The 72,089-nt window shown below is 37.8% G+C and overlaps 1 protein-coding gene across 1 annotated transcript in view; it reads right to left on the bottom strand.

Moving 5' to 3' along the window:
• Positions 1-71,628: 71,628 nt before the first annotated feature.
• LOC145981827 (growth arrest and DNA damage-inducible protein GADD45 beta-like) overlaps positions 71,629-72,089 on the bottom strand; it is a 4,117-nt gene continuing 3,656 nt past the window's right edge. Inside the window, exon 4 of the mRNA XM_083115268.1 lies at positions 71,629-72,089. This exon is cut by the window's right edge and continues 14 nt beyond it. The gene's annotated coding sequence lies outside the window, so the exon portion shown is untranslated.

Genomic DNA, 72,089 nt, shown 5'->3' with positions numbered 1-72,089 from the left:
ATTTGATTCCCAGCAGGACACAGTGCTGTAAATTGAATTGTAATTTAAACGGCTTGACCAGTCCCAATTAGCCTATCTCTGCATAAGGTGTGCTTAAAATCATTGTTGATTGAACGTTTGTCAACATAGAAAAAGACAAAAATAATGGCATTTGTAGTTTGATACTGAAAGTAAAAATGTTATTGCACACATCTGATCCATCTGATAAAGAAGAAAAAGAAACATAAATTAACAGAAAACGAAGAAATACAAAACTAAATAATCTTAGAGATTCACAAACATGCACGACGTGGTATGTCGGAGCTATGAAAGAGCCTGTCAGTGGACTTCCATTGCGCGACATGTAGTGTGCATGTATATTTCCAGTGACATTGTTATGTAGCTTCCAATAGGATTCAGCTATTTCTTTTCACAATGCTGGCACTCACAAACTATCTGGGGGGGCTCTAATGGAAATTGAACTTCTGTTTGTACTAAAATCATTTATGAGCCATAACGATTTGGCTATGCAGGAACCCAAACTGAACCATTACTTGGATGATAACAAAAAAAATCCTAATTACATGTATTTCTTATTCAAAACTGATGTAGAATTAAAAAATTGTCAATATTCCATCCCACTAGTTATATTCCAAAGAGTGTCTTCCCAATGGTGCAGTGGTAGCGTCGTCACCTTGTAATAAAGGGGCCCAGAGTCCTATACCTGGTGGAGGCACATAGTGGTTCGGATCCCACTTTAAATTGTAGGTCCAGTCCCGATTAGCCTTACTGTGCATAAAGTGGACTTAAAACACCAAATCAAATCAAAATGTTCCAAAGAGATTGTGTTAAAATGTAGGAACCAAACTGAAGGTATAAATTGAATGTTTCTACAAGAATGTTTCTTCATCATACAATTAAATAATTTTCGTAAGAATATTTGTTGCATCTCTTTCTTCATCAATCCATTCAGGGTCATTCCAAAGTGACTAAGGTAGTGAACTAAGGTACCCGACCAGTATATTATGGCATATGCACAGCATGGATATGAAAAGTACAAGACCCCTAGATAGCTCATAGTAAGTATTGGACATAGTGCTTGGTGTGAGATGTTTAAGTAAAATATAATGCTCACTCCTTTTGTAAATGTAACATATTTGCTACACATAGTGAAACAAAAAAACGTCAATGTGAGAAAAACAATGGTGCCTATTTTATAAATCTAATAAATATTTTTTTTGCTGTGCACTGAACAACTGAAGGCTGAAATGACAAAATATCAGATTCCACAAATTCAGCAAATTATTGTAGTTAATTTACACACACACACACACACAAATTATGTGACTTTTGTAACATGGAAACACATATTACAAATCTGAATAAGCAAACTTGCACCACACGTCAACTGTTTAAATATCTTCATTCAATGTAAAATGTCCTGTGCTATTGACCATTACACAAGATAAGCCTCCCAACCCCCCCCCCCCCACCAAAAAAAAATCTGGTCCTTTGGCAGAGGCCACTGAAAGTATAAGCCAGCTCTATTCATAATGGAGACTTCTATTTTATTCTGGACTATATCAAAGGTCACCAGCCCTGGATAGCTCTTATAATCATATGACACAACATACCAGTCACTGGGATTTAAAATATGCATCATATTCCTGGCAACAAGACACTTACTACTAGCAAAGCAAACTTCAAATTGTTCTGTGGCAAGTGATATGATCCCACTGATTGGTAGGTATTTGGCCCCCTCTGTTTCGATACGAGGATACCTTCATGCCATTACACAGTCTGCATGTTGAATGGTGCTAAGAGGTAGGATATTTTCAAAAGATATCATGTAAAGGCATACAAATGTTACAACTGTGAGTTACATCATTAGTGTTGAGTTTACTATGTATTTATGACAGCAGTTAGCTCACTTTTTTAAACATAGTGCCAGCAAATATATCCAACATAACTATGTTGTGGGGCCTATCTAGATATTATGCAAAATTAGAAGTTTCTCTTTAGTTTTCAGCAGCTTTGTGTGAAAAACTTAATTTTTTTTATGACATAACATCTAAAATCAATATTCTAATATAATTTTTGTGTATTTTAAGGCAAATATATTTATCAATTGATGTATATAATTAGAGTGGAATACTTATACACTAATGTTAATGAAATTTCTAAGTAACTTTTAATTATTACAATTTTCAAGTATCGGTGGGAATCGGTGAGAGAATCGGCATCGGTTCAAAGTGGTATCGGCTCAGCCTTAGTTAAGATGCATACTTTTTTATACTTACCATAAACCTACTTTGTTCCCAGTTGAGTTCTATTGTGAGTTAAAAGTGTAAATATATATTATTTACATTATACATAACTACCATTACATGAGTGTTTGTGATAATGATTTTACTTCTGAGCTTGTTATAGTACAGGAAAGAAGAAAATTATACCTGATTATATCTGTGAAATTAGCCTGTTTGTGGGAGTGGTTAGCATAATGTGGTGGGAAGCCATGAATCCCAGGTTTGAACACTGGTTAAGACATATATATACCAACTTTCCATAGCATTTTGAACATTCAAAATTTTTAAAGAACATGAATCTGATTCTAAGTATATCTGTTACAAAGTTTCCATCAGTGCAGTTTTTCCCCTGAGTGTCTTGCTATGCAAGTGGAAGAAGGGAGATACTATATTCTAAACATGAGCAACATTCCTTTTAAATTAAATTTAAAGTCAACTTCATGCATCAAAGCATGAAATAAAATGAAGGGGAAAATGTAGAACATTTTCTTCACAAATAGACAAACTATCCATACAGATCAACACCTTGTTTAGAACTAACAATATGTTGTGAAATAAAGAATGTATGAATTGTACAGTACATGAAAAAAAATTGCCCCTTGTTGAGAAAAATTAAAATTGTGAAACATAATATTTCTTGTACTGTGAACAAAGTGCTCTCTCTTTATTGCAATGGTGTCAAATTTCAAAACTAAATCAATAAAACTGAAGTAAACCCATATTTCAGTATGTAGATTCAAATGCAGTTGTGTCAACCAGCGTTGTTTAAATTTGTACTGTGCGGATGGCATATAACATACAGACATGTAGTCCCTCATTTACTAAACATGTATATTCCAGGTTAGGCAACAATTCTCATAATAAGCAACACATTAAGACTATACACTCTCATACTCCCCAGCCAATATACCCTTTAAAAGGAAGAGCTCCAATACTACTCCAAATGGTTATAAATGGTTATTATTTGCAGGCAGATCAACACCTTGATTAGCAGTAACAACATGCAGTAAAATAAAACAATCAATATATGAAAAATATTTGCTGCTTGCTAAGAAAAATTAACGTTGTGAATGTGTCTTCTTCTCATTATTGTAATGACCTCAAATTTTAAGAAAAAATAAAAACTTAGATGTAAACACATTTTTATGATGTAGATATCAAAACACAGTTATGTCAGCTAGTGTTATATAAATTTGTGTAGTGTGGATGTCACATAACATACATGCATGCATGCATGCAGCTCCTCATACTATAAACATGCATATTCCAGGTTAGATATATCTCCCTCCATTTGCATAGCAAAACATTCAGTGGAAAAACTATACTGATGGAAGCTCTTTGTAATAGGTATAGCATGAAAAGTTGGTATATACATGTCTAACACAGTGTTCGAACCTGGGATTCTAGCTTCATAGAATGTTATGCTAAACATGCATATTCTCCATACACCCTCATACTTCTCAACCCATAATCCTGTTAAAATGGAGAGCTCCAATAATGTTCCAAGTGGTAATAAAATCAGTATTTTACAGAGAAAATTGTTCAAAATACATAGAAAAATGAGTATGATACATGACCATCAAAGTGATCAGGTTAAAGTCTCTGTGTTAAATATTTTTTTACAAGTTTGTGCTGGTTTGCTACACGATTACAAGGAATCAAATGCTTTTGGTGACACTTTTCTCACTAAAACACATTTTATGAATAATGTTATGTAGTATTGGTGTGGGAAAATTATGTAGTGCTTAAAGGTAGTGAAATGTTATGAATACACAAACAGTTCACACACAAAACATTCTTAACACTTTTACCACTACACACACACACAAATTATATAGAATGTATACCGGTAGTACCTGTGTGGAAACATTATGTAGTGCTTAAATGTAGTGAAAAATTATTAATACACAAACATTCGTAAAATACTTTGTTCTAGGATATCATTACTTTACAGCTGAACTTATTGAAAACGAAATATATATATGCAATCTGCTTAAACACGGCAATCTTCGTGATAAAAACTAGAGGTAAGTCGGAGAATATTTTCGAACATGACGGTAATGCTCCTTGTTGCTACGTTTGAACAAGTTCATTTTTCTTCTGCAGCAAACCAGCAAAAAATGTACAAATGTACTTTCTAAAAAAAATGGAGTTTGATTTCTCTCGAGTTTTACAAGGCAGTGATTAAAATACGCTTCACTGGCCGAGAAATGTGGTCGCCATATTCGAGTACACAACAAACCAAGATTTCAAAATCGAAAAGTACTTACGTTCTAAATTCAGAGACGATCCTGAAAAAATTTCCACAGAAGGCAATCTCATCTTCTTCAATGGAATTTCTCTCGGAGTTCCTTGTATACGGTTTGGTTGCAAAATTGTAAGAAAGGCACGACGTGACAAACATTTTCCGTCAACTTTAGCATGCACCAAGGAAGCCTGCACAACATCACGTCCATGGTGGTAGTATCCTTTCGCGCAATGAAGGGCGCACAGAAACAAAGCTGCAGCGAGAGAAAAAATAGTTCTCTCTTTCTATTGACAGTACGCACAAAATATATATGTTTCAACTGAAGAATGTGAAGAATGGATGAAAACATTTTCTCTGGGTGATTTCGAATTCAATCAGATTGCAAAACATAAAATAAAATATTCTACACAAATGACTAAATCGACGTGATAATGACTGAGTATGCTATATTACTCACTTCAGAAAACGGCATCTTCAATTTTGACTAAAATCCCCGCGAATATATCGATTTAGTCACTATTGACTAAACCATTTTTAACAGTGTAGTCTCTTGTGATTTATGAAAAATCGAGCTTTCATTTTAAGGGTGGAAACTATTTTTAGGTCATTTTAAAATAATTCTAGGGTCATTCTAAGGTCATTTTTTTGGCATTTTTAGGTCATTAACTTCCGAACCTTATAAATAACCATTTATGCTGGAAGAAAGGTGTATTAGATTTTTAGCTTAAAAAATAAGATTGCATTAATATTCGCTGAAAAATGGCAACCGGAAACCAACATGGAATCAAGACTGAGAATTCCCCCCAATAGAACAAAAATCCTCCAGGTCTGAATTGAAACCCGCTACCCAGTGGCGTGCCCAGGATTTTCGAAAGGGGCGGGTTATGTACACTTTCTCTGGTAGTCAGCCTTCATTTTGCCATCTTTTCCTACCTTTGACGTTCTTTTTTTAGGAATACTGGGTCAAAGGGGGGTTATAACCCCCACCAACATCCCTTGGGCACGCCACTGCCGCTTCCCCTGGCGTCGCCGCGGTGGGCTACGGCCGGCTCAAATTCCGGTTAGTTCCAGTTTATTAGCAGAACACAGATTTCATACTTGTTAATAATCTGTACAGATAAAATTAATCGATATCGAACTACTTATGTTATCTAATCTTACCTAGTAACCAGCGCCATTTAACGTCATCTAAACACTTGCTGCAGGCCTCTGTAAATTAAATGCAAACTTATTAGTAAATGTGTTCACGTTTGTCTTGATAAGCATCAACAGAAGAAGCTTCTAATCCCATTCTCTCGTTGATATGTGATGATTCTAGGAAACCATTGTTTGAAATATGTAGTGAGTGTACATTCTTCCATGAAAATCATTCTGAAACATCGATGTTCCACTTATGTTAGATTACTCGCTTCTAAAGGGTTTTCCAATAAGAATGATATGATTTTGAAATGAACAAAACATAATGTAATAAACTATGCTTCAAAATAATATAAAAAGTTTGGTTGTATGTGAAATAGTTTTTATTTTATATCATTTTAAAATCATATCGTAGTTATTGGAAAACCTTATACATACGGGCAGATGCGTATGTATTCATGTAATTCTCGTTGCCGTCTAACAAAGATTATCCACATCTGGTACTACTGTTTTTAGATATGGACGGAGAGATAGAGAGAGAACTAGCAGATTAGATTATGTATTGAACTCAGCAACTTTGGCTAGAAACTGCAAACGCGGTGTGAGCCATAAAATAAAGAAGAAAAAGGTCTACCCGTATTTTTAAGTATCCTTCTGTCCTTACACAATTTGTTGTTCATTTGGTTTATTTTCCTTCGCTTTTCTGCAATGCTTGGCTAATCACAATGATGAAGATGAGTGATTATATGATGAAGAAGGGACACCCACAAATAATCCATGGCTAGGATTCGAAACCGGGACCCCTGGCGTTGTAGCGTGCTGTGATAACTACTCCATCATGGAGACCGGATCCTGTCACAGTTTGCGAGCTCAACGTTGATCTCTATGGAGGAGTGGTTAGCACTGCGCGCTACGATACCGGAAGTTCCGGGTTCGAATCCTAGACAAGACATGAATATTTGAGAAATAGAAAGCAAGAAGAACGAAAATAATATATTTGAAGTAGGTAGGGCTTCTGACTGCCACGTAGGAAACCTCGGTTCGATTTACGGGGTGGCTGATTTCAGGTGTCCCCACTAAGTGGCTGTGGAGTTCTCCAATGCTGTAATGAATGGCCAAACCTAGGTGAAGTCGGCCGGGGCGTGATGCTGATCACGTCACCTCCATCAATGGCCGAAATTGTAAATGTGTGTGCCGTTCCTCCACACCTACCCCTGCGCGTTCATGACATTTTGTAATGCAAGGGGTAGTGAAACCTTTTATCTTTTTACCTTGCACAGTTTCTTTCACATCTACACTATCAGGTTTCAAGGCCCCCTTCCCCTTGGGCCAAATATTCCTGAAAAATAGAACGTCAAATGCAGGAAAAAATGGCAAAATGAGGACTGACTACAAAAAAATATATACGTAGCCCCTCCCTTAAGAAAATCCTGAGCACGCCACTGTACACTATGTACATTATAAGAAACAAAATGATGGACAAGTAGGGTTGTTTAAGGTCCAAAAACCCATAAATTCTAATTGGGTTCATCAAGAAGGACCAGAACAATTTAAATTCGGTACAAGTTTTTTATTTTTTTTATTGAAAAAGGATTCCTGGACCGTATTTAAATTGATTCGGAAAAAATGTTCCTGGACCGTATTTAAATTGATTCGGAAGAAATGTTCCTGGACCGTATTTAAATTGATCCGGAAAAAAGGTTCCTGAACCGTATTTAAATTGATCCGGAAAAAAGGTTCCTGGACCGTATTTAAATTGATTCGGAAAAAAGTGTTCCTGAACCGTATTTAAATTGATTCGGAAGAAATGTTCCTGGACCGTATTTAAATTGATTCGGAAAAAAGGTTCCTGGACCGTATTTAAATTGATTCGAAAAAGGTACCTGGACCGTATTTAAATTGATTCGAAAAAGGTACCTGGACCGTATTTAAATTGATTCGAAAAAGATTCCTGGACCGTATTTAAATTGATTCGGAAAAAAGATTCCTGGACCGTATTTAAATTGATTCGGAAAAAAGGTTCCTGGACCGTATTTAAATTGATTCGAAAAAGGTACCTGGACCGTATTTAAATTGATTCGAAAAAGATTCCTGGACCGTATTTAAATTGATTCGGAAAAAAGATTCCTGGACCGTATTTAAATTGATTCGGAAAAAAAGGTTCCTGGACCGTATTTAAATTGATTCGAAAAAGATTCCTGGACCGTATTTAAATTGATTCGGAAAAAAGATTCCTGGACCGTATTTAAATTGATTCGGAAAAAAGATTCCTGGACCGTATTTAAATTGATTCGGAAAAAAAGGTTCCTGGACCGTATTTAAATTGATTCGGAAAAAAGATTCCTGGACCGTATTTAAATTCATCCAGAAAAAAGGTTCGTGGACCGTATTTAAATTGATTCGGAAGAAAGTTTCCTGGATCGAATTGAAATACTTTACCGATAATAAGGTTATTTACGGTCCAGAACCCATTCACGCTTGCTGGTTTTCTCTCCTGGACCGGAATTGAATTTATTTAAAATTCCTGGACCTTTAACACCCCTGAGGACAAGTGACACAGTAGCAAAATCTATCTGAAGAAATAGTATCTAGTTTTTATCTTTCCTCAATTTTTTCAATTTCTTGGTAATTGTCCTTGATGCAAGTATTGTTTATCTGATGCGATAATAAGAAATCTTCTCTATAAATATCTTGGATATTGTTTCGTTTCTTGTGAGAAATGATTGTAGGATTGATATTTATTCAGAAAATCCTTCCAACGTTTCTTGTATAATTATTCTGTGATGACATTGTTCCACTATCTTATCTTGTATTGATATTTTCAAGCTGTTTTCTCTGTCTATTCTCAGGACTATATCTGGTACCATTGTGTAAATTCAGATTACAGCATTCTCAAAACGTTCTCTCATTCATGTTTGGGTAAGCTTAATACAAAACTGCAAAACGAACTCTTATGTAAGATTGATTAAATGACAATTCGCTTCCGGCAAATATATTTCCAGATTGATAGAACCTGGCTACTCTGAAATGATACTTTCTCTGACTCCACTGTCGGATTGGTTAGCACACACCTGAGAACAATTATGAGAAGATTTTAATTATAGATTATAGAGACAAAGGAAACGCAGAGATAATACAATAATAAATGACGCTAAACTGTTGGATATAACCTTACAAGCTAAATGAAAACCAAAATTCTATGAACAAAACAAAACACACAAGAATTCAGCGAATAGATCTAATGTTACACTTACATTTAAATAGGTCAATGCTTGGGTTATTCTTAGAAACTGAATTAAATAACTTGCACATTCTCCTCATGGGTTCAGCTTCGGCCATTTTGGTTCTTCCAAGGGGGATTTGAAAGAGGTCAGTTCTGGGCCTTAACATACAGTTTGGTACATAAAAATGTAAATTCGACAACAGTAAGATTGGAGAGAAAGTTCATGTGACTTGTTTGCCTCCTTTCGTCGAGTGTGCTAGGAGTGAGTTTTGGATATGTACCATCAAGTTTAAATAGTAGATATCTGAGAAATTCATTTTGAAGCTTCTCTATTTTTTCCGATATCTTTCTTGAATTGTGGGTTCCAAACAAGAGAAGCATATTCGACTTTAGATCTGACGAGCGTGTAATACAGCAAGAGAAATGTTTCGTTTCTTCTAAATTGGTTACCCATTCTCATTATAAATCCCAAATTTCGTATCATCACTCATCCACATCTTCGCGATTAGCCAAAAAGGGCAGAAAAGCGAAGGAAAACAACCCAAATCAATGACTCGTGTTATTCAGCGTCGCTACTCTGCCACCACGACATAATAATTAGAATGAGTGATGATGATATGATGATGGGACACTGACAAGGAACCCCCATGGCAGACTGGCATTCGAACCCGGAACTCCTGGCGTTGTATCGTGCTGTGCGCCTGATTAGATAATGTGCTGAGGGGCTGCAGCCCCGTGAACTCGCCCCTCTCGTGCTTTTGCCTAGAATGCATTCAATAAAATGCGCCAATAGAATAATATATAGAAGCGGCATTCCACGGAAAGTGGTGGTCCTACGCCATGTAAATAAAATGAATTAATCTTAAAATTATTAGTGTCTTTAATTGCATCGAAGTTCAAATGTTTATGAATGCCTATAATTGCAAATGTCGCCAACAATACATTAGCATCTCTGTAGCCTATATTCTTCACAGACAAATGAAGTCAAACTAAGCTACATTCTTAAAGCGTCAAACACGTAACATGTATACGTTAATGCTTTTCATTCATTCAGGCTTTGTCATTATCTTTTTGTTAACGGGAACCACAAAGTACTTCACAATTCTATGAAATCAGTTCATTATGAATATTTTAATCCAATCGCATGACTAGAACCTTGCATTTTCATGTGTGAATGTCGCACAGTTAACGATGTAATGCCACAGATGCTTTCATTGCGGTCCGCGCTCGCAGCTGGATACACTGTTCCGCCCAGTTCCAATATTTCACTGCGCTTTCCTGAAAGTGGGTCTTGTATAAGTTGCAGCGCGCTCGCTTATCAAATGGATTGCTATTTTGGCTGACGCTGGCCTTACAGATAATCCAGCCAAATCCCGATATAGAGGCGAGAATCGTGTCGCTAGTGGGCATCGGCCAATTGGTTGTAGAGGTCGTTGCCTTGCTACAGCTCTCTCTGCACGGCCTTCGTTGTAAATTGTCGAAACACCTACGAGCTGGCCCCACCTGTGCTTCCCCAAGGTCCGTGCAAGTACGAAAGTGTCGCTGCACATTGGCCCGTGCCAGCCGAATCAATGTCGTTTCTAGCCAGGAGTGAAAAAAATCAACGTGGGGCGATTTAGAAGATTTACACAGAAAATAATTTCCTGTTTCAGAGTGCATGTTTCCAGGCTGTACCATCTTTTGGATAACATTGGCTTGTCTGAACTCTGAGATTTGTTTCATAATTTTATGTAATAATATGTAATAAGAAGGCTGAATCCCTAAATTCATTTTTTGTACTTTGGCTAGAAACTATAAGCTACTTTTATGTTTATAAACCGTTTCAGACCATTTCTGTATTTTGTAGTGGCTGCTTTTGCGTATTTTAGTCATAAGTGCCTAATTCAAAGACAAATGCCGTTTTGGGTGCCTAGAATTAGAAACTTACTTCAATTTTGTCTTTATAGTCTGGTTGAATTTCGATTTTCCTTTCTTTTAACCATGTCCGTCAATTTTATCACTGTGTCCTATCCATTTTTTCGTAACAGCCAATCAGAGTGATTGTAGTTGAGGAAAAATGCATCTGCAAAGTATTCAAAAATATTGCTTTGTTTTTATTATTTAAAACAGTAACATTGGGGCCTCGAAATTCTTCACGAAATATCCCTCTGAAAACCAATGTACGCCACTGATTCCAATAATAATTTCTACCTATCACTATCCCCTTGGTTCGCCACCAATGTATGTACAGGGTCAACGAAGTTAGTAATAAGTTGTGTCTTATACAGCGTATATAGATACACTTGTATTTTGAATTGCATCTTCTGCAAATATGCTGTATAAAGGAAAAAACTGCCGGAGTACTAAGTGAGGCGCGTGTACACTGGCCTCAACAAATACTACGGCAGTTTGTTCTTTATACATCATATTTGCAGATACAATTCAATCTACACTTGTATCAATATACGCTGTATATAACACAACTATAATTACTAACTTCGTTGACCCTGTACAGTCAGCGACATAAAAATGGACCAACTAAGAATCTCGCTTGCAACCTAATTCTACGGCGATGAGTGGATTTTAATAGCAATGTTACAAGTTCTGCCACCGTCGCGAAGTTAGGCAACACGCACAAGGCTTCATAGGCGTGCAGGTACCCTCTGATGGGGGGGGGGGCAAAAGCCTTGATGGAAGTTCAAAATAAAAACCTCGTTTGTCTCAGTTTTATTGTATTGATGAGTCTGGAACAGGGGCGTATATAGGGTGTGCCTGACCCGCCGTGGCACCAATGTTCTCTGCCCCTCTGTGACGAGCACAATAGTTACAATGTTGTGTTATGTTGAGTTATGATGAGTTTGTAATGTGAATTTATGAACGTACGTGTTCGAAATGAAACAAATTACTATCGAATATAGTAAACAGTTTGTAAAAAGTTATGTACCATGTCTAAGTTATGAATATAAGAAATATTAATATTGGAATCTAGTTTTATGTTCATAAAGTATTCATTTCCAACAGTGACGGCCATTTGGGGGGGGGGGGATTAACGCCTCACTCTTTTCCACAAAAGGTAACCTGTCCTTGGCTCCCAGTTTTGGCACCCAATTCTCGCTACTGATTTCCAATCCAATGTATGGGCAATTTACTCTGAAAACATATAGACGTAGCATAACTAACAGTTAAAGTGTGTGGGAGTGTTAATAACAAGAAATAATGCACCTTCTTGCCCTACCGTAATTCCTTGGAACTTTTGTCGGCGTGAAAATACCTAATTTTAAGAGCATAATATTGTTTAATAACTGTGATTGAAATTCCTCTGCGCTAAATTTCTAAGTGTGAGTATTAAGGGGGCAACTACCCCCTCTTGTCCCCCCGCGCGTACGCCTATGCAAAGCTTTACTATTATTTTGTTAAAGCTCGTGGATTCAATTATTTGCTCATTCAGCGTGCAATGGATTAAGAGACATCAGCGCCATCTGTTGATGTAGTGTTTGCTTACGGGTGGCTGGGTCTTCCTCTCCGCACAACAGTCTTGCTACCTTGTGTTCTGACGTCAGACGAGGAATGTCTGTTCGGCCTGTTAGATTAGGTTCCATTAGGATCAATACAATGAAAAGTTATTATTTAGGCTAAGAGAACTAAACCTAACAACGTAGGCATTTAGCCTAAAATTAAAAAGCCTTCTCCCGTGACGTCAGAACACAAATTTGCTCAAGTGTTGTGCGATAAGTGAGACCCGTTTGCTTACAAGGTCTGTGTCTGTGACTTGTGCAATGTGTTTGTCTCGTCTCACCAGATAGAAGCAGAACGGGGTCTTCGCAGCAACTGTTGACTGTTGACGCAACTTGGGAGCAACAAAAACTGTTGCTAGGGAAGGAATATGACAGTGACAGGAATTAATTAACCTTTAGTGCAAGCATTTGCATTACTTCTTTTCGTAAAGTATACCCAGTCGTGTACTTTACTAGTGCTTTCAACTTTGAACTGCTTCCCTGCATGCTATCTCTTTTTTCTGTTTGTAAACAGCAGTACATGCATGTGCGGATCCACAGGAAGGGCGATACTGGCGATGGCCCCTCCCAACTGGCAGGATATATTATTATGCATAATATTTTTGATGTCTGATCACCAAGTTTAACAGACTCGAGACAACTTTATGCTGATGATAGGCTCAAAGAAGATGGACCTACAGTTTACTGATTGATTTGCTTTATTTTACCTCGCTCTTTGTGCCACTTTGGCTAATTTGCGAAGATGGGGATGAGTGATGAAATTAATAAATTGACACTCACAAACATTCATGTCCAGGCCGGGATTCGAATCAGGGAGACTTACAGTTTAAATTTGGATCCGAACCACTATGCAATGTGCCTCAAAGGGGGGGAGAGAACTTGAGACTCTGCTACCTCCATTTGGTGCAAGGAGCATAAATCTTAATCTTAAAACTCAGCTAGCTTATCTACAGGGTAGGGTTCTTTGTAGACAACGAAACCAGACAGGATGCCTTCCAATGGAGACGTTTAAACGAATATATTATATAAACAAGGATACATGGAAATAGAATATTTACATGATGAGCTACTTTCTCTATAATTTTCATCTATAGTCAAGTTTTATCTCAATATGTTCTTTATTATTTCTTTTCTTCAATTTGTATATTCTTCTATCTGGACTTCCTTCGTAATGGACGGTCTGGATCTGGACTTCCTTCTTAATGGACAGGTCTGGACTTCCTTCTGGATTTCCTTCTATTTCAGCTTTTTGACGATTTATGAATTCATATATCCTTTTTTTCCCTCAAGCTTTAGGAAATATACTAATCTCCTCCCTTGCGGCTGCGATTGGAACGCGCCAACACTAACTGGGTACAACAGAGTGTATACTTGGAGCCAATCGATTGAGACGCGCATCCAAGTAGGTGCTACGGTTGAGACGCGCAACCAAAAGTGCTGTGGGGCGTCGATTGGAACGCGCCGCCACTGGTGTAAACAAAGTTTCCACTATGGGGATGGTAAATCAATCATACAGATTCAATATCTGTTCAAAGACACAAATTTGTATCAGTACTTTGACTTCTTTAGTTTTCATATTAACTTACATATGATCACTGATTTGATTTATCAAATATATATATATATATATTAATTTATTCCTTTTATATTTATTCTTTATCTTCTTATAGTACATTTTATTGTTTTTCATCTTTCCAATTTGCTTTGTTCTTATTTATACAGTTATTCACATATATTATGCTAATTCTTAATCTTGCATGCCTGGTGCTGCCATCTCTATTCATCTTTGGCAAACTATTTACATTACTTGGTCCTTTTGGGTACGTAACAACTCCTTGAGATAATAGGTTTTTGTGTTCTTTGTTTTTATTTATATATGAAGAGTAATATATTTATATCTGATCGTTCAGTTTACCGTGGGGACTAATTATGATAACGACATAAAAATAACAATCTATCACGATCGTGGAACCTATTTTTGCAAAATGCTGCCTTAATTTTTAAACATGGAAGGCTTGGTTCATATCTACAGAACTACATCAGAGCGTATAGAAGAGAAAGTGTGTGCACTTCGTTTTCTTCCCGTAAGCCAAGTGAATAGAGCGGTGCCCCACCGAAACACTGGCAGCACCTTCGCTTGCGAGCGTCTTCTGCTTTCAGTGCGGCCGCGCTTCACGTAGAGCGTTGTGTTTTGTTGTGCTAGAATAACATTGTGTACTTTTATAAATGACAACGTTGTTACGTTATTGAGTTTAGTGTCGTTAGATTTGTGATTGATCCGTTGTGACTAGTTTGTGTTGTGTTCAACGCATTATTGTGTTTGAGACAGCAGCGAGCGAAAACTAGAAGATGCCTACGTCTTTCGTACCCGGCTGTAGATCTGGATATGACCGCTGTTCTTCAGGCAGTAGACATTTTTTTCACCTAAAGACAGTAATGGTCTCTCAAAATGGGAGAGTGCCATCCCTAGAAAAGATAAAAAACTAAGTCATAATTGCTATGTGTGTGATATTCATTTTTACACTGACCATTTAGTGAAAGTGGATTCGTTCATAGTGGATGGCGATACAGTAGAAATTCCACGACAATGGTGGAAATTAAAACCAGAAGCAGTCCCTCATATATTTCCTAATCTGCCCAAATACCTCTCTAAGACAGTTAAGAAGCGAAAATCTCCCATGAAAAGGCAATCCTTGCGGACAGATGATAATAAAGTAAGTACTCGTTGCAATGTATCATTAAGCTTATCAGTAGAGGATGATTTGCTTCACACTGCGGATGCTAGCAATACAATAGCATTGCTAAAGAAAAACTTAAGAATCAGAAACGCAATTTAATTAGAACGCAGAATAAACTAAAGGTCGCACAGGCTAAAATAAATTTGCTTGAAAAAGGCGTTAAAGATGCTAAATTAAAGACAACGGTCACACAGTCAAAACAGTTCGCGTCTCTTAGCGAAAATAAAAAAAATGTAATTGATACAATCTTAAAGAAATGCCAACTGAAAAGTAAGACAGGAATGAGATACAGCAGGGGTCATAATTATTGGTTTTACATCTGACGGTAGCCAATCTAACAAAAAGTTATGGAAATGCTTAGGAATTTCCGGAAACAGAAACAATCTTAAGTGCTCTATATCCAATCCAGCTGTGTACAACTTTTCTGCACGGGGAACCAACTAATGTACCTGCCTCACTTACGCTAATCCAAGACTATGGTTCGGGCAACGGCTGTAAATACCTTACCTATGCATCGAAAAGTGTTTACGATGTTCTGTTACTAGTGGAAGAATTTGTTGCAGAAAAAATATCATGTGCTAATAGTAGTTTATGGGGTGATATATTTTTTGAGTGTTTGGACAATTTAAATATAATTGCTGTAATAACTTCGCAATTAGGATGCTGTGAAGATCATGTGCTGCGTACGCTACCTAAACTCGTATTTCACTATCTGAAATGTCGATTTTTCTTCCGCACCAAGGAGATAAGAAAGCAATTAAGTGCCTCGAAGACAGCAAAATCATCTCGGAAATTCTCCAAAGTATCCAGCTGCTGAGCTCTTCTCCAAACGTAAGTAACATGCATTTTTGTTTCTTATGTAGTTAGTTATGTAAGCAACGCGAGCATCTTCCGCGCCCTCTCAAACGTCACCACTGCCATCTAGGCGGTGGACCACGGCAACTCAGGGAGTGCGCACATACGCTCTGACTACATATTGCTGATATAAAACATTGAAGTGTGAGGTACCCAACTGAAATTCGCCCCTCCCAACTATAACTTATGTATCCGCCACTGACTACATGTACTATGTGCTTGCAGTGGCGGCGATTATGGGGGCGAGGGGGGCATGCCCCCCAACGTTTTGCCAGTTTTGCTCCCGCACTATGATAAACCTTATCTACCAAGGAAAAATTAACTGTCCCTGCCCCCCCCAAGTTTTGCAACCCAATCGCCGTGCTTGTGTGTGGTGAGTGGTGCGCAATTACTAAGTTGATCAATTTAATGATGTCAACTTATACAGTATATATATATATATATATATATATATATATATATATATATATATATATATATATATATGTGTGTGTGTGTGTGTGTGTGTGTGTGTGTGTGTGTGTGTGTGTGTGTGTGTGTATATGTATGTTCTTGACATACTAACACAAGAGTGCGCATGGGGGTGGGGGCAATTGCCTCCTTAATTATGGAAGTCCGCAGATTTTTTCCAGGCATGGTTAAGCAAGGTGCTTCTTTCCGGGGGTGTTAAACGAAAGGGTGTTACCCCCCTAATAGCGTTAAAAACCTCAAAAGACAAAAAACACCAGTTGAGTATCAAATTATCACATTCCTGCATCCCATTATAATAATTATTTATACGTTCTTGCATCCTAATCGCCACCGCTGCTGCTGGCAGCCTTGAATCAATGGTTATAAAATTGAAACTACCCAATATTGCAGACTGCAGACTTCTGGAGTCTGTAAGTCTACACCACAAATACATTCATTTATGCAAGAGCAAAACTGAAATTTTACAAATTTGAGAACTCGTCCCTGTTATTTTCGTAGCTTCTTATAAGGTCACATTTAAATATTTCATAGCTTGAAGGGGGCCATTGCCCAGTGGCCCCACCCCCTGAGTACGGGCCTGGCACGATGCTGCATGCACGGGAAACTTTACCTTAACCTTTATGCTCCCTCTATGTTGTTATGTTTAATATTACGCCTAAAATTTGACACGTTCTTTAAAGTCAAAAGAAAATGTTTTAACTAAAAGAAGTTTATATGAAAGACTGGAAAGCATTCGCGTGATGCCTGTCAGGGTATGGGGTAATATCTCTCTGTTAGTTCGTCAAATAAAATCAAAGTTAAGTTTGCACTAAGAAAAAGGAAGTTATTTTACTTCTTTGCAAATTAAATACTTATATACCTAACATAAATCCATGTCACTCAAAGAAATTAAAATTATAATTCAACTTGATCACTCTATTCAAAAACCGAGCCCGAACTTCAAAGTCAAGACAAAACACACTCGTAATTGCCATGGTAACAGCCCTTACAAGATAAGTACATACAGGTTAGTCACTATCCTGACATTATCAGTGATAGGTAAATTACAGAAATTAAGATTCAAGAACAATAAACATTTGTACAAGAGAAAATATCATTAATAACAATAAATATTAGTGCAATGGGAAAGGACGTGTCAAATTACTCTAAGGGATTTTTCACACTTGGCTCTGCTTTGTAGTGAGGAGGGTAGACCACAATCCTGCATAGGGTGCCAAATTATCTATCAACAGACCCAATTTTTTAGTATTTTCCTCCCAAACGTAGTTACGTTTGAAGGAAGAAATATTTCTCTTCTAACGTAGTAAATCAACTACCCATTTCTTAGTTGTCTGGTTAATTTCCATGTCTTGTTGCACCTTGTAGCGAAAAACACGCCATGTAATGTGGAAAATTAACAGCATGCTTCAAGTTAAAAGGTATTAAGGTTCGCTGTGTAAAAAAGCTGGGACAGAACATGTTTTGAAGATAAAAATCAATGTACATTTACAACCTGTAAACTTGTTTTGATTTACTCCTTGCAGCGGTGTCGTCGTTTCAACCAGCGAGGAAGAATAATTTTCCCAAGGCCGGCAATTGACGTAAGTACGTAAAGTTCTACACGTGTTATTCATGTTAAACAACATAAAGCATCAGTTGTCTGTGCTGTCGAACAGATTTCACGAAAACCCACGCAGGAAGCTTTACACAGAAGAAAGACTTGAAAAAAATGTATCTGGTGTGAGGTTGACGCACAACGCTAGACTGGAGCAGTGTTGCCAGGTTTTGCTTTGTCAGCAGTGTGCGAATTAAAGGGGGTGCTGGGGATTCCCGCCCCGAACAAAACATTTTATCCCCAACAAAGAAAATTAGTTTTATCCACGTCAGGGATGTGTTTATATCCTCTAAAAGAAAATGAGATTGAAACCAAATACAAAAACATTCTTAACTAGAAAAAAAAATCTTGAAAAATGACACGTCCTTTCCCATTGCACTAATATTAATTGTTATTAATTATATTTTCTCTTGTACAAATGTTTATTGTTCTTTAATCTTAATTTCTGTAATTTACCTAAATGTTTATTGTTCTTTAATCTTAATTTCGGTAATTTGCCTATCACTGATAATGTCAGGATAGTGACTAACCTGTATATACTTATCTTGTTAAGAGCTCTTGCCATGGCAATTACGATTGTGTTTTGTCTTGACTTTGAAGTTCGGGACCGGTTTTTGAATAGAGTGATCAAGTTGAATTATAAGAAGTTTAATTTCTTTGAGTGAAATGGATTATATGTTAGGCATATAAGTATTTAGTTCGCAAAGAAGTAAAATATACTTCCTTTTTCTTAGTGCAAACTTAACTTTGATTTTTATTTGATGAACTAACAGAGAGATATGACCCCATACCCTGAGAGGCATCGCGCGAATGCTTTCGAGTCTTTCATGTGAACTTATAATTTGCTCTTTTAATTAAATCATGTTCTTTTGACTAAAGAACGTGTCAAAAATTATTCCTGTCCATAAATGGTCCGGTTATTAAAGATTTCCCTGTAGAAAAGTATTCAGCCTTGATGATTAAAGGACATCATTCAGTAACTGACCAACCTCAACGGGCCGAGAGACAGCAGGCTGTTTTTCACTTAAGTTTTCATGACATATCAGGCCCGTAGTTAATATTTTATTTCGGGAGGGGCTCATTCCTTATCAGATGCCAACATCTATAGGTGAGAAAAGGAGGGGCTAGAAGCTCTGAAGATGAATTTCTCAGTATATTACAAATTATTATGCAAGGTGTTTAATCCTGAGAAGGAAGTAAAAATAATGACCACTATACACCATTGAAAATAAACATTTGTGGGATTTGGGGGGCGCTTCAGCCCCCTTAGCCCTCCCCCAGGCTACATGCCTGTGACACAATTATGATATTTTACATGTACTAAAGTGTTCGCAAGGAACTTGTCGCCTCTCCGATGGCGCGTCGTCGCCTTGTAATCAAGCGGTTCCGGTTCGATACCCGGTAGATACACATAGTGGTTCGGATCCCACTTTAAACTGTATGTCCAGTACCGATTAGCCTTACTGTGCATAAAGTGAACTAAAAAACCAAATCGATAGCTCTTTTTGTGTTTGGGTTTTCTTAGAGATTGTAAATATACCAAGTGTTTCGAAATTACGTGTAAATGTTATCATAAGATTTAGTGACCTGGGTTAGAACCAATGTTCTATGATGCTCAGAACCGCAAGGCAATAATTTAGTTTACTAACTGCTAACATATTCATTTATAAATTTACATATCCCCCAAGAAGACCTATCCTCGAAATGAAACCACAAATACTCCACTGAGTTGGCAACCCTCTCCCGCCCCCAAGCAAAAAAGCTTAATTCGCACAGTCACTGGGTGCGTTCCGAAAGTGTTAACGAAACGAACGCATTCAACGAAAATAACTGGGTTCATGAATCTGGTGAAACCAATTATTTTACAGACTTATGGGACACTCGAGGCGAAAGTTCAGGCGCAACGTTTTCTTTAGAGAAAGTTTCCACATGGCGTCCAGCGGAAGGAATGTCCTCTTACGGCAAAAATAAACTCTACTGCGCACACTGCTACTCATATTCTAAGAACAGTTAAGGCATATTTATCTTGTGCATGTTGCTTCATATCGCTATCTGTTAAAATTATTAAGGGCGTTCGGAAATGAATTGGACATTTATATAATCCACATTTGTTATATTTTACCTGCAATACAAAGATGTACATTATCAGTAATCTCCCCCTGGCTGAATGCACCGCTCCCATTTAGCGGGAAGTTTCCTAATGGCTGCAGTGAACCACTCTCTTGGAGTAGAGTTGCACCACTCACGGACAGCCGTCTGGAGTTCTTCATTAGATTGAAACTGTCGACCACGCAACGCGTCCTTCATTTTGTCGAACAGTGCATAATCCGAGGGAGCTAAATCCGGTGAATACGCAGGATGTGGGAGCACCGTAAATCCCATTGTTGCCAATGCCTCCTGTGTTTGGCGGCTCGTATGCGGTTTCGCATTGTCATGCTGAAGAATTACCCCGAGAGCCCATTTTCCTTGCCGTAGAGTTTCACAGTAGCTGTCGCTGTTTACAGTTTGGGTAGTGGGAAGCCAGTCAACCAGCAAAATTCCATCTTCATCCCAGAAAACTGTACCCATTTGCTTCTTGGGAGTGAGAGTCGGTCGAGGCTTTTTTGGAGCGTGGAATTCCAGTGTGTTCCCATTCCATGGATTGCCTTTTTTTCTCTGGAGTTTCGAAGAGGAACCAAGATTCGTCGCCAGTCACCAGTCTTTCGAAAAAAAATTCTCTGTCTTGGTTGTAACGGCGCAACAATTCTCTGCACATGTCCACTCGCTGTTGTTTCTGCTGTTCCGTCAGATCGCGAGGCACCCACTGAGCACAAATTTTCCTCATTTGCAGATCCTCATGAATGATTGCATGCAGGGTTGCTCGCCCAAAACCAGTTTCACGTTGCAGTTGTTCAATTGTTACACGTCGATCTCCCATAATCAAGTTGGAAACACTTTGGATTGCTGCTGGGGTACGCGTTGACCTTGGTCGACCACTGCTGACACCTATGTCCACATTTTCGTTTGTTTCCCCTTTTGAAATTTTGAACCCACTGAAACACTGTACTCCGTGAAGGCGCTGACCCACCAGAAACGGCCAGAAGTCGGCGATAAATTTCGGATGCCGAAACACCCTCTTTTAAACAGGAACCACGTAGTCTGACCACGAGAATCACCTTCCATTTCGTAGCTTGTCCACGTATTCACTCACACCCTTTCACGTTATGAGTCAGCAATTCTCTGGTAGTGGCGCTAGCAGACCCATCTTGTGGTGGAATGTAGAAATATGTCCGACCGTTAAGGGAAACAAAGTTCGCTTGACAGATGTTATTTGCAACAATGCCATGTTGCCAGTCCCAATTCATTTCCAAACGACCCAAGTATAATACCCGAACTAGTGCAGTTTGAATCCATCAGTACGCACGTTGTCTGCAAGCAGCAGACGATTCTCACCTAACAAACCAGCCTCCTGGCTCGTGCGTTTGGTGAATCTCGTTCTTACACGAAACGCACGGAATGCGACTTTTGGGACAGCATAATGAACCTCACGAAACGTACGGAAGCACTTATGGGACAGCCAGTTACCATAACTCGTTTAACGCGTTAGACTCATGCGACTTTCGGAACGGGGCCCACTTTATGAGCAGGGCAGGAGCGTTTCGGGGGGGGGGGGCGCTAGATAAAAAGAATCGTTTGTGTATGGTTAATACGAGTTTATATGACCCTGAGGCTTCCAATTACGTAACTAACCTGATTTTTCCCGACTTAATTCATTGTTTTGACCTACTTTAAAATATCCAAAATTACTGAAGTCATATTCTGAACATAGTACAGTGGGATCCTTGAGTATGTGACAGTCAGATTTACCGACGTCATTATTAGTATTATTATTATTCTCCATAGCGGTAAAAAATGTGTTGATTCAAAGCGTTGAGAGTTTTAAGTTGTAAGAATACATATTTGATTTTTGCCAAGCCGACGGGAGGAACGAGACGTTCACCTGTCTTAAGGGTGAGCACCTGAAGGGTCACGTTATGCGTCTAAAGCTTAGGAAATTCGACCGTAATGACAAACATTTAAATATCTCGGTTTCCAGCGGTCGGATTCACGTGAGACTTATACCAGCGCAGCGGCAGGTGTGCAAGGACGGATGTGTGGAGTTTCGTCGCGATCAAGCAACAATTACGGACGCCAGATCAAATCGGTTGTAATTGATCAGTTTGTGGACACCGGTTGCAATTGAGCTATGGTGACAGCGAGACTGAGGCTTAATCCGCACAAACTCGACTTCGAGCACGGCTCGTCCCACTTGGGAGACAATAGAGCAAAGTGAAATGACCTCTTCGGAAGCGTCACTTCAACGAACGCCTAGCGTCTCTTTTCAAAATCTAAATAAAACGAAGGACATGGTTTTTCGACACACAGTCTTACCGCGATCCTTGTAGCGAGAGCAGCTCCGTGCTATCTCTCCATATACAGTTTTGCCGCGATTCTTGTAACAAGAGCACCTTCGTGCTACCTCTGCGTGTACAGTGGGCTTTGTTGTGTTTTACGAACACCAGTGTGTGTGATAGACAGTAAGTCTACACGAGTGCGCCTACCTCAACCGCTGGGAGCAGTTGAAGCGAGACCGTGTTTTTGTGATTGCTTACGCCGTTTATAATTTTTTGAGAAACGAGGAACACCGGAAACTATGGCGGGCTAGAGGAAGAAGAGAGATGAGGGCGTTACGTCGATTCGCCCGATGTCAGAAGAGACTACGCCGATGATGCCTATCCGCCGCCATGGAGAGAGAGAGAACGTCGAACGCCGCCCTATTGATACGCCGATGATGCCTACCAGCCGCCATGGAGAGAGAGAGAACGTCGAACGCCGCCCTATTGATACGCCGATGATGCCTACCATCCGCCACGTTGACGTCCCGACGCCCAGACCACCGATCCCGAGGGGAAGAGAAACCGAGGAACCAGAAGTATGAACACTTTTCGCATCTTCATCGTGGCGACCAAGGAAACCTTCCGTGTGAATACTATGTGTTTTTCAATCGCCCATAACGACGCCAGGATGCACCTCGGAAGCTGAGAGTTGGTAATGTATTCATCTGTGTGATTGTCAGCACGTGACGGCCCGATTGATTTAGAGAACGCCCTTGAAATTCGTCAACATTTTGAAAACGCCCACTCAACTCGAAATTTTATATCAAACTCCCGTCGCGCTTGTCATTTGTAATTTATTCGTCTCAGGTCAACTTTTCTTATTCCTTGTGATATTTTTTTAATGGTCTTAAATTTATTGTTGTTTGTGCTCCTTTGTATTCGTTTAAAGTGCGTACTATTAGAGTAAAGCGCCGCCCACTTAATTGTTTAATCTACTTGAGGTGTTAATTTTTTATGTGTCAGTGCTAGCTATGTCAGGCAGCATGTGTGATTATTTGGTAAAAGTATTTGTCTGGTAATATGAATTGCTCGTCGCGGCGAAGTGTTTAAGTCCCGCCTGCTAGAGAGTATATGTTTGCGTCGCTCAACGGAGGTTATTTGTTATGTTTGAACCACGTGAGGTCTTGCAAAAGGAAAACGTCCGCCCACGTGAATGTAATTGCCGTTGAGACGCTTTTGTTTATGCCGATCAAATAATGTATAGTCACCGCGCCGACTAGTTTCTTTTTAAAAAAAAGGGTGAACTTAAGTAAGGGCTGGCTAGGATTTGAGTAGCACTGGAGCAAAATCACAAATGACCTGATTAGACAAAAATTAAGGTAAAATTAATTGAGAATGCAATAATTAGGGCTTATCGTCATAACACCTGTACATGTCATGTATCATTCTTTGTGTCGATGACCCCGTAGAGAGAATCTGTGAGAGAATGTGTGTGGAATGCAAGAGTGGGGACCTGTAATAATTCCATTGTTTGTTGGTTATGAATAGAATACACTTTTTATTTTTCATGTTAATTTTGGGCTATATCATTTCGTACGCATGTCGCTACCCGTGATTTTCAGGTATGCAGCTAGCCGCTTCCCGGCTACAGGTAAAGAGGTGGTAATTTGAAAGTACATATGTCTTTGTTTTTATTCGATATGGCTTATCACTATGCACTGTCGGTCACCGGTTCCTACACACGAACTTAACCTGGACCGTAACGCTATTTCGCTTGTCCGAGGGAGATTTTGCCGCCTCTATCTAGGTAGTGGTAGCATTTGTTTTCCCGGGCAAGGGAGGGCGTTTCACAAGTATTACCGTACAAATTGTCCATGACTATTTACATTATTTTTTCTCTTACATGCGATGCGTTTTTAAGCGATGGATTTTTATGCATGATGGTGCAGAAGTTGTCAACAGCTTGTTTTGAGTTTTCTTGAATTCTTAAAGCTCTTACTGGGTCAAATAAAGTGCACGAACATGGTGATGGACAATCTGCACGGTAATACTCATGGATCCCACTGTACATACTACATAAAACTCTTGCTTTAATATTTCAATCAAAAATAGTTAAAGTGCACTATTTAATTACAGAATGAGAAATCATGAAGTGAAAATATTATTTTGTATGAATCAAAGTATGTTCACTACAGCGTCAAAATGGAATGAAGAGCAAACAAAAGAGAATCGTGATATTTTTTTTACTCCATATAAACCATATAGATTGGTATTTGGAGGGTTCAGTACAGTTCAGACAAACAAGCATAGTTACAACATTTCTATAATTTACAAGTATTCACTGACACTATAATATTCCATATTTAATAATAGTTATTTCAATTTGTTTTTAAACCTTGTCATATTTTCTGCTTTTATATCGTTTGGTAGGGAATTGAATATTATAGTGGCCATCTGTTGGGTCCTTATTGAACTAATGTTATCCGGGTGAAGTATGGGTTTAGAAGATGTTTATTTCGGGTGTTATATACGTTATATTACGCTTCGGGACTTGATATTTTTCCAAATATTATTGGATATGATTAAAAATTGCAACTTTGATACGTAAAATAATAGTTTAATATTAAACATACCCAGTTTTGTAATTAAATTTTATGAACGTTGCAGTAGTGGTTAGGGAAAATTGAACTCCTCAGTGTTGCTTACCACTAACGTTTTTCACCGGATGCAGGGAATTTTCTTACTTGCCGAGTGAAAAGAAACGGTTACAGGAAAGTCTTGCACTTAATTATTAATACAATGCACCTCGGAAATGAAAAGGACCAATAGTTAAGAAACTTTTATTGCTCAATAATACGAATATAGGTCCTCCTCCGTAGCCGAGCGGGTTAAGGCGTTCACTCGTCTTGAGATCGTTCGCTGCGGGACGGCGTAGGTTCGAATCCGGCTCTGGTCGGAATTTATTCGGCCTACGTATAGGGCCGGTGGCAACCCACCATCGTGAGGAAATTGGGAAGCTCCGAGTGAGTGAGCGTAACCCGGTCGAGAAGACCTACAACAACGGCTGGGGGTTCGTCGGGCTGATCACCCGTCACCCCAATACTGGTCTAAGACCTCCACGCTATAGCAGGTGACGGAGGAACAGTGTGGGATGGAGACCAGCAGTCGGTAGGTAAGCCAAGGCCCTCCAAGGTGCTGTACCGCTGTGGGTTATGTTAATACGAATATAGAAGTTCATTCCTTATTAAGTGTAATGTTTACATTGTAATTTTTGGGACATCTGTATTGCAGACTAAGGAAAAAATATATCTGATTTTTTCGTACCTCTCAAAAATTTTCATTAGAAGCCCCGCGTATGCCCCAAAAAGATCCTGTGTACGCTTGTGCCCAACATCCCCCTAACACCACCCAAAATTACTCAACACCCCCTAAACCTTTTCACAAAGAGTGATTTTGGCATTTACGTGCGAGCCCCCCTCACCCCGCATCTGGTACATTCGGCATTAACGCCTGCTTACGAACCTTCGTGATTGGGAAAATTTGTATAAGAGTAAATACAGTTTTACAAAAACTTTGTGAGTCCTGAACACGAGGATCTCATATTGTTGAAAGGAAAATCGCTATACTAAGACACATAAGCAGAGACCTCGATTAAAAATGTTAATTGTTGTGAAGAAAAGTATTTATGTATTCACGGTCACAGTGACATGTTCTAATCGCATTTTTTATGCATTCGAAATCTCTAAGTAACGAGAATTTGGCATAAAATTCGAATTTTGCCCTTTTCCTCGTATATTTCAACACATTTTGTGCTTACAAAACGAAAAGGCATCCTGAAAGTTCAACATTTGTTGTGTGTTAGGCTTAAAAGCTAAAATGTACCATATTTACGTGTGTTTAACGCGTACGTTTTCCGACGTTTTACATGTAATAAAACTATGGTGCATGTTATTCAAGGAATAATTGCGGCTGCTACATGGAAGCACGTGAAAATAGAGTTTTCACCTTCTATCGGAGTGTACTATTGCATCACCGAACAAAGCGTCGAGGTTCTGTTCGGGATATCGACGTGTTTGTCGTACGAAAAATGGAAAATAACTTCCTCAAAAATCATTACAAATTATGATACTAGTTTAAAAGCACAATGAAGGTATAATGTTTTGGTATATTTGGCAGAAAAGTGTGCTTATATAATAACGCTAATTTTGGGAAAGATAGCCCCGAAAAGTAAATGAAATAACACCGAAGAATCATTTTGACAGGAACTCAGCCAAATTTCCAGATTTCACCTTAAATTTTGCGTGAAAATGTCACACACGTAACGCTGGGATGCCCCTGCTGCAGTGAAGTAAAAAAATAGACAAGTCACAGTTGCTCGTGTTAACACTCCCTAAGGATTTCTGATCGTCCTTGCTCCGATTATTAAGACAAAATGCTAGACAGCGAAGGAATTGCAATTATATATTGTTGCTTTCTTGGAAGATAGCGTTCATTTGGGCAACCCCTTGGATAAAAACAGAAAGTGGGCCAATGGCAAGAGCCTGACCTACTCCTGCAAAGAGTTTGGAAATGCTACGGCAGGTGGCTCTACTATCGGCAATAAAGCACACAGATTGAGCGTCGCACTTTACCGCCACCAGCGGGGAATTTTCGAACTTCATCTAGCACCAACCTTCTCCATTCATGAAACGGGGCAATGTGCAATGCGTGCGTAAGCTGTTACGTAAAGCACAATAAACTTCTACCATACAAACAAAATGGTGTGCTTACTCACAGCGGAATCTACGTACAGTGACATGCACAAGTATTGCTCGGTCAATTGTCCATGACTAGTTTAATTAAATGTTCTCTTTAAAGACTGGGTTTTTACGTATTCTTGAATTTCTCATTGCATAATACAAAGGGAACATGGGCGTCCGGAAGGAGGAGCAAGGGGGGCCGTGCCGTCCCTGGAAAATGAAAGTCAACCAAAAATGTTATATTCACATATAATTTCATTTTAGCCACAATAATATGTGTTAATTATTGCATGAACATGTTAAATTCAAATTTAAGCAATGTTTTTTTAGGGAACAACACTATTATTGGGGAAAATATGCCTTGTTTGCCCTCCTGGAAAAAAAATACCTTCCTTGACGCTCCATGGAAAAAATCCTGCGGATGTCCATGAAAGGGAATTAAACATGGTGATGGACAATTTGCTTGGCAAAACTTATGCACAGTGGCGTGCCCCCAAAGGGAGGTGGTCATAAACCCGACTTTGGCCCAGTATTCCTAAAAAAGAACGCCAAAGCAGGGAAAGATGTCAAAATGAGGACTGACTACCAAAAAAAGATATGTAAACCCGTTCCTTTCGAAAACCCTGGGCACGCCAACAGTTTTTTTAGTGGGAGAAAATGGAAAAAAAAGTGCCCATGTTTTGGCACTTGTGAACAAATGATAAACATGAAATTTGGTGATTTGATAAAACTACTGAACAATAGCTCTTAATTCAACAGATATTAACATTATCGAATTGTTCGTGAGGGACAACAAACGCTCAGTTTTAGATTAGCAAGACACGACATAAATTATTTCCTACTCAAGCAAAAAATATCAAATTTTGTTGTTGAAAACACTGTGAATTATCAAAATTGAGATATTCGTGTTCCCAGTCTGCCCATTTGATTCGAATTTTAAAAATGAACGAATCTATGTGTATTGAATACTGGGAAACAAACAAAAATACATTTAGTGACGGATTTGCTGCTAACACTTGGCGAAAATTGGTTTCTCAAACATGCTGATAGCACCAAACTCAACCCTCCTAATCAAGTTAAATGCATTATTTTCACGATTATATTTCTAATAATGCCTACGTCGTTAGGTTGTTAGCAATCTATTTTCACGACGTGTTAGCAGCTGGACATGCTACTCATTCGACCCTTTTGGGAAACAGGATTTAGAATGCTACAAACGGCAGCTGGTTTTGGGTTATATAAAAGTCCCGCTTGCAGGCACGTATCTAGAAATATATTTCGGGGGGTCCGAACCAGGCGTCTCAGAAATGATGACGATAATAATAATATAGATGTTTAAATTTAAATAATCATAATTGTATTAGATTAATTAAAATAATATAAATTAAGAATATTAAATAATTAATATTGTATTATTATTAGAGGAAAAGGTCTAAATATGGGTCCCCCTTTTTATTTTGTCATTTTCGGAGGAAAAACATTAATATATCAAGCACCTGCCTTTAAAATGCATATCTATGAAATATATACTTAAATGTAGTAGTATGCTAAAGTATAGAAGGTCTCCATTTTTTTTAAAAAAAAAAGCAATTTCAAAAAAAATGGTAAAATGATGTATTTCAAAATTGTGGTCTAAATATGGGCTACTAGTGGCAATATCACAAAAAGCAATTAAAATTTGAAAAAAAAACTGTCATTTATCGCTAAAGCATTATAAATGTCATATTTATGAATAATCTATTGTTTTGAAAATCACGGGAAATGGGAAAATCGAAATTTAGAAAAACATCCAAATATTTGTTCAAAATGTGATCTCAGCATTAGACCTCATGTCATAGCCCATATTTAGACCATCACGCTATTTTTCTTCTTCAATTTATTTTCGCTGTCTGTGGTACATATTTCACAAACAAATCATGGCATCATAAAAGCCTACATTTGTTTTATGTACCGCTAATATCATAACCTATACAAAGCAGATAGAATTCAGAAAACCCCGAGTTAAAACATACCTGCAAAAAGTTTTTGGAGGTCGCAATTCTATAACAGCGTCCAAGGCCGAAACTAACCACCACTTTCTCTTGCGAATTGGCGCCGCAACCTTTGTCCTTGACAGATAACCAGTTCCCATAGCCTCTGCCAGGCTGCAGCACCCGGGAGCGCTGATAACCCATATTTAAACCTTCGCCCATATTTAGACCTTCTCCTCTACATGAATAGTTAAAACAAATGGCATAAGAATACAGATATAACAGCACCCATTCATTATCTAGCTTACCTGTAGTTACGATCGCCAAAATTTGCATAAAAACAATTGCCCTGGGAAGGAAATTAATGTAAAAAAGGTAAAGAATTAAACAATTATTTAATTGTTTGTAATTGGTAAGTCTTTCGGGTGGGCGGACCCCCTAAATACGTCCTTGCCCGCTTAGGTAAGAATTGAAATCATTTCACATAATTCTGGAGGAATGTAAACTGCAGGTAGAAATACAGGAAGTTAAACTAAGCGAATGAACACTGACTGGATCTCTGGAGGGAAAATCTAGACTCGCACACAACTGTAAACGCCGCTCCGAGACATGTGAATAAGAAATGAAGGTTGAAAACTGTGCGTCTGTTGGTTTATCTTATCGTGGAGGGTGAACATGATAATTGCAAGGGAAAATATTTCTAACCGTTTCGTGCAATGACCTCAATCTGGGAAGATAATCATAGTCATCGCACGTGGAATTCTGTTTGCACGCTGGGTTTTCGACCTAATATGGATGGAATGGGAAACATTGGCTCTTCGTACAGTCTCTCATTGCAAACCTTCCACCAGATGTCAGGCCGATAGATTAAAAGAATTATACTAACAATCAGCGATCTTTAAATGGGACATTCCAGCGTTACGATGAGATTGGAATAAAATATTCATAATGACGTCATTTCATAGAATGATGAAGTACTTTGTGTTGTCTGCTAACAAATGAAAAAAATCTTGTGTATAATGGCACAGACTGAAAGTGTGAAAAGCATTAAAAATGTGACGCTTTAAAAATGTAGCAAATTTTGACTTCATTTGTCTGTGAAGCACTTAGGCTACAGATGCTAGTAACCTTTATTGGTGAAATGTGTAAATTATAATATATGCACTCACAAACATCGAAACTTTAATGCAATTAAAAACAATAATTTCCATACTAATTCATTTTGTTATTAACATGGAGTAGAACCACATTTTTCGAATGCCTCAAATGCATTTCGTAAGGTTAGTTTCTATGTCAAATCAGCTATTTTTACAATAAATTGCACAATAAAAGATAATATATTAGTTTACGTGATGAAAGTTTAACGTGATATGGTATAAAAGAGTAGTTTGGAACGATTCAGTAGGTGGCTCTCGTCGGTTCAAATTGTAGTATAGTCGGATCCATGAGAATTACCGTGCAAATTGTCCATGACTATTTTCATTAATTTTTCTCTTGCATCCTATATCTCTTTAAGCGATGGATTTTTATGTATGCTGGTGCAGAAGTTGTCAACAGCTTGTTTTGAGTTTTCTTTTAATTCTTGAAGCTCTTTTTGGATCAAATAAAGTGCACAAACATGGTGATGGACAATTCGCACTGTAGAGTGAGATCCATGAGAATTACCGTGCAAATTGTCCATGACTATTTTCATTAATCTTTCTCTTACATCCTGTGTGTTTTTAAGCTATGTATTTTTATATATGCTGGTGCAGAAGTTGTCAACAGCTTGATTTGAATTTTTGTTGAAGCTCTTATTGAGTCAAATAAAGCGCACGAACATGCTGATGGACAATTTGGACGGTAACACTCATGGATCTCACTGTACCACAGACAAATTCATTTGCGTGAATAAGTATTGCTTTGCTCGGCAAATTATCCATGACTACTTTCGTTGGTTTTTATCTTGATCCTACGTATTTTTACGTATACTTGTTTCGATACCCGGTGGAGGCACAAGTGGTTCGTTCGGATCCCACTTTAAACTGTAGGTCCAGTCCCGATTAGCCTTACTGTGCATAAGGTGGACTTAAAACACCAAGTCAACACAACTATACACTTGTTTATTCTAATCTGGTGCGAGGCACACCCAGCTTATAACAAACGCCAAAACTACGTACAGTGTGATCCATAAGTATTAACAAGCAAATTGTCCATCACCACGTTTACTCCCTTTGTTTTGTGCAATGAGAGCTTCAAGAACTGACACAAAACAGCAAACAATCTGCTTACAACCTCCGAGCCAGTATACGTAAAAATACAGTCCTTAAAAATACGTAAGATGAAGATAAAGACCAACGAAAATAGTCATGGACAATTTGCTAAGCAATACTCATGGATCCCACTGTACAACCTGACTCTCCTAGCTTAACCACATGTGCATTATCAGGCTCTTAGCATTTAGTTTTGGAAATGTTGCAAGCTAGGTGGGTCTCGCACCAGACCTGGTTTATTCTCAGTATGAGTTTTCTTTGCAGTAGTACTATGTAATCCACTTCACTCCTTTCTGTATCTGAGAAAAGTACAGAAAAAGTGTGAAAGAAAGATAGGACAAAAACTTGTATCATATAAGTACAATTATTTTCTTGTTTGTGCAAACGTATTTGTCCAGTTTCTTCATGCTTGTGTTAAACGATTTAGCAGTTTTTGAAGCTGGATACATCATTCGACAACAACATTTTGGTTTCTTTTGTGGTTTTCTGGCACAGATAGACAAGTTCAACAAAAAATCATAGGGTTATTTGTCTTCCAGTGTTATTATTTGAATCATTATACACGGTAAAAAAACTGCATATAAAAAATCAAAACGTATTCTTTTCGCACATTCTACCAGTATGTCGTTCATGGGTAAGTCGAAGTATGGTTGAACAAAAACTCAGGCTACGAAATCCTGGGGAACGGGGGAATTCCCCCACTAACAATTCCGGGGGGGGAGATTTTGTTATAAGAACAAATGATAAGCTATTAGTGTTTACTTCAAATATACTTTACTAAGGATAATATTGAAAAAACACTCTCTTTCAAGAGATTATTAACAGATCTACACCAATAACAATAAATAAAATAAGAGTAAGACAAGAATGCAAGACAAATAAGGAAATCTAATAATATAAAGCAAAGATAAAAATACTACTTCATTTCAACTATTTTGTAATTATTAACTGTTAGTAAGGGAATCAGTTTGCTACTTTATAAATACCTGATATATGTAAAAGTAACAAATTAATTCCTTTCTAAGTATGTAATAATAATGTTTTTTTTAAATATTTAGTAATTTTTATATTTAATAACAAAATTATTAGTATTGGGGAACGAAAAGTTAGGCTCTTTAAGATATTCGCAAATGGAAACACTTGCTATGTCCATTTGAAAGAGAAAAGCGCTCACAGATACAAGGCTTAGGATGGGAAACTCCCTGTTTTTTACCTCTTGCTAATGAATTTCATTTCAGGCGTGCAGTATTTACTTCCCGCTCTGGAAATCCCAATCGTCGATGTTGACAGATCCCTGAATGACGTACAATTAGAGCAAACGGTCCGCTCTGTGTTGACACGAAGGACAAAATCAATTTCTACAGAACTGCTTCGATATTGTTTGCAGTAGGTTTCTACGTCTTGATAATTCTGATGGACGGATGCTTCAGCTAAGATTCCATTTCACAATCACGAAGTTTCTGGTTATCTGATAAGAAAGGTTCGAATCGAAAGTGTTTAGGATTTTTTTTCCAAATGCAATTCACTGAATTCCTTAAATACATTTACAGCCGAAATAAACGTTCCTTCCGTCTGGTCGATTTATTATTATTATTATTATTTTATTACTATTCAATAATTTGCAGTAAGTTTTGGTTGGTTAATTAAGTGATTAATTTGCTTTATGTTACTTCGCTTTTTTGCCACTTTTGAATAATCGCCAAGATGAGGATGAATAATGACATTGTTAAAGAATACCCATGTCCAAGGCCGGACTCGAACCCGAAACCCCTGACGTCGTAGCGCGCTGTCCTAACCACTACGCCACAGAGACCGGCTTAAGTTTCTGGAATGTGGTGTGAAATCCATGTGAAAAGAATGGAAGTACTATGACTATAAGTTAATTAAGGAATTTTTCTATCTTGTAGCTGCTCTGGGGTTCACCCATCCTCTAATAAATATGCGCCTTTTGGCAACCTGGGGGTAAGGGTGGCCAGAGCGTGATGCTGATCATCACAAATGACACGTGTATTCGCGATATGCTCCAATAATATTCAGAAGGTACCTTTATACACACACACATATACTATATACATACTATATTTTCGATTATGGGATCCTGCTAGTGAAAGCACGAAGCACCTTCTTATTGAAATTTGAATGACATCAAAAATGTAAATATGCCAGAGTTTTGCCTGTACTTTAAACTGTTGTAAGCCTCCCCTTGCTTATCTCGCCCCCCCCCTTTTTTCTGGATTTTCAAGGGAAGAAAATTCGGATGATCACCCACGCCTTGCGTGTAACTGAGGAGAATAAAAATATGCCACTTCCGGAAGATTATACCTCTTCGCCTTATATGGTCGTTTCCGCTCACGGCTTATCACAGCACGAATATACATTTCCACACGTCTCGTAGGGACAAACGATGCGGAATTTTCCTTATAAGCGGACGCTCGGTGCAACGGGTTCAAATTCCTCTGGTTGTGAAATGGGGTGGTGGTACAAATTCTGCATAAACTGTTTTCCCATTTTGGAATTCAGATAGTGATTAGGAAGGCTAGGATTTTCCACACACACACACACACACACACCACAGGAAAAAGGAAAGATAAAGACACGCATTGCGATGGAAATGAAGTGGAATTGAAGAAGCGGTCAGATTTATACTGAATGATGAAAGACAAGGGCTCGAAATCGCATACAAACTAAAGTTCAAATCACCAACCCTGAGACTTTCTGTAAACAAAACCACCTGCATGCAGAAAGCATTGCAAACTCATAGAAGTAAAATAATCCACACGAAAATCCAGCGTTGTTACAGGATTCATTACGTAAGGTAAAACAACGGCCAATTTGTAGTATGGGATATGCTGCCGCAAATGACGTCTCACTTTAAACCCAATGCTCTTTCTTTTGTACTTATTGCTTCACCTTTACGGTTAACTCTTTGCACCAGTAATCATTTCCCATAAATTTGGCTTCTTTCTTGCATGCGAATTGAATATATTTTACTTGCATTTTTTTAGACAAAATGATATAACATGGTAATGTATATTTCTAAGGTTTGATATAGATAGGAGTGTATTTGAAATTTGCTTGTAGATTTTATGTAAATTGTATCTTATGTAAATAAAATTTATGATGGGCATAAACAGCCATATGCAATGCTGTAAGTCCAATAAATATATTGATGATGATGATGAAAACAAGACAAAGAAAGTTCGTAAATTTATTGCGGTTAGAAACTTTGACAAGCATCCTAATAACGATTTTTGTTCCGCCAAATATAGTGCACTTCGTAAAATAACTTGGTGACATGGCAAGGCAAGATAAGTGTGAACATTTTGTAGGAATATGCATTGTAACTTTCAATGAGTTTAGAGATTTGTGTACATAATGATATTTTATAACATTGGTTATTTTCTAAAAAATAATCATTTGAACAGCAAGGAAGAAGTGCCACTTTCAACATGGCGAGTTCTATGCGTGAGGGAAGGTCTCCGTGTTCAGCTGACGCCCAGTGATACATCGAATCGGTGAGACGGTTTGTTTACAGAAGGTTTCAGGGTTGGTGATTTACACTATAGTACAATAATAGCAGAAAAGGATTGTTTGTGAAAAAGGAAAAATAAAGACACGAAGTGTGATCAAAAGGAAGAAAATCATTTCAGAAATGCTCAGATTTTAACTGGAAAAGAAATGGAAAAAGCTCGAAAACTGAAGTCCGGTTCCGTAGAAAAACTCGGTACATGTAGCGAAAAATAGAAAATTCGTTTGGGATGTGTGGGTTTCAATCTAGAGTGCTTGAATTTTCACTGTAGCATGGACTGTTGACATTCTACATTGCTACGAGCTTGAATGGCCGAAAATTTTCTCAACGGTCTAAAAACCAGTCTCAAGTCTGAATCTGAGTGTTTTTAAAATTTTCGTTAAAACAGCTCCGGAAGTGTAGAGTAAGTTGCAGGACCCAAAGTACAAAAATATATTCGTAACTGGGACACAATCCTTCCAGGTCTCTACGATGGCGTAATGGTAACGTCACCGTCCTGTAATCAAGAGGTCCCGGGTTCGATATCCGATGGAGGCACATGGCACAGTGGCTCGGATCCCACTTTAAAATGTATGTCCAGTCGCGATTAGCCTTTCTGTACATAAAGTGGACTTGAAAACTCAAACAATCCTTTTAGGTAGTACAGTGAAACTTCCTTAATCCAGGCCCAGATAAGCTGGACTTCGCTTAATCCGGACAGGCAAAAGGCATAAAAAAAGCAGAATGCAAGGTTTTAAATGTGTCGTCAACAATCGCATTTAAGCCAACACATAAATTTTTGAAGGCCTATGCCCTTTAAATACACCATAACAAACGTTTTTTGTTGCTATAAACGGAGTCTTAATGCACTTTCTACTGTTTCTTTAGGTTATTTCAGCAGAGGCGTCTCTCCTGAACGCATGCGGTGCATGCTGCGTGCGTCAATTGTGGGAAAATGGACAGCTTGCTCTGCGACGACATTAATGAGCATTTCTACATTCTATTTTCTTCATATAGGAGAAGTATTTATTTTACACGAGAGCGCTCAAGTACGCTTATATTACAATTCTTGGATCTGAAGTGAAAGAAAGTAATAATTCTTTTCCCACAATTGACGCATGCGTCACTTCTGACCTCAACTGCCTACCTCAAGCGCGAGCCGCAGCATAACAGATTGTTCTATCTTAGAATAATACAAACTCATAACATAAAATAACACAAGAAAAACTGATAATTTATATAACACATCAATGTTAATTAGCGATAGTAAACTAAAGTTAAGGTTGGCAACAATTAAAAATGCCAACGTGGAAGTTTTTACATCGCCAAGAACACGAAGCGTGGTTCCCCCACTCCTAACATAAACAGCCAATAGGAATACGATATTTTATTGAAAACGAGGGAGAAATACTTTGCTATAATATTACAATATTAAACTATATAGAAATAACTAAACTGATTTTATCAAATAAATCATATTTGCCCTTGCACATAAAAATGATTAAATAAAGATTTAGTTTATAACGAAAAAAAAATTACTTCAATCTTGTACATTGTTCAACAAAATTCGATATTAAGAAGAAATGTATTTAACTTGTGCTTAAACAACAAAATTTGCGTGAAAGATAGAAATAATCCTAGCCATTTTGGATTTGAAAAACAATGAAAACGTTGCAGATATTATTTGGGATAATTATTAGCCTATAAATTCTGAATAAATGTTGCAGAAATACGCGAATAATATTATAACATAAGATAAAACGTAAATATATACATGAATATTGAAAACAATTAAGTATAAATAATTTAATCCAAGTTCTTAACTTGAAAGTATACGAATAAGATAAATGCCAATATACAACTGAAATCTGCCTAACATGGCGGTCGTTACAATTTGAAAATTTTTATTAACTTTAAATTTGGGGGGGGGGGGCAAGTGCCTCTTTGCCCTCGCCAAGTTACGCCTATGTATGCGAAGTTGAGGTGCAAACCTCACGAGTGGAGTGAGTCATGGACATTTTCTTTCATTCACCACCCGCAGAATTACGCGAAGCAAAATTACATAAAAAACGGATCAACACGGCCAGAATCCGACGCCCTTGGTGAAGCGAGTAACGTTTCTTTCCCGCCCTCATCACCTGACGATGACGTGTCGCCGCGCAGCCACCGTGGCTGGGATCGACGAGGCCCACTGCTGAGTCATCGGCTCGTGTGATCGACCTCCCTCCCCCTCGGATCACATGCGTTTCGCGCCAAGCAACAAGTTTCCCGGGTGGAACCAGCTACGTTGGCGGTTTTCACGAGTCACGCTGTATACGCATGGACTATGCGGATTGCATCAGACGAACCTCGCGATTGGGTTATCATAAAAGAGTGCAAGTTTTGTATGGTCATCGAACAGGTTTCGCCACACAATTATTGTATGTCCGTTCTTAAATTCAAGGAAGCGATTCACACACACAAATAATAACGAATTTGTTCTCAATAATAGATGCAAAAAGAGGGAATTTTGTTGATGTTTACCACAAAAATTGTCGCCATGCGGTTTGGGGTTTTGTTACGTGAGAATGGTGTATTTATAAAGATCTATACTCTGTCCCGGCTATCTTGGAGCCAGGCCCGTAGCCAGGCAGGGGCCGGGGGGGCTGAGCCTCCCTGGAACTGCCGTCAGCCCCCCTGGCACTGCCATCAGCCCGCTTGACATTAGGTAAAACTATTTTGTATAATTTGTTTGCAGTGAAAATTAAAAATGTAGACAGCTCACAACTTTAAATAAGGATGAATCCACATAACATGAACAGCAGCTGTTAAGGCCGGTCCACACGCTTACAGTACATCTTGCTTGCGCAGTTCAAAACCGTAGAGGAGAAGGTCTAAATATGGGCGAAGGTTTAAATATGGGTTTTGGAGTTATCAGCGCTCCCGAGTTCTGCAGCCTGGCAGAGGCTATTGGAACTGGTTATCTGTCAAGGACAAAGGTTGCGGCGCCAATTCGCAAGAGAAAGTGGTGGTTAGTTTCGGCATTTGGACGCTGTTATAGAATTGCGACCTCCGAAAACTTTTTGCAGGTATGTTTTAACTCAGCGTTTTCTGAATTCTCATCTGCTTTGTGTAGGTTATGATATTAGCGGTACATAAAACAAATGTGGGCTTTTATGATGCCATGATTTGTTTGTGAAATATGTACCACAGACAGCGAAAATAAATTGAAGAAGAAAAATAGCGTGATGGTCTAAATATGGGCTATGACATGAGGTCTAATGCTGAGATCACATTTTGAACAAATATTTGGATGTTTTTCTTAATTTCGATTTTTCCCATTCCGCGTGATTTTCAAAACAACAGATTATTCATGAATATGAATTTTGTAATGTTTTAGCGATAAATGACTGTTTTTTTTAAATTTTATTTGCTTTTTGTGATATTGCCACTAGTAGCCCATATTTAGACCACAATTTTGAAATACATCATTTTACCATTTTTTTGGAAATTGCTTTTTTTTAAAAAAAATGGAGACCTTCAAATACTTTAGCATGCTATTACATTTAAGTATATATTTCATTGAAATCCATTTTAAAGGCAGGTGCTTGATATATTTTTTTTCTTCCGAAAATGACAACATAAAAAAGGGGGGCATATTTAGACCTTTTCCTCTACAGGAAGAGATGTTGCAGTTCTGGCGCGTCCACACGCTACGTCTTGCTGTACGTCTTTTCCTACTCAGTTCTGCGGTGGAGGTAGTGCTACTCTGGTCAATTTTCACTGTACACCCTCCCCGCATGATGCTGCACATTCTCTCTTATGAAAATTTCACAATTTGTCTTCCAAAAAGAAGGCAAATTGAACGTCTTAAGAGATGGTACAGGCACTGACTATCGAAAACGCACCAATTTTCTCACGTGACGTTACTTCGTGAATTGGGTGGTGAGAAACATTGTGCTTATTTACTTACCACCTATGTCCTCTTATAAATATGTGAATAAATAAACCTTCATTCCATCAATGTCAACAGCTCCCAAGTTTTGGGAACGAAAGGGGGTTTTATTGCTTCGACAGGGGGTGGAATATACTGTAGGCGCTGTGATTGAATATTGTGCATTTTTGTGTGTGATATAAATATCTGTATCCTCAGTCAATTAACACTTCAAGAGATGTTGTAAAAAATAGAGAAAATGTAGAATTAACTACTGTTAAATTTTTGATAAATGGGCTTGAGTTCGAACCCGGCGGAACACCTGCGCTGTGCCAACCCTGTGTTGTTTGTGACAGACTTAACTCGCTTCAAACACTTGTTGGGAATTACAACAATCTGGTATGGAAACACTGGGAGTGCAGGAAATTTGTCTGCATGTGAGAGCATAATATGCCTATGCACTGAACTGCTAAGAAAAATGCACATAATATTGCACCAGCATTAAAACCAGTGACGGCGATTAGGGGGCAGTTGTCCCCCCGCCGCCCACACTTTTTGCCTACCTCCACACTATCTGAAATCTCGGAAAATATGCGAACTACAAGCTTCCTCGTAACATAGCGTAGCGACACTAGCGCCACTGCTTCCAGGCCAGGGTTTCAAATGTCTTGGTGGATCTATACCAAGGGAAAGTAAACTCTCCTTTCCCCTCAATTTTGACATTTTGCCCCCCCCCCCTCTAGTTTCGAGACCCAATCTTCGCCGCCACTGATTAGAACTATTATTGAAATCAACAAAATATCAAAATATGAGCATTGATAAAAAGTAGTGTTGCCCACGAGACGAGACTTTGGCCTGTCTCGTCTCGTGGAGTCTCGTGGAAATGCTGTCTCGTCTCGAAAATATTCGTTTGTCTTATGGCACATGGTCAATCTCGTCTCGTCTCGAATTTTTAAAAGCCTGTCCCGTCTCGTCCCGTGGGCAACACTAATAAAAAGCCTTAAATTCCTCTTTAACACAAATTAATATTGTTATTTAATTGCGTTAACAAATCTTCTTCAGCAGAAAAAAACATTAAATTTTCTTATAAGCATTATTATACACTGAAGAAATGTCAGGGTCCCGTCGAAAAAGCTGGCAAAACGCCAACAACAAGCGCTGCGAAAGATAGACGGCCTGGCAACATTGAAAGAGCGTACTAGAAACTCGAGTTGCGGAGTGGATCAATAAATCCGCAAAGCACGTGAGAAAGATTACATTCCTTCTCGAGCGCCCACACTGCATGGGGAATGCCCCGCTCAGCTCCCAAGTGTTTACGCCGCAAAGCTGTTTGGTTTATTGCAAGTAGTAAAAGTGAAGATTTCGTTCCAGTATTGTAATCTGTGAAAGGTTTCCGTTTGGTTTGTTCTAGAAACATTTCTCTAAAATAGAGAGTAATTCAAAATAAATGGTGCAACTTTGCACAATTATAATGACGTTACTATTTATGATAGAAAATCAGACAAGGCATCAATATAAAGAAGAAAAATTACAGTTTTAGTCTAACTTTGGCAAATCTTTCGGAAGGGTGAAACATATGCACTACTATGCATGCGGAAATGTCTTTACACCATTGTGATTGAATCAGTTCTCGATAGCTCCAACACATAATATGCCTTTTACTGGTCATTAGCTATTTTGCGACACTGGCGATCCTGGTGGAGCATCTGCTAAGCAGAAGAAGCCCGCTAGGGAATGAAACTTTTCTTTGTATTGATGCCTTGTCTGATTCTCTCATAGTAACGTCATAATAACTGTGTAAAATTGCACCATTCATTTTCAATTACCCTGTATATCCAGTATTTATAACTGATTTCTTTACTTAAATATACGAGAAACTTAAACACACCCTTTTTTTTATCACTAAAATTCAATAAACAATTTTGTTATATTGAATCAATGTTTCCTTTGTTGATTATATGTAATTGCAGTTATTTATAAACTAAACTTACCTACGTGGCGCAACAGCCCTTGAGGGCCAGAGCCTGCCAGAGCGGCTTTTCATTGGTTGACACGTGCTCAGCGCATCGGATTCCATCGCCGCTGTTGGCTTTGTGATCGCAGCCCGCTTCGTCTTGATGTAAGCCTCCCAGTTGTCCTCACGACGCTGGATCAACGCCAAAATTTTGGGGCACCCACCGGGTATCGAACCCGGGACCGCTCACACCAAAGGCAAGAGCGCCAACCCTTGGCTACGTTGGAGCACAAGTTATTTATTAATTGTAATACAAAAATTGCCATCATTAATAAAAAAAAAATAATAACGAATTATTGCACGAGTATCACACACACATATTTTATTCAATAAAACTCTCACAAACCATAATAAATTTTCATTAATATTTTTCGTGTTTATACAGGTGCAGTTGTTTATTAATTACAATAATTATAAAAATTATCATTAATAAGAAACAATAACCTATTATTGCACGAGTGTCACAGACGTAGTTTTCCATTTACTAAAACTCACAAAAACCATAATAATTTTTCATTAATGCTTTTTGTTTATTGGGGTGTAGTTATTCCCTAATAATTACCAACCAATTGTACACTGTCACCTCCATGAGTGTCTCGAATAACATTCATTCACAGTGGCCCACCTAGTGCATTTTGCCTTCTATTTACACTATATTTACGTTTTTATGAACAAAAGTAATACAGAAATATTGAGAACACCCTAGGGAGCAATGCAATTTATTTTAAAATATTTATAAAAATTCTCGAAGTTGAACAATCGAAAGACAGACCCTCCTCCCCCCCCCTTTGGGTACGCTAGAGTTAAATTAAACTTTAATTTATTTACTTCCTAAGCAGGGATGGTCCCAAGAGTGGACCGCAATGAACCCACTCAAAATCAGTAATGGACAGTTTTTGTTTAACCAACGTCATTAAAATCAAATTAATATTATAGTCATAAGTTTCCCACTCGGGAGTAATTGAAATGTTTCTGTGTTCAAAATGCAATTTGGCAATGAAAATTAGCTCGTACAAAATTAATTTAATGATATTGACCTGAGGAAATTACAATATTTCATTAGATCCCATGCTTGACAAATAAATTGAGCCTAATTTTGTACATTATTTATTACGTGTATTTGTCATAAAGGCCAGACACAACCGAACTAAAGTTTAATTTCAATGTTACGTACAATTGTTTAAAGTTACCAAAGAATTTGGCCAAAAGTATCGATTTTTTTTATATTTACAAAAAGGCTTATCCAAACATGCTTTTAAAGAAATGCGTGTTTTCTGCGTAATTTGTAGATTTTTACGGAACCTTATTTTTTTCCTTGCAGTAATGTGTGTGCTGAAATTGATACAATCTACATTCTTTTCAATTTTTGAAATCCCAAAATGAATCAGCGCTTCCGTTGTAGGAGAAGGGGAATTCTGCCTGTCTATAAACATGACACATTCTGTCAGTTCATCAACAAACTGCCCGTTTGAACTTTGATCTTTATCCGTCGGATGAGCTGGCAAACTCCACTCGTGAGTTCGAAGTTCCGGTCGAAATCCCCCCCCTCCCCTCCATTTCCTCAACTAGACAATCGATCATATAAATTATGCAATAGTTTGACCTCAAAACCTTTGCGTGCTCCGGAATGACTTTGTGAACATCTCTTGCTTTCGTTTATGCGAATAAATGGATGGATTTCATCCACAATTCCTTCTTCCAAGCATGAAAAGTTTGCAGAAAAAGGAAGTTTATGTTCCCGAGAAGTTCAAACGCCACTTGAAGTTAAGTTCCACGGCAACAGTCTTTCGCCTTGACTTCAAACTTTGTTTGCCACTATTGTTCGGAACGCAACAATGTAGCGTTAGCAGAGGCGTCTCGTGAACGCATGCGGTGCATGCTGCGCATGCGTCAATTGTGGGAAAAAGGACAGCTTGCTCTGCGACGACATTAATGAGCATTTCTACATTCTAATTTCATCATATAGGAAAAGTATTTATTTTACACCAGAGCGCTCAACTAAGCTTATATTACATTTTTTGGATCTGAAGTGAAAGAAAGTAATAATTCTTTTCCCACAATTGACGCATGCGTCACTTCAGATCCAAGAAATGTAATATAAGCCTAGTTCAGCGCTCTCATGCAAAATAAATACTTCTCCTATATGAAGAAATTAGAATGTAGAAATGCTTATGAATGTCGTCGCAGAGCAAGCTGTCCTGTTGATAGATTCGTAGATATAGCATAATCTTGATCAGACTTGATATTAGACCAATAAACACTATTTGAATTCATGGTTGAAATTCTGGGCACAACCACCTCACCACCGTAATCCGACCATAGGGGAACGAGATCCAAGAAGACGCATTCACAAAATATCTATGCTTAATTAAGAAACAAATCTAGTATGTCAGTTTATAATGTAATCTAATGAAAAGAAAAATCAAGCAGTGTTATGTCTGGAAAGTTCTTGGATGAGTGACAGTCTAGTCTACCGAATCAAAACATTTCTACTGTTAATTAATTCATGTTCGGAGTAAATTAAATTAGGACTATTGCCCCTACTACCTAATCCCAAGGCAATACGTGGTAATAGAAATATAACTATACAATGTTTCAAGATTCCCATACCCAAGTATCACGACAGCCGTGCGAACAGGAATATAAAAGACAAGAATGAAAATTGCAACCAAGTCATGAAGATAAGGACACAATACGAATTAGAAGGCAGGGCAACAAAGTTGTCGAAACTTTGAAATAACCCGCCATGGTAAGTATTGATCTTGATAACTCGCATGCATTTGTTTGAGTTTTGTTAATTAGCGTCGCTTTTCTTCCACTTTGACTTATCGCGACGATGAGCATGAGTGGTGATATAATGAAATTGATGAAGCGACACTGACAAAACGCCCAGGTCGGTCTTCGTAGTCTTGAGAAAGCATCTTCAATTGTACGTAGTCAGATTCTTTTCATAACTCCAGCTGATAGCGCGAGTCCAGTTAGTGAGCCTACCAACAGTCCAGAGCGCGAGCAACAGTATAGCGATAGGTGCTGGGTAGAGATGACGCCAGCGGCTCGTTTGTTGATTGGCTGCTCCGGGACTTATGACTCGCTCCAAAGCTGCCAATGCACAGCCAGAGATGTTACGAAAGAAATCTCACTCTACTAGTTCTTAGTTCAATAGATGATTTGCATGAATACAATATTTATTATACATTGCAAGTGCTTACTTTATAGCACGTCTCAATCCGCTCCCTTTCCACACACAAAACACTCCAAATGGACTTCATTTTCGAAGAAAAATGAATCTATGAAATGCTAGGCCTTGTCCGAAAAAATCTGATTCTGACTACACCCTGTAGACTGCAAAGAGCTGAAACGAATCCCATATCACACGCAGAAGCGGAAGGCAAGGAGAAATTCCTACACAGCCGGTCGTTGAACACTCCGACTCGGCAGCGTTTCCAAGGTAGGAACGAGGAAAACAAGCGAAAGTGTGACGTAAACGCTGGTACGTTACGTCACGGCACGGGCTGTTGGGGAATCCACAACTCAACAGAAGCCTGCCTCACTACGAGCCGACCTTGGGCTCACTATCTGTTCTGAAGGAAACTCGTGTCTATTCACAACATAAAAGCAGGGCTGGAATTAGGATTTTTCACGAAACACAACGTTTTACTTTCGTTAACATGCTGTTGCTTGTTTTTGTCTCCGAATACGACATTCAGGAACAAGAATGCCGTTCTGTTCAGCTCCGGTCAATTTCAAGCCTTGCATAAAACAAAAGAATAACTAGTCAGGCAGACTGCATTAACGTATGTGCATTAAATTTCTGAAATCTTCCTTTTCTTCAAGAGAGAGGAAGCAGTGCTTACTTGCCACGGATTCCAATTAATGTGACCAAATTAACGTGAAAAAAATAGTACAAGGTCTCAAGAGAACACACGATGCACTGTTTTATTTTTAAATAGTTTAATAGTAATAATACTGCTAAGGCAATTATGGATGTTTCATGATATTAGGATTAGTAACAAAGTGTAATATTTCAAGTCTATTGTAAATTTTCAACCTGAAACTTCCAAACCGTCATTCATTCAATGTTGAATTCTCAGATGAAGATATTAAGTTTTGGAACCAAACACGTATATGTTTTTTCAATTCCTAATCGTGGAACATGCTTAGAATTATGAACACTTACTGACACTGTTTCTATTGATTGATTGATGTGAAAATTAATGTCAGCAGATTGGCTATTTGCAACCGTGACATAACATGGGCACAAGCCCCTTAACAGAAATAAAATTGAGAACAGGAAATAAAACATCTGTGAGCTTTATTTCTGTTTTTAAAAATAAAAATTACAAGTTTTCTGCCTTTTTTATAAATTGAAATGAACGACGCAAATTCGCGGGAAAAAGATCCAAGGACCAGTTCGAACCCCCCCTCCCTCCCGACGCCTATGCAATGCTGTTAGCAAGGAAGTGTTTAGGGGGGGAGCGAACCCCCTCCACGAAATATAAGTACTAAAATTAAATAATCAAAATATAATTGTGTAGCATTTGTTATATAATCGATGATTATTTGTTTCGGTTGAACTTATTGGAAGGTAAGGAACTGGGATGGCTTTGAAGGACGGTTCCAAAGATTTATGTACATTACTACTTATATGCATAAAGTATTTATCATCAATTGTAATCCAGGCAATTAAAAGTGATCACCGTGCAATTATTTTTGCCTATTGTAATTTGATCTAACTCCTTTTTTGTTATTCAATAAATATTTCTTTGTTTGACATTAATTTCCTTGCCAGTGAAATTGTTTTTACACAAATTTTGCCGATCTTAACTACACGTAAGCTAGATAATGAATACATGCTATATCTATTATTTTACCATCTTTTTACCTATTCATGTAATAAGTGCCCCCCTGAGATTTCTGGAAAGTGTTAATGTAATTCAAATGGTGAAATTTTAGAGATGTTTTATAACAAAAAGTATTGTTTTCTGTGACTTACAGGTCGTAAGTTACAGCAACCATTATCATTATTATTTTTTGGGGTGGGGTTACATTTAAGCTTTGTCTACACTGATTATCTAACTATAAAAAACAGCTTTTTGTCCTACATGAATTAATGTTAAGTATACAGTTATGCAAATTGTATATAGATATACAGAATATGGAAATTATCATTATATGCATTTTTAAAAAACATATGTAGTAGTAGTAGTAATAGTAATGTAATAATAATAATAATAATAATAATAATAATAAGTTTCAATGACTCTGCCCTCCTGAGAAAAATCTTCTGCGGGTGCCCTTATGTAATAATAATACAATATTAATTAATTTACATATTTAATTAATATTATTTTCATTTAATATGTTGTTATTTTTATTATTGAGACACTTGATCGGATCCCCCCCGAAATGTATTTCTAAATATGTGCCTGGCTGTTACATCCGTTTGTGTCACATGTCCAGTACATTAAGTTTCTTTCGATGATATTACGTATCTTTGTCATGGACTTCTGAAGAAGTTGACCTCGATTCTTTCGAACGACAGACGCAGTGAGGACAACCCAGTTGAAAGTTTCAAAACCCATATTCTTCGCTGGGTCAGGGAGAACGGTGATTTCCAACGCTCTGTAGCCTCCACTCCTTCTGGGAAAACCCTTCCAAATGAAGGAAAAGATTTCCTTGTCTGTCGCCAAATGCTGTTCATGCGAGGAGAAAGTGATCAGGTTTTTTTCTTACGTGGTTTTACGTGGTGTATAAAAAATATTTCAGGCATGTGCCCGCATGCGGTGCACAAAGAAATGGTTCAATTTCCGTAACAGAACTGTTTGCTGAAGCTCGGGTTGATGATTCTTCAAGGCACAGATTATATATGTAGTTACAGATGGATCACTTCTATGGAATTTATTCCTTTTTCTGTAGCGGTGGCGCTAGTATCGCAATATAAAGGAGTTTTCAGACGCTTCCGCCGCGAGGCACATTCATCTCCTAACACATCGCAAAAATCAGTTGCTAATAGGCTTAAACCTTGTCTCCTGACCTAGCAACGTTGTCATTATTAGAATTGTACAGTGGGACCCATGAGTATTATTGTGTAAATTGTCCATCATCATGTTCCTGCGTGCACTTTATTTGACCCAATAAGAGCTTCAAGAATTGAAAGAAAACTCAAAACCTGCACCAGCATGCATAAAAATCCATCGCTTACAAACACACAGGATGTAAGAGAAAAATTAATGAAAATAGTCACGGACAATTTGCACGGTAATACTCATGGATCCCACTGTACTTGTGAAAATGACGCATGTTTTAGCAACAGATTTTCGGGACATATTAGGAGCTGGATGTGCCTACCAACAGACCCGTTTACAGACTGTCTGTTGTTCGCACATGCGCGGTAAATGTTTTGCTTGAGACTGAAAGCCTATGTACCTTGTTGCTTCGGTGTGAGGGAGCTTTCAAACCGAAGCGACAAGCGACGTGTGTCACTTCGAAGCGAAACCTTAGTCATCAATGCAACCTTTCGAACAGAAGAGATACGATAAGCTGCTCTTTTCTATCCTCTATCGCATTCTGAGTAAATCCTTTTTTATTTCATTCAAATTTCGCCGTCCATTGTAACAATAGTCATTTCAAATATTTATATCAGGGTTTTATAAAGGTCCATGAATTTTAAATAAATTCAATTCCGGTCCAGGAGAGAAAATCAGCAAGCGTAAATGGGTTTTGGACCGTAAAGAACCTTTTTATCTGTAAAGTATTTCAATTCGGTCCAGGAACATTTTTTCCAGATAAATTTAAATACGGTCCAGGAACCTTTTCTCTGGATCAATTTAAATACGGTCCAGGGACCTTTTTCCGGATCAATTTAAATACGGTCCAGGGACCTTTTTTCCGGATCAATTTAAATACGGTCCAGGGACCTTTTCTCTGGATCAATTTAAATACGGTCCAGGGACCTTTTTTCCGGATCAATTTAAATACGGTCCAGGGACCTTTTTTCCGGATCAATTTAAATACGGTCCAGGGAACATTTTTCCAGATAAATTTAAATACGGTCCAGGGACCTTTTTCCGGATCAATTTAAATACGGTCCAGGGACCTTTTTTCCGGATCAATTTAAATACGGTCCAGGGACCTTTTCTCTGGATCAATTTAAATACGGTCCAGGGACCTTTTTTCCGGATCAATTTAAATACGGTCCAGGGACCTTTTTTCCGGATCAATTTAAATACGGTCCAGGGACCTTTTTTCCGGATCAATTTAAATACGTGCCAGGGACCTTTTTCCGTATCAATTTAAACACGGTCCAGGGAACATTTTTCCAGATAAATTTAAATACGGTCCAGGGACCTTTTTTCCGGATCAATTTAAATACGGTCCAGGGACCTTTTTTCCGGATAAATTTAAATACGGTCCAGGGATCTTTTCTCTGGATCAATTTAAATACGGTCCAGGGACCTTTTTTCCGGATCAATTTAAATACGGTCCAGGGACCTTTTTTCCGGATTAATTTAAATACGGTCCAGGAACCTTTTCTCTGGATCAATTTAAATACGCTCCGAGTACCATACTGAAATGAAACAATACGCAACTTGAACCGAATTTAAATTGTCCGAGAAAAAAATGTTCCTGTTCTGTTGCGGAACCCAATATAGCCCATTAGAATTTGAGTTCCTGGACCATTAACAACCCTGGTTGATATGCATTTTGAAAAATCTCAAAATCTCTGTAAAACATCCTGATAGAATCGTGTTTTGCACGTCAGGACTTCAACAGTGTGCCCGCAGATGGCTCTGTCCAAATTTTTTAGGCACTAATAAACCAAATAGGCAATTTTATGTACAATTGGAGAAACTGGCTCTTGTTATGAGATTCTGATCGATAATTTTATGTGTTACGCTTCCTAGCGGATTACATTTGTTTCTTTATTTAATGGAGTCAAGTTTAAAGGGACCCAAAATGTCCTGGAGTGGGGTTTTGGGTGAGCAATTGCCTCTGCCTTTAGACCAATACTGTCACAGTAATGTCTGTTGAACAAAGTGTTGCCAACCACTTTTCAGCAATGTTCCTACCGACGTAGTCAAAATGTCCCTACAACTGACCAAATGTCCCTACGCCAAGTAAAGCGACTGAAAAAACAACAACTCATGTGCATGCAAAACAGAAAATAAAATATACACATTTACTTACCAAATCTTTCTGCTCGATGCTTCCACAATTTATGAATAACGTTGAGTTGTTTACTGTTGATTATGTTATTTGAAGTCATACATGCTGCTGCTGTGAAGAGATAGATGTTGGTTGGTGATGCTGTATTTCCTGCAGTCTTCTTCACGTGCCTTAAGGGTAGAATTTATCACTAGCAAAGAATTTAACAATTCTGGTCCTATTTTATTTTTATTTTTTGTTTTTGTATCACTTAACATTGAAAATATTCCGTTTCCGCGTTAGAATGTTGTAATGTTAGCACTATTTTGCCGAGAGTGGAAATGCTTTCAAAAAAGAACTTGCCTTCAAAGTTCTTGGTAACCGATAACATGTTCCAAAATTCTGATGGAGCACCTTTGCACAATAAAATGTTATTTTCGAACATTGAAAAAAGTCCCGACGTTTTCCCTCATTTGGCAAAATCTGTCCCTACGTCCCTGCGCGGGCAAGATATAGTGAAAAGTACCTATGCGGAGGGACATGTCCCTACGGTTGGCATCACTGGTTGAACCGTATATACGGGATTGTCCCCTTTTTTAAAGAAATGTCCCGGCGCCCCCCAAAATGTTCTCGGGACGCCCATTTGTCCCGTATTTAGCTAAAGAAAGAACGAATTCAAATTTCAAAATCATTTTATACAACAAGAAATTAATAACAACAATTTATAACTAACCTAATTGGATACCATTTACCACTCAATCCTCATATTAACATTGATGTAGAACTGCTCATTGTCGATTGTCGATATATCGAATAAGAAGCGACTCACGACTGGCAAAGGCAGTTCTGGTTCTAATACAGCTATCATTTGTTTCTTTTCTTGGTCAATCGAATCAGAGTGGAGTGTATAATATTCAGGGCTTAGGTGATGTAAAAAGTTTTCTTTTATTTCGTCATGCCAAAAAGAAAGTGTTCTTATAGTAGTGTATTTTGTCAAAATGTTAAAAATTCGGCATTAACAATGCTTTAAACTGCAATTGATTGTGTAATGTTTAAAAATGTTATGCCGCAAAGGTGTACTGTGCATCGCAACCGTTTGTTTACAGGTAACCGGTTGTAACTTGACTTTTCTTGTGAGAAACTTTCAGATTCTGGTCTCGGCTAGGCGAGATGTTGAAATAACAGCTGATAGCACGGATTCCCTGTTGCTGAGTCACTTGTCAGCTGTGGTAAGGCTCGAAAGACCTTACGCTTCTCCACCAAGCTGTCACGCGGGTGATCGTGATGCACCAGTATGAGTCCACGGCTAATGAACAACTGCATAGGCGATGCACGCTATGTAATACACACGTAGTTTAATCATACAGCATCCATATTAATGAAGGGGATAAATCTGTTAGAATGGATGAGAGTGATATTGGAAATGGAATTTTTAAACGTTGTAAACCTTTGTAGAGTGTGATTTGTTGATCTGAAAAAAATTGGACATTCTAGAAATAAATGTTGAGCATCAGGATTATTATTGCCACATTTACAATTTTCTTGAGTTTATTTTTGGTAAATGTGCTTTTGTACGTACATGTACTGTTGTTAATATATTAATAAAAACTATGACTTGCCGTGTGTATGAATTGAACCAAGGGAGCTTGGATTTAAATTCTGCAATCCATCTATATGTATTGCCCACAAACTTAAATTGATCCTTGCACCATTCGTTCCATTGTTCCATAATTTTGATTCGAAATATAAAGTGATTTTTATATATATATATTAAAAAAATAAGAAACAGCAAAAGGTAAAAAAAGTGAATTATTCATAATAATCGTTTTATGTTTGTGATTCTGATTAATTTGAGAGACTAACTATCAATCTTAGAAGAAAACATTAAAACAAATACAAAACAATAACGATGTCCGAAGTCGACAAGATAATGCTGACAGGGACAGTTAAAAAAAAGAAGAAGAAGAAATCATGGTAACAAAACGAGGCTCATGCCAACATTCAACTTCGAGATGAGAATTGGATCAGATCGGCCAAGACAAGACCGAGAACAATACACGTTTCTGTATGAAGCCCGAATCTCACAGAACTGGCTTTCCAGTAGGTATGCCCTAGTTGGCGCTGGACTGGCTACCCATTTGCTTGTTTTCGCCTCGCATGTTACCGTACTTGTCGATAGTCTTCTGTTATCATAAGACATTGCGCAGAGCAGACAATCTGTAAAGATGGACGAGAAATTTGAAGAATGTTGTGCTTTTATTAAAAATTAAAGAAGAAAAGTATGGACTAGAAATTGGCTCAAAAAATATAGTAATCAATGCGTACCGAAAAAGCTTTTGAATGAATTCGGGTGTATGATATTCGCAGCATTCATTAAAAAAGAAGAGTCAAACATTTAATACACTTGTAATAATAAGGATTTCATTTTCAGCTAATCATAGTTGTCAGGTACACATCTCATCGCTTTGCATAAATACCTAAATATTAATTAACTGAACACGAATGCAATGCACGTCATCTTTTTCCTTTTTTCTTCTATCGAGAAGCTAACAAAAACAGTCAACACTCGGAAACCACAGACAAAAAACTCTCCTTTGCAAACTCGCAGATTATCTTCACATGGCCAAACTTTGCTCTGATTGGCTGTTCAACAGAATCCAGTCGAGGAAAGCCAGTAGCAATTATAACATGTCCTATTCCTCCAAAGCAGTCAGCCAGGCAACCATCCATCCGGGCAGGTAGCCAATTCAGCGCCAACTACATTACACTATGTGGAACATTGTTCTAAATCCTTCAGTAACTCATCATTTCACTAGGTGGAAAGGGTGAGCTAAATCATTCTGGAAAAACTTCATTCAACCATTGCCGCACTACGTTATGAAAATGAGGGGGAGCGCCATCTTGTTGCAAAATGATGTTTATCCTCCAGTTGCGGAAAGAGCCAATTTTGTAGCATGTCTAGATATGAAATTCCAGTAACAGTATCTTCTGATGCGGCCTTTAGAGTGTGTGTCTCGAATGTGTGAAGCAAGGCCACGCACAACGGTAGGGAAGGGGAGAAAGCGAGCGGGAAGAGCAATGCAGTACGCGCTGCTGCAAACGGCTGGTAGCTGCAGTCGCGTTTCCCCTCCATGAACTCACTTTCCCTCTCACTACTTGCGCAGAGACTTGATTTCGTCCGCTTGCTCTGGACATTCCCCGGACAGAGTGTAATTGTCTGGCGTCCTACAATGCCAGGGGTCCCGGGTTCGAATCCAGGCCTGGGTATTTAGTGTTCGTTGTGAGTGTACCTTCATCAATTTCATCATATTACTCATCTGCGCCGTTGCGATTAGCTAAAATTGGCAGAAAAGCGACTTAAATTACCTAATTCAATCAATCAAGGTTTTCCTAAAGGGGTATAAAGCCAATCAATCAAGTAATGTCAGTACGAGATTCGCTATCTCCATGTCAATTTTTATCAAACACTATCATTTTCATTGCGCAACACATGCTAGGGACACTCCGTTCTTTGAACTTTGGAATCCATGTGCTTTATCATCGTGACAACCCTGGAATGTATCTTGTGGTTTCCTCTGAATGTTTTGGTGTTAGCTGCCAAATCTTTTGATTATACGCAGCTTAGCGTGTTTTGTACACAGTATAATCTACTTCATGATGGTGCAAGACAATATTTCCGGGTAATAATCAAATAAACACGAGCCTATCAGCGTAATCTTCATGTCCTTTGCTTCTTTTTTTAACCTTCGTAGCAAAATAGGACGTTGTAAACAGTGGCGTTCCCAAGAGAGGGTTGGTGGAGGATTGACTACTAAAAGAGCACTTGTAAGCCCCCGCACCCCCTTTCGAAAATCCTGGACACGCCAATGGTTTCAATGTCACTGAAGGTAATGGCTTTAGTCATCTGTGGACATTTTGTATGTATTTGTATTTTCCTAATTCTTTAACTGCGACAATAACTATAAATATCGAGTGCGTTAAGTGGTCGACTTCCTTGGTTCGAGTCTTGACCGGGGAGGGGAGGACAGTTCACTCTCTCTTCGTAAACGAGGCCACGCAGCAATGTTGCCACATGAAGGGAAATTTCCCTTTTGCAGGGAAATTTGGACCGAAATTTTATCGAAAAGGGAATTTCAATGAAAAATACCACAATTTCAGGGAAATTTTATGACGTCTGACTCTACATTATAAGTTCCATTTTCATATCCACATTTTTTATTTTTTTCTATTCCTTCTTATTTCTGCTCCCTTGAATACAAGCCTGTATCTACTTCTATTTCTTTGTTTATTGAACGTCGCTTTTCTGTATACCTTCGGATAATTGTAACGATGAGAATTAACGATTTAGTGGATTCCTGACCAGGATTCAAACCTGGAGCATCTGACCAGAATATTTTGTTTCATTTTTTATTCATACGAGGATGGACCAACGGAAATATTACTACTACTACTGCTGCTACTACTAGGGCACTGCTAATAATAATAATAATAATTATTATTATTATTATTATTATTATTATTATATTTGTTTAGGTGAAGGGAAAAATTGGTCCACAAAGGGAAATTTTGCCCCTTGGGAAGGGAAATTGTGCCCTCAGATTTGGCAACACTGCCACGCAGTGCAAGGACACAAAATGAAGACAGCAACTGTACCCCCACACCCCGCTAAATCGTGGCAGAAAAGCGATGATATATACAAGGCACGTCCAGAAAGTAAGTTCCGTTTGGTAATAAAATTAAATTGTGTACAGATACAGAAAAGTTATTTATTGCACAAAATTCTACAACTCTTAAACTACTTTTCCACATAACTGCCGAAATTTTGCAGGCATTTGTCATAGCGTGGCACAAGTTTTTGTATACCTTCTTCATAGAAATTTGCCGCCTGTGTCTTCAACCAGTTGGAAACAGTTTCTTTCAGCTCGTCGTCATTGTTGAAGTGTTGACCGCCAAGGAAAGACTTGAGATGTAAGAACAGATGAAATTCGCTAGGAGCGAGGTCAGGGCTGTACGGAGGATGGTCAAACACGTCCCAGCCAAATCCCTGTAGGAGGTTTTTCGTCACATTTGCAGTGTGTGGTCGTGCGTTGTCGTGAAGAAAAACAACACCTTTTGACAGCAATCCTCGACGCTTATTCTGTATTGCGCAATAATAATAATACAGAATAAGCGTCGAGGATTGCTGTCAAAAGGTGTTGTTTTTCTTCACGACAACGCACGACCACACACTGCAAATGTGACGAAAAACCTCCTACAGGGATTTGGCTGGGACGTGTTTGACCATCCTCCGTACAGCCCTGACCTCGCTCCTAGCGAATTTCATCTGTTCTTACATCTCAAGTCTTTCCTTGGCGGTCAACACTTCAACAATGACGACGAGCTGAAAGAAACTGTTTCCAACTGGTTGAAGACACAGGCGGTAAATTTCTATGAAGAAGGTATACAAAAACTTGTGCCACGCTATGACAAATGCCTGCAAAATTTCGGCAGTTATGTGGAAAAGTAGTTTAAGAGTTGTAGAATTTTGTGCAATAAATAACTTTTCTGTATCTGTACACAATTTAATTTTATTACCAAACGGAACTTACTTTCTGGACGTGCCTTGTAAATACAGATAAAAAAGTTAAGAAAACAAATACAATGTGATGAAATTGCGTTTGTTCCTGTTCAGAACTATTGTTTCGAAAGTGAGTGATGAAAATTTACTAACAAGCTACTTCCTATCACATGCATAAATCACCTCATTTCAATTTTAGGAACTTATAAAACTTCGATGCATGTTCATTACACGTGAGCATAAACATTGGAACAAGTGGTAAGCTTTAAGACTGGTCACAAAACACCGACACTTCATGTTACACCATAATGTCACGTTGCATGCAGCAAATACATGTTTGTTTACATGCTTCTTGTACGTTTATTTTAATGATAGTTCTGCTTCTATGAATGTTTTAAATTAGTAACGTTGTTGTTTCACACAAGTAGCCAGAAGAACTGTATTTCGCAGAAGTATACATACTTCTTATATAACCTTATCATGCCCATATCCATATCTACACATATTTCGTGTCGTTATCAGCATAAAGGTGGTGTTGGTGAAGCAACTTGTGTAATCTTTGGAGACCGAACGCTAGCGAATGACTTTGTGTTTTAATCAGGATTCAAGTTCGGGCTTGTTCTTGTTGTCAATAACTTGAGGGAGGATCGACGCCCGGGGGGGGGGGGGGGGTGAGGGGTGCTATCCAAAACCTATATTCTACCGAAAACATTATCTCTTACAGTGTCATATTGTGTCATGTCGTGCTCATATTGAGGGCCGAATGTTAGGTACTGAAGTGAGACTCCTGTTATTATTTACAACAGGCAAGCATTGATTCTACTCTCAAAGAGATTCCGTATTTATTTTCCTGTACTGTCGGCAGTATATAGATCTTGTCTTTATTTCTTCAGAGTTGTTGTTAAGAATTGTTTCCTCTTGTGTATCAAGTAATCTGTTTGTGTTTTTTTGATAAATGCATGCACCTCAGTGTCAATTGTATGTTTTCCTTTGTACTGTTGATACACTTTCTAGTAAACGTACCATTTCAGACTTTCTCAAAGACTGTTACGAAGAGCGATGGAGGCACCATAGTAGTTCGGATTCCACTTTAAACTGTAGGTCCAGTCCCGATTAGTCTTACAGTGCATACAGTGGACTTAAAACGCCAAATTAATCAATCAATCAATAATGTTACGAAGGGGTCAGAAATTGTCGAAAAAAATGCTATAGTTCGTTGTTGGGGACAGTGCGGCCCAAGGGATGTTAGCTAAGAAGTTGCTGTGCACTTAGCGTTTTGTCCTGACACCACAGCAACTGGGCAGAAGGAAGGTAGGTTATGTATTACGTAAACCGAACGCATATGAAAAGAGGGGTAACAAACTAACGGAACATTTTCAGAAAGGTGAAGAAGTCCAAAGAAAGTGAATTGATAATAACATGAAAGTGACTACATGATTTCGTATTTAATGTGTTATTTTCTTTTTCAAATTGCAGAACTTGGAGTTCCATACTAGCGATTTCTTTCTTTTACCCAACGCACAAAAACTGAACACTCAGCAGTTGTCACCTATAGCCTACAACGTATTTGACATTTGATTAATAACTGAATTTTGAACCTCAATTGCTTGTGCCTTGTAATCAAGGGATCCCGGGTTCGATACCCGGTGGAGACACATAGTAGTTCGGATCTCACTTTAAACTGTAGGGCCAGTCCCGAGTTGCATATATGTGCATAAAGTGAACTTAAAACAATGGATGTCAATCTGAAAGTGAACATTTCAGTCACGGTCATTTATGTTAATTATTACAACAGCGTTCCAGGAACATGGTAACTTCAAACTGAAGTATTTTTTAGAGGGGGTGAGCAACACTATTGGGGGGGGGGGAATGTATACCTCAACCCCTCTCCGTGGAAAAATGCCTTGCTTGCCTCTCCATAGGAAAAATCCTCCAGTCGTCCATATATGTCATTGTTCTCCCTTGTGTTAAAATCGCACAAAAATGAACCAAGTCGCTAGTATTCTTCAGTTTCATTAGCATGTTATCATAGATGCCTACTAAAAGTTGATTGATATTTGATTTAGGAACTAAAACATGCATCCATATTTCACGTTTTCTTTGTTTTCAACAGCGCATCCCCTAAATTTCATTCCGCAACCCCTCAGCACCCCTAGACGATTAATCCTGGCGCCGCCACTGCATGAGGCACTTAAGAAATCTTGCGATTGTTGTTTGGCGAGTGATGCAATGTCACGAAACTCTTCTGGTACTGTTTGCAGCGCCTCTGGTAGCTGGTTTGAAACTGTCGGGTGAGGATTGTCAAGAGATGAAGATAATTATATAGTGCCATCTCGTGGAGACTGAGTACACTATCCTTGTTGGTTCACACAGATTACTAATTTGAATGGACAACTCGATAATACAAACATCAATTCCTTGAGAACGCTGTGTAGATTAAACAAATCGAAATAGCCTAATGGCTTAATGTAATATTTTGTTACAAAATACTTTAAATATTGGTTTGTTTGATATATTAGGTGTTTTTAAATTTCAATCGCTGGCGGGTTCGCGTAATATATATATATATATATATATATATATGTCCAGTGCTCGAAGTGAGGGGGGATGCGGGGAGGGGGATGGTATCCACTCAGCTAGCAAAATTTCCGAAAAGCATCCCCCCCGTCTCATTGTCACCATGTTAAAGCATTGGAGCATCCCCCCCAGTTAATATTTTCCACTTCAAGCGCTGTGATATATATATATATATATATATATATAATATACATACACGTATACACACACACACACACACACACACACACACACACACACACACACACACACACACACACACATGGGGCATTCCATTGTCACTGGTGGGACACACAGACTACATTTTTTTTATATATTAAAGTAACTATTCTACTGATAGTTAAGCAACATTGCAGTTTCTGTGCAATGAAATATGAAACATAACACTGTTGATTAAACATAGCTACCTTTAATATATTCCCAGATTTGTAGCTACAACTGAACAATTTTGTGTCACAGGTAGGACAGACGAAACACTGCCTCTTCGCTTAATAAGTTTATTTTAATTCCTGTGAATTGTCAAATGTTGAAAAATAAATTGACAAAGAAAGAAGGTAATTGACCTTTGAATATGTAAAATACCTTCTACTTTCTAACTTAATTATGTATAATACATTAATTTTTATCCAACAGACAATTTTATATTGTTCACCCACAAGATATGATAAAGCTACAGCGTTGCATGTAATTTTAAAAATTGAGGTTCAGGGACACTTTCACGAATGCCTTATATATATAATGTCATCCCAGTAGGATAGGTTGCATTAATTTTGAAGCTTCTTTTCTTCAAGTGTGGCTTGTTACTTCGGTGTGAAATCTTCCTTAGAAACAGACATTCGTTAAAGAATTCGAAGAATATCTTTCTGAAGGAAGAGAGCATTCCAACGATACGTTTGAGCTTGTGGTAATAAATCCTAACGCAATCATTCGTATCTTAATATGAAAGTTAAGCAATGCGATCAGTTTGAGTAACGCCTTAGACTTTATCAATAGAAGCATACAAATGAACAGTGCAACTATGTTAGCAAAGAGGAAGAATTATCTTAGAAGGCATAGTACCCGGTTTCAATAAACTTAATCGAATTGAAAATGAATTCCAAAAGAATTAAATAAACAATTATACGACGTACGTTTTTAGAAGCGATATCGGGAGGGGCCACGCAGAGGGTGTGCGTGGCGATCAGCCAATGGAAGGAGTGCAACGTTGTACAGTTAGGAAACTGCGGCGCGAAAGTTAAACGCCGTGTTCTGTATTTTTCTTGCGCGCAAGAAATTTTCATAAAACTCGCAACTTTAAGGTTCATCATAAGATGGGGAAATACATTTTGAACCTGACTGTCCAAGTCGCATGAATTTCCGTCGCCTATAGCCGGAGTTATCGTTCCTTGAAGAAACAAGGGAAATATCACGTCTCAACATACACACACAATAAATAACCCTTTCATTTCCCTTCCGTATGATTTCTTACTTGCCACAATGTTGACGCAGCTGAGTTGTTGTGTCAAGGGAAAACAACGGGTGTTAAATGACCTGGCAGTTCCTCTACAATAAATACCTTCAAGCATCTTTCAGGTATGGGTTTCTTTTATATGCTGCAGTGATATGATATTATAATCCTGTGTAGAAATATTCACCATATTATTTCACTGTACTCATATATACTGTGCATGCATTATCAAAATAATGGACACATCGTGAATTTTCTGTCTTTCCCTTGCGCCAGCAGTTAGTTTGGCAACAGCGCAGTAGCACTGGCTGCGTATTGGCTGAACTCATGTTCCTTCTAAAAGCGTACGCGGTATAGTACTGTAGATAGCAGGTTCCTTGCAGCGTGTACTGTTGTTCATAAGTAAAATTTAGTTTCAAAATGTTAACAATATAACAGAAGAATTTGAAAAGGTTTACTTTACAATGAAATTTCTGGAATACATCGCAAGCTTGGTAGAAACTTACAGAAGCCCATCAAAACCAGTAGCGCGGCCCCCGTGGGGGCGTGGTTAGCACGTCGCGGTACGACGTCAGGTGTCCTGGGTTCGAATCCCGACCTGGGCATGGATGTTTGTGAGTGTCCATTCTTATTCATCATTTGCTTTATTTTACTTCGCTTTTTGTGCCACTTTTGGCTAATTTGCGAAGATCGGGATGAGTGATGATATGATGAAATTGATGCCTTTATATCATGTTTTAGACAAAATATGGCCATGACGAATCAAACAGTCATCATGTTCACAAAACTACGTATTCAAATTAACTTGAAATTGGAAAATAGGGCAGGATAAAAAAAATTATGACATCATAAACTCGGAGCTCGAAACCTAAGGTGATGTTGATTTATAACTTGCCTTTAAGAAGTGCGATAGACAGAATCAGATACCGACATGTAACTAATACTAAGAACGGATTTTTGGGGCATTTGGTGTAGAAAATCCACGTCCGTGAGTTTCCTGTTGACGTCCAATACAACATTTGACTTATGACTCAACTTTTTTCAGCGAAATAGTTGGATTGAGATAGGAAGTTAAGTGCAGTGTGTGTGTGTCGGCAGAATTTGACTGATAAAGGGATTCCTTGATCACGGGCTGCATTCCTCCACCTTGATCTTTACTTTTTTTCATCCGTTGAAGAGTCAAGTCTCAATATCTCTAGCCTCTTCTTCCCAGGAGCCAGTTTTTTTTCGAGTTCGTTTATGGAAAATTCCATCATCATTTTTTTAAAAAACAACGAGTGCAGTACTTGTTTTCTGCATCACGTGTACAGTGGGATCCATGAGTATTACCGTGCAAATTGTCCATTGCCATGTTCGTGCACTTTATTTGACCCAATAAGAGCTTCAAGAATTAAAAGAAAACTCAAGCTGTTGACAACTTCTGCACCATCATACATAAAAATCCATCGCTTAAAAACACACAGAATGTAAGAGAAAAATTAATGAAAATAGTCGTGGACAATTTGCACGGTAATACTCATGGATCCCACTGTACCACTAAATCAAAATAATAAACATGGCATAATAATTTATTTCACTGTTGCCAGTCAAATATTAGAGCCTTCTTTAGGGAGGCTAATTCGGTGCAAGATTACTATGAGCTAAAAGAACATTTATTTATATAGGTTTTCCTGTTTCCTGCCACGACCCCGCAACCGTGGCGCTAGTGTCGAATGTGTAAGTCGTGAGTGAAGCTTCTACTTCTTTCTTGACAGCACACAGATATCCTGCACATTAAAAGTTTGCCTCCAATAGAATAAGCAGGAAAAAAGTCTGCTTTGTGAGCCGGCAAACTCTCGTGCCTTTAAACTTGAAACTTCCTTGAAAGGTCGATCAACAGACATGACCTTGGCGCATGCACGCGCCTGATTGTTATCATGGAGTTCGATTTTTCACCGGAACTTCGAGACCTGTTCCATCGAATGGACTGTGCCCATACATTAACAGAAGGATCACACCACGAGTGAACTGTCCACTGTGGAATGAAAGTAAGCAGCTGCAAGTTTTTGTTTATTATATTGTCACTTGCGAGACAGTATTCTATTAACATTAACGACAAAGAATGTGATCGAACATTATTGACAAGGAAAAAAGTGACATATTATTCTCACGTGCGACCTTGAGGCTCACGATGTACAGTATGTAGTACAGTGGGATCCATGAGTATTACCGTGCAAATTTGACTATTTTCATTAATTTTTCTCTTACATCCTATGGGTTTTTAAGCGATGGATTCTTATGTACGCTGGTGTAGAAGTTGTCAACAGCTTGAGTTTTCTTTTAATTCTTGAAGCTCTTATGGGGTCAAATAAAGTGCATGAACATGGCGATGGACAATTTGAGCGGTAATACTCATGGATCCCACTGTACATACAAGTCGTGAATATTTCAATTACATATGAATATCTTGAACATTAAAACTGCATTCAAAATTGATTGATTTGGTGTTTTAAGTCCACTTTATGCACAGTAAGGCTAATCGGGACTGCACCTACAGTTTAAAGTGGGATCCGAACTACTATATGCCTCCACCGGGTATCGAACCCGGGCCCCTTGATTGCAAGGCGACGACGTCTTGAACATTGAAATGGAGATTGAACTGGTAATATGAATAAGATGGTGTGTGTGCTAGAAAACTGGTAGCATGCAGTAGTCTAAGGGCTGGTTAATACATAGATTGAATATTAAATTTCTCATATAACTTCTTCCGTGTATGCAGACATAACTTAGCTTGATATACAGGGTGTCGCTGTACAAACTCGACAAACTTTCACAGCGATCAGCTTTTGACGGTTGTATTTTGCTCATCGAAGCCTCGCATCGTTTCACAGTTATCACTAGACCTCGGATTTGAGCTTTTTAACCTTTTTTTTACAGGTATGTAAGAAATAATAAGTTATGTCAGCATTTCGTTAGAAAAACGCAACAACTGAAGTTTCATAGTGCCTGAGAAACCTATTTTGCTTGTTAGAACCTATTGTAGGTTTATGCGCCTACATCAAGTCTTTTTTAAAGATTTTAATATATTTTTAAAGGTTTTACAGGATTTTTATGTCACACACAGGCATTTGTTTGTTTTCTCACAAAAATATTCAACGACGAACGTGTTTGAAACGTATTCTCTGTCGATTTCCCTTCCCCCAAGTCCATGGTGATTTTTCAAAGCTGTAAACAAAGCAAAATGTCTGTTGCCACTGTTACCTGTACAATCCAAAGTGGTCTGATCTGTGTGGTCTTGCTCACTTTCGCGTCATTTCGGAGCTTTATGGCATTCACGCCTTGCAAACTAACATTTCAGCATTGAAGTTTGCACCACTGACTATGTTTTTGTTGAAAGATTATTTTCAGCATATAAGATGATCCTCACAGACAAAAAAAAAAAACAATTTTTGCCTAACTATACTTCGAGGAGAGGATTTTAATAGCAAATTTCCAAGTTTAAGTTCTGCCTTCGCCGTAATGTTAGGCAACACATATAATGTGTTACGTTCCTAGGAACTTTCCTCACCCTTTACTCCTATAGTCGGGAGCATTAAGGCTCTAAAAGTTTACACTGAAACCTATCTTCAGGGTAGGTGCAGAACAAATCCAACCAACGTCGTGAAGTTTTAATGAAATGTTTATTTGCCGCTTGAGTACTTACAGCCAGTGGTTAGGTAACTTGTACTGGAACTTGGAGATCAATTGTTAGTAGATAATTTAAAACTTACTAGAAAGGTCAAACTAGGGTGGCCCAAACCTAGGTTTTACAGAAAAGTGGCATACACCTATTCACTTCTTCCTAGACTTGGAGTTATCACCCGAGATCGCCAATTTAGGTTTTTACAGAAGAGCGGCTTCCACCTATTCACTTCTTCCTAGACTGACACCAGAACAGACCTCCTCACGGACCAAACTGCTTCGTATTTATACCCAAAGTTCCAGCCTCGAACACCTGCCTTTAGGCAATTTCTTATTACAATATTCCAAATTACAACAGAAGGATATTTGAAAAATACATAGTTCGGCTATTAATAATTTACAAAGAAAGTTTACATATTCATTTGAGTTAACAATTATTTCTTTAACGTTGATAACATCTTACATTTTGGAATTATACAAATTTAAATGTTCCACCATTATTTAATTACAATTAGGTTAGTTCATCAAACATTGATAATCTTTGATTGGCAAATCTATATTTACATTTAAGAGAGCTGACTTCATTAGATTGCTACAGAAAGGTTAATACATTAGTTCAACAACGCCTTGATTGGCCCGTTCATATTTACGTCACAACATGTAGTATCATAAACATTAACAAGAACTCGAGGTAACACTATATCAATTTTTCTCTTAACATGGAATTGCAAAGTTACAAAATAAGTAAGGTCGTAACAAACGTTATGCAAGATAATGCTTATTTCAGGATACAGAAATCCTTTCCTCGTGTAATTTTTGTTGTTGATAAATTTGCCAAGTTTAACCTGTTGCTATTGTGATTTTTTTTGTTGATAAATCCTGGCACATTAAGGTTAGTTTATTTTCTATCTTAAACCAGTTGTCTATGACATCATAAATATTACTATCACCTCTTCGTATTATGTGGTCAAATGGACACACGGGAAAGAATTTCCGTTTGTTGCTTCAAGTTTGGACATTAGTGTACAGTGGGATCCATGAGTATTATCGTGCAAATTGTCCATGACTATTTTCTTTAATTTTTCTCTTACATTCTGTGTGTTTTTAAGCGATGGATTTTTATGTATGCTGCTGCAGAAGTTGTCAACAGCTTGTTTTGAGTTTTCTCTTAATTCTTGAAGCTCCTATTGGGTCAAATAAAGTGCACGTACATGGTGATGGACAATTTTCACGGTAATACTCATGGATCCCACTTTACATTATATAATTTGTGCCATATCAAGTTTTTTTTAAAAGATATAGTATTAGTTTTAAAAATGTGTACGTATGTATATACATATATATACACACACACACCGCACACGGAAAATTTTGAGGGAATTTTAAAGTGTAGGAGGGGCCACCACTAGCCCCGTGCCCCCTAACGACATCCCTAAGTAATATTGAGTTCCACTTACCAAACATCAAATCATCAGTTAGGTATGTTTTTTCGTTGCGTAACAGCGTGCTAATCTGAGCGTATCGTGCACACATTGTTGTCTGTCATTGACGTCAATTAAACAGAAATTAATCGATTCTGGGAATCTAACCTGTTTGTGTTTTCACTTTATCAATAAAGGTGGGCTTATCGCAAACGAGCCAATACCGTTTAACAAGCGAAACCGCAAACTTCCTAAATTGCTTCTGGGACGAGTGTTTTTACATTGACCTAAATATGAATGCGAAATGTTAAAATGAATCAATTTGGAGCTGTGTTTGGTGTGTAAAAGCGGAGGCAATTTTGTGGTAATTTTTCAATAACAGATGGCAGCACCGTTTGCCATGACAACCGAGGACCATGTTGCCAGATCTCCGCGTAATCAAGGTAGATACATACAGGTTGGTCGGTTGGGGGTACTCCTTGATGGGATATGACGTCACGTTGGTTAGCAGATTTTATTGAAAAATCTAAGTAGATGTGGAGCAACGTAATGAGATTTTAGTTGTGTTCTTATTGAAAGAAAAAAACAATTTAGCAGCAATGGAAGATAATAATATAAATAAAATCCCTTGTATTTTATTATGTATTTCTTTTAATATTTCGAAAGCAGAAGAAAATACAAAGATTTTGTATACACAGTGGCGTATATAGATTTAATTTGAAAGGGGCTGTGTCTTCTTTGTACTGTATGTGTTTATGAATTCGGCAAATTCCACGATTGCACTGCAATTGTACTATATCTTAGGGCAATCGTTCTCAACAGGGGGGATTCATGACGCGCTTGCGTCATGGGAATTCTTTGGGAGGACAAAATTTTATAGTTTAGCTATCAATTCTACATATCTTCACACACAAATGGGGGGATCGTTTCGTTTGATTGACTTGTTATTGATTTTTAGTTATGGTTATTACTAGGGAGCGGAAGTTGATGAAATGTCATATTTTTTCTGACGTCTCGGACACGATGCCCATTAAATATGCATAATATTACACTTCGTCTAGAACCCAAAAAAGGTAATTTTAAAGTTCATTTTTTGCCAATTTTCAGGTTTTAGGTCATTTCCCCGTCATTTTTCGCAATATTCGGTGTATTCTTTCGTCATATTTTGTCATTTCTTTCATTTTGGTAATATTCTTGAGTCTTTTCAACAAGGTGAACATAGGTCTATATATATCTCGCAGGATTGCAATTTACGAGCAAAAAGAAATGCTGAACTGGTGACAGTCTTTTGTTGCGTAGGGGGGAAACCAGTAGGTGTCCGTCTGGGGCAAACTGGGAAATTAATGCATTTTACACCAATTCATTCAGTGTATACGACCTTTTCATTAAATTGTTTTAAAATTATTCGGTTGTTTCCATTGGAAATCCTCGTTGCATATTTTAATTGAATGTGCATATGGTATCATTTGGTGCTTTTTTCTGAAGCATGTTTGCATTTTGTTTAATTTCCTTTTCATTTCAAATTTTAACCTGAAACTAACAAATTTAATAGTCATTTTATATTTTACGTCATTCTTTCCCATTTTTTAGGATATTCTATAGGTCATACACCTATTTTTTTAGGTCATGAACTTCCGCTCCCTAATTATTACGTATGTACAGTTGTTCTACCCCTGCCTGTGGTGATCTCGGGGATAGGATTGAAATGAAACACCACCTCTTTATGACTTTAGAATCGGTTTGGAAGGGGGGACGTGCTGTTCGCATTAACACAAGATTAATCAAGCAGACAAACTTTTAAGAATAAGGTTCAGCACGCTAACAATTTTAAAAGTGGTGCAAAATGAGGAAATTATCAATAAGTTTGCTGCAACAACTTTGCAATGTCAGAAGTTATCATCATTTATGTAAAATGTTACTTCAATCAATGTCAAAACGCAAAGTAATATACATTATACATTGCTTCCAATTATATTGTTCCGCAAATTTTGGCTGACCAAAAAAAAGTGAGTAAATAATTGGGCATAAGGGTGGGAGGAATCTTCTATCTTGGGGGCACCCTTGGTTCTCAAACTGTGGTACACGTACCCCCAGCGGTACGTGAACTACTTGAAGCAGGTACACAATCAGCTCTGAGAGTGTTTTTTCATCTATGATGTACCTAAAAAAAAGCAAGTATCGAAATAGACGAAATTTGTAGCCGAATCTCCGCTTGAAAGTAGTGCACAACCAGACATCAAGAAACTGTCAGGCGATGCAGGCACATCCTTTTCACTAGAAACTCTGAAGATTTACAATAAAAACTTGAAAATTGTGCTTGGCAGTTTGTTTACAAACTTATTTTGCTACTTGCTTTTTTTCAATAACACTGGAAAAAGTATGTGAAAATTAAAGTTCTTTGTGTACTTCTTATCATACACGTGTTTCACATTTTTTTTTATTTTTGTAACTAATCATAATGATTGTAAATGTAAGAACACCCACTCAAATAATAAACATAGGACTTTAATGTTTATTTGTTAGGCATGTCTCCTTATCCAGCCCGAATGTCGTTTTGCTCCATTGCATATATATGCCACCGGACGTTTTGCCAGCAAATTCGAAAAAGCTGACATTTTGCCACCGCTTGTTTCATGATGAAGGAAAAGCCTTCAGGAGAGAATCAGGTCCCTAGCAACTGAATTTTCCAATGGCCAGAGAGATATTGCACAGTATAGTGTTGGACACTCAGGGCCGGATTAACCTATGGGCAACTGGGGCAATTGCCCCGGGACCCCCACCAAAAGGAAACTGTGAAGGGCCTCCAACAAAAAAAAAACAAAAAAACCGCCGAAAAAGGTAAGGAAAGTGTGTCTACTATAAGTGTTAAAGCTTTGGAAATTTTCTGGAAGAAAGTGTAGTTACTACAATTTCCACAATGAACCCATGGCCGTAGGCAAGAAAAATTTTCGGGGGGGGTTCATTCATAATTGTTCCCATGGGCGTCGCCAGAAATTTGAATAGTAGAAATAATAACAATAATTATACAATAATAATTAAAATTTCATAATAAAACAATTTTATTCCAAAATAATAATAATAATAATAATTATTATTATTATTATATCCTTAAGGGGGCTTACTCAATTCAGCAGATGAGTGAATATCGAGCACAAGTTTTTTTTTGTTTTTGTTTTTTACGTTTCGTACAGTGTGTACTGAAATGCACAATTATTATACTTTGTTATCAAATTTTAAGATACCTTCAAGAAAAAGCTCTAAAATTTAGATAGAAATTTTAGTCATAAAGTTTTTGTTGTTTGACCTTATAACTTAATTTTTGGAATTTTGAAAAGTGTGGAACCAGTTACTCTCTTTAAAAACTTAGCCTCGTGCATGGATTGTAACCTCAATCGCGTAATGCGCTATGAAACTGGAGATCCTAGGTTTGAACTCCTATCAAGGGGGATTTTCAACTTTATCGGACAGGGAATTTAAAAGTTGGAAAGAAAATTTTGGGACAATCATAAGGGAATTTTCAGTGTATATTCCTTGTGACGCAGGAACTAAACTGGAAAGAGGACAGCATAAATGAAAATGGAGGGGTCATGGGTGGGCTGCAATTCCGAGAATAAATCCTGTTTCACTCAACTTTCAGAATTCCAAATGTATGAAAATTCTAGCTCTATCGTTTCAACATTGTCTCCTTGTATTTGAGTGATGCTTCGAAAAAAAAATTTGAAAATAGTTACAGATTTTGGTTTCTGAACTTCCATTAATCCAACATGTCAGATGTTTCGGGGAGGGGGTTTGAACCCTAGAAACCCCCCCTCTAAATACGGCCATGAATGAACCTGTCGGTAATTGTCCAGTACATGGACCGTGCATATGTAGTGACATATTTACTCTTAATTGTAAATAATATCATTTATAATAAATTATATACATAAGTACAGTCTACTGCTCAGTTCTCTGTTTCCGTCTGAACCCCCTTAGTATTTACTATATATTGTAGTTACGGTGTTCACTCTTCATAATATACTGTAGAAATTTAGATGCAGAATTTTACTGCTGCTATAGCGCTACAATTTTCGTCCTATAACTTTATTTTACTGCGCTATTCTCCCTGCAAACCTATCTGCGATATGTTCGATTGTGAATGACTACTGATTCTAAAATCACGTCTAACATTTCAACTGCTGAAAATTGGTGGTTAACATATTGAGCTAATAAAGCTCCTAGTAAAAAATAATAAAAAAAATGGGGGGCCCCACAAAACATTTTGCCTAGGGGCCTCCACAAACCTTGATACGGCCCTGTGGACACTGTATACGCTTCTGAAGTTATTGTAAGTTAACCGGTACTGAAGACATACGTAGTTTCCATTGTAACGAAAACATGTTAAATTTAATTGTGACAAGTAAGCTGCATTACGCTTTCATTTTCATTTTTTTGAAATATAAACGTAACAACAAATAAAATTCAAATTTGGGTTGTGCTTCATGAATACATAGCACATTCATTGTGGGATAATATTGGTTAGTTACAATTTTACTTCGGCTTTGGTGGCAAACTATCCGCCTCCAACATATCATACCAACATAAAGGGTACAATGAGGAAAAGAGAACCGCTGTACTTCATTATACAGCAGGGTGAATAAAAATCATGATTTGTATTAAGAAAATAATTTTTGGTCATTAATTTTATTTAAATCTATTTAAAAAAAAAACACGCTTAAAATTGCTTGTATGGTTTTTGGCACCATACATATACATATGTTTTTTGTAGAAAGGCTCATTTTAGTAAAATATTTGAACAGTTTGATTAAAAGAAATAAAAATATATATGTAAATATACATTTTTCAGTTTCTGATACAGTATACATGAACCTACTATGGAAATGTTTGTTGAGCGTGTTAATGAAACTATAATAATTCATTAACTTTTCTTCCAGTGAAAATAAAACATTCTGAATATACTCTATAATTATAACTTTAAAATAATTTTTAAAGTCTTTGTAGTCTTTTTCTATACAAAATGTTTGCTATTTTTGCCTACAAAAATTATTGAATTTTAAATCAAAATAAATTTAAGCGTGTTTACATTTACATGTGGGTTGTGCATATTTCATTCCAGATCAAAATATAAACAAACAATTCCGTTTACCACCTGATACTTCTATTTTCACTGCAGAAAGTTACGCAATATATAAAGCTCTCACATAACCATAATAATTACACAAAAATTCTCATCATAACAGATGCTTTAAGCGTATTAATGGCGCTGAGTTCCTCATATCCTCAGATTTGTAAACATCCTTTATTTATCCTTATAATCCAACAAACCCAGTATGCTAATGGAAGAAATATCAACGTTCAGTTTAGTTACGTAAAGGCTCACCAAGTAAACACGGGAAATGAACGCGTGGACGTATATGCCAATGGCGGTCATTTTAAACATTGTATAACTTTAAGGTATGTAACACGAAAGTAAGTTCATACTTGTTAGTTATTATTGGTCCTGTATTAACGTTAATGTAGTGTAAACACTAATTTTGGACAATGTATGTGCGCAGTACACAACCAATATAAGAACCTCGGGAAACTCGTGAACTAAAGTGGACTTCGTTTGTTTCCTCATTTCCCTTTATTGTTGCTATGTTTAATATGTACGGTTTTCCTGTCAAAAGTTACAAGTCCTTTTTACCTGCAGAAATCACAGCACGTGATGCCACATCTTGTCAGCTTACTACACTGGCTTGGTTCAAACGACCAATCTTAAACTTTTCGCTGCCCCACTCCATTCTTTGTGCTTATGAGAACAAGAAGTTTGTCTAAAATTCACTGTAGGCTAATTGAGAATGGACCTATAGTTACAGTTGGATCTGAGCCACTGTGCAATTTGCCTACATGGCGGGTTCATAATTATGGAGTCCCATGAAAAAAACAAGTTCAAGCTCCATTTAATCAGTTATGATAGAACAGATTAGTTTTAAGAATTCTATGCCTTAAAATTGAATTAAACTTTGAACACAAAGATGTTGCCCATTAATATTTGCATCCTGATATGACACATGTGATTAGCAATTATTTTCTATTCCTCACTTAGACAGATCTCTTGAGATATTCATTGAAAGTTTACAAATAGTCCCTGTTTAAAGGTGCTAGACAACTCACTAATTTTCAGCGACATTTCTTATTACTTTCAGGACATACTTTATAATTATGTAAATATTATGCCTTGTAATGTGTTGGTTTGGAGACAACATTGCTATTGTAGGGACTTGATGAAAAACACACTCAAATACAACTTATACACTCCATACATGATATTACCATGTGATTTTTGCAAAATATTCCATGGTGGATTGATTAGCACAGCATGCTACGATCACGGGTTAGAATCCTGGCCAAAGCATGGGTGTTCTGTGTAGTTCTCCCTTCATAAATTAAATCATATTATCCCTCTTTCTTATTTTCGCGATTAGCCAAAATTGGAAGAAAAGTGAAGTAAGAATGTCACCAATCACACGAGTGTGTTACGATACATGAATAAAGCAATTTTTTTTTGCAAAAATCACAGATCATTATATATAGATAGTTCAACAGTGTTAGGGTGCATTTTTTAAACTCTTAGTAGAATCTTGAAAAGTAATCTTGTATTACTTCTTGATTGCTACTTATCTGGCTTATTTGCCAAAAAGGAATAGATACCATTGGAACTTGGTGTGCTTTTAAAGTATTCCATAAGAGGTGATGCTCATGATCACACAAGCTCAAATTTGTGTATTACTTGTGTATCATCGATTGGCATTTCAGACATCAAACAAAATACTGTTCCAAATATTTTGCCCTCCAAGTTAAAAAGTGAAGAGGGTTTAAAGTGAGTCTGAATGCACTGGCCGATCAGTTGCTGTTGCGACTTTGGACATTCATTTTATTTATTTAATATACTACACAAAGGTCCATCCTTTGTTATATTAATCCTTGTAAACAATAGATAAAAAGGAAAAGATCTTGTAATAAATTTGTTTCCCGCCCGTGGGTGGTCTGGAAACTTAGAAAGAAAAAAAATCGGTCAGGGCTATTCGTTTAAGATGTAAATGAGAACCTAATTTTCTGACATGACTAATAATAATAACCAGTGCTGTAATTCTAGCAGTATGCATTACCAGCATTTTTTTATAGATGAAAATGAAACTAGAAGCATTTTATTTAATGAAGGGAAACGTGTGTGTTTACATGGATGCATGGCCATTTATGAATATACCACATTATTTATAGTTCTTATAAAAGGTAAAAAAAGGTAAAGTGTTCCCTGTGCATAGCACCACGCCATGAAGGCGTATAGGGGGTGTGGGGGTAACGCCCCACACTTTCTTGATCCGGTCGTGAGTGGGGTGATGTGATCAGCATCACGCCCCTGGCCGCCTTTACCCCCAAGGGTTTCCCCCAGGTACCCATGTTATTCGACGCTGGGTGGGCGCCGGGGCCGCTTCCACCGTTAGTAATGAACACAATAATGAATAATATTAATAACAAACTGACTTGAGGTAAGCACAGCATACTACATCACCAGGAGTTCCAGGCTGGACGTGGAAGTAAAATAAAAGCAACTCAACCAATGAAAACTAACTTGAGAGTACAAAACATTTCTTCCCAGAAAAAAAAACACGATAATAATAATAAATACCGTTGTTATTTTAATATTCATTTATTATTAGTAATAGCGATATTAGTGTCTTGTGCTTGGTGTTCTAGGTACTGACTGAAACAATATAGTTAGCCATTGGTTTAGCTTCAACTTAAAACTAACACGATAATTCTAAAGTCGTAAGAGGATGGCATCACAGTTAATAACTAATCTTTATGTACCCTTGTTTATTTCCTAAACATTCTCATGACATGCCCAGGAAAGATACAGTACTAAGTACACAAAGTTTAGGTACTAAATTAATGCATGTTTCTCATTAATTGAACTCTTGTCTACGTAATATCTTTATCAAGGAACAAATAATTACACACAGCAAGTATACTGAAATAACATTTATTATACCACTACTGGATTCTAAACAATATTGATACATGTTACTGGAATATATATTCATGCTTTTCTAAATGCAATGCTGGAAATGCATGTTCCTGGATTCACTTATACACAACACTTCGTGTCTCGACACAAAAACACAGTCCAGTTCGTTATCACTTCTTACAAGCCGTCACCAAATCTTAACGAGAAAACAAATCTTCAAACGTAGAAGTGGACCCTTACGCCTCTTTTGGCTCTTCCTAGGAAACTGCTATAAAGCAAACTAGGAAAAGTCCGTTCAAAAAAGAATGTATGAGCAAACCACACGGCTCGCTGTGAGACATCTGTCAATCAGCTCGCCACAATGAGATCGGTTTGCAAATTAGCAACTGGGAATGGGAGCACTGGGTTGGCCATGACATGCCATGAATACCCTTCAAGTAGGCTCTCAGCGTTCAACTGGAATTAAAGCCAGCCA

Source organism: Lepisma saccharinum, chromosome 30, assembly GCF_977018435.1.
Source record: "Lepisma saccharinum chromosome 30, izLepSacc3.1, whole genome shotgun sequence".
NCBI classification, from domain to species: domain Eukaryota; kingdom Metazoa; phylum Arthropoda; class Insecta; order Zygentoma; family Lepismatidae; genus Lepisma; species Lepisma saccharinum.
The sequence above is the reverse complement of the archived record's forward strand: the minus strand, read 5'-3'. Positions and strand labels throughout refer to the sequence as shown.